The sequence below is a fragment of the Ceratotherium simum genome, chromosome 8, assembly GCF_057802395.1.
Source record: "Ceratotherium simum simum isolate JZ-2026a chromosome 8, ASM5780239v1, whole genome shotgun sequence".
Lineage (NCBI taxonomy): Eukaryota > Metazoa > Chordata > Mammalia > Perissodactyla > Rhinocerotidae > Ceratotherium > Ceratotherium simum.
Window position 1 is genome coordinate 57,226,631 of NC_141907.1, and position 72,089 is coordinate 57,298,719.

Sequence of the window (72,089 nt, forward strand, 5' to 3'; positions counted from 1 at the left end):
TTATTGGTTAAGTAAATAAAGTTGCGGAGCAATATACATAATCTCATTTTTAACCTATACACAGAGCAGTATATTTTGATGTTTGATTTATATGTTCATACATACATGATAAAACAGGTACATCCTGGAAAGTCATTTGGGAAGGAGATGGAGACGAAAAAGGACTGTAATTTTTTTATTGTCCGCATTTTTTTTAATTACCCAAGGCATGTCTTTCTGAAATACCCTCTATTCACACGGTAGACATTGGGTAATATGATGTCTACAGCAAATAACTCACCTAATGAAGTGTTGGGAAGTGAAAGAAACCAAATGATTTCACAGACAGCTAAGTCCTGATTGGTCTCTCAGTCGCCAACCTCCTGGAGTTGAGTTTAAATTCCTTCCACAAACTCACAACTCACCAAAGGGTAAAATTTTTTCACCACAGAAACTGGAGAAATCAGCTGGACTTTGAATATTGTTTCACCTGTACATTTTGCCTAGTGGACAGAAAGGTAACAGTAATTAGCTATGTTTCAAATAGAACAATCTTTTTTCAAGCATCTTCTTCTCTCAAAAGGAAAAAAAATGGCGTAAAAGAATAACACGATTTTGTGTTACAGGTAGCAATTTGAAACATGAAGACTGCGATTCTACTGTTTTGTCTTCTTGGATCAACTCTGTCATTACCAGTAAGTGCAATATGTTTATTTTTTATACCAACCAGCCTTAGCAGCATCTCTAATTGTACATCTATCTCTCTTCCTGCCTTCCATCAAAACTGCTCTGTCCCATGACCCATTCCCTTAGGTTCCTGTTTTTATTTTCCAAGGTGAAAGGTGACAAACTAATAAAGTGTTAGTGCATATTTCAGTGTACTTACATTTTTAAAATGCATGCATTCTATCGTGGTAGAACTTCACTTATTTTGGCAAAGCAATAGGGTAGAAGGGACAAACAAATGCCTTAGGTTATATCTACTCAAAATGAATAATTATTTTTCTTTCCAAAAAGAATTTGAGATTTTCTTGGCAATTAATTATTTTCTCATGACTAAAGGGGTAAACTGTATTTTCTGATTTTTTCTAATTGGAAGCCCAAAACATCTAGATTGTATAAAATCTAAAAAGGCTACCAAATCATGCAATAGCAAGGGAATATTACAAAGCAGTCAATATTTTTGACTTAGAATATTTCATCACAAACCGTGTTCACATATAATGGGTTTTTGAAAGAAAGAAGCACTAGTATTCGAACACACACTCCAACTATCCAATATTTTATGGACACAGAAATGGGTGGTTTAGATCTCTAGGTGGACTTTCCTCTAACTGTTTGAGATGTTTGAGTGTGGACATAAATAAAATAATTAGAAGATATTTGCTATGAAACAGCAGAACAAAAAGAAACCATTCTTAGTTGAGCCCCAAGCTCACTTGACACTTCTGTAGTCGCCCATATAATCAACAAATACTTACTGAAAACTCTCTATATACCAGATACCATGCTAGTTGCCGAAGATACAATGGTGAGCCAAAAAAAAAAAGACATGATCCCTCATGGTGCTCACAAAGACTGTAGATACTAATAAATAATTTTTCAAAAGAAATGTTAAGTTATAACTACGATTAGTTCTATGAAGGAGATGAACAGGGTGACCTTGTGGGGAGGAGGTGGAACGTGAGTAACCAACCTTCTTCTTATTTCATTCCAAATATACATATGTCCTTCTTGAAAGAAGTTGTCCGCAAAAATTTAATTTCTAAACAAGGTAAATTTGGAGGATAATTTTTTTAAAACAGGGATTTTGCAATTTACCAAATAAATTTACCAAAAGTTTCTTCTAAATAGGGTGTCTCTAGTGTACTTAAATTACCATACAATTTGTAAAAACTCAAGATAAATAAAACTTTCCAGGAGCACAGCCATCGTTCAAGGTGGGCTGAGGAGTGTCATACAGGTTAATGCAGATTGCTGATAGCCAATGACATGCGAGCAGCTAGAGAGCTAGTGGTGCAGGGGATGCAGGAGATGACACTAAAATGTCTGTTAGGTACAGTAGCAATATTTACTAAATGAAAATCAGGACACATGAACAAGGTTTTTTTATTATTTGTACATGAATTTATTTAATTATCAGAAAGGCACAAAAAATGAATCCATTTGCAAACATGGACACTTAAGACGGCCTAGTGATTGTTTTCAGTAGATCAAAAGTTGGGGAGTAGGGTGCACATTGGAGATGGGGCAGGTTGCATCTTCAGAAGAGTGGCCTTGGCATGGGGGCCTTGTAGGCCACTGTAGGGTCTCTGGTTTTTACTCTGAGTGAATATGGAAGTCAATGCAGGGGTTGAGCTGAGGAGCGAAAGGACCAGACTGCTGTTTTCAAAGGATCACTCAGGCTGTCATGCCGACAATAGATCGTGGGGCATGAAAAGACCTATTTGCAGAATTTATGCTTACCTAATCTTAAACCTTAAAGGGACCTCTAATGATGGATAATGCCAACCTTACTTCTTACAACTAAGGGCAAGGTCTAAAGTGAAGCCAAGAGTCAGTGGGAGCTGCAGGGCATATCCAGTGCCCCCAGGGCTGATGCAGGGCTGGAGGGCCACACTACACTGTCCCCTGGGGTACAGCTAGCCAGGAGCAAAGGCTGACTCAGGTCAACCCAGCCAGGGAGCTTCCACCTGAATGCAGAGGGAGAGCTGAGAGAAGCCAATGGAAGGATTCATGTCTTCAAGGACCAAGAGCACCTGCAGGGATCCTAGTACTGGCTCTGCCACTCGCTGTGTCACCTTGGACAGGTCACTTTACTTCGCTGGGCCTCAGTTTCCTCATTTATAAAACAAAACCATACAACTAGATCAAATGGATGGCAAGGACATTTTCACCCCTTAAATTTGGTGATTCTTAATACACTAGGAAAATACCCAGGCCAGGAAGGGGAATGAACTTCCATTATAGGAAATGACTTATCAGGCACGAGGCAAAAGCAGGAAACTTCATGAAAACACAGTAGAAATTATGGCATCTTACCTTCAAGCGTCAGGAAAAAGCAAACGTTTACAGAGCTAAGGTGCAGACTGTGTATTTCATGCCCTGAAAAAGGAGGAAGGAGGTTACAGAAAAGAAATGGGAGCCTAGGGACTACCACGAGAGACCTTTGTGCCCTACCCAACTCTAGCTCCCTCTCACCTTACCCCTCCCAGTCTGAGATTTTTCCACCCTACAACTCCATCTCCTGTTATGCATGAAATATTCTAGGGAATTAAAACTACTTCAAAACACAGAGCCTAAAGACAGACATTTTTGCATTTGGGACAACTTGTTACCTCCTGGAAATAAATGGATTCAAAACCTCAAACACATCCCTGCCTTGTCAAATATTTGTTATCACAGATGCAGCTCAGCCCTCCCTTGGGACTTCCTCCCACAAAGCTGGTTCCAGATCAGGCAACACTACTAAACCAACAGCAGCCAAATCAGGTAAGAGTCTTACAATAGGGAACATTTGCAGACCAGTGGATTTAAAATCAAAATTTACACAGAGTCTCATGACTGAACAAGAGAGAGAAGCTTTTTCCTTCTGGGAGAAAAAAGTACAAAAACCAATACACTTTTCTGAAAATTTTGATTTGGGAAAACAAAGCATCGTCTGAATCTTTTTCCTTTTGTCTGAATGATAGTTTGGTTTAGAAACCAAATCTGGTAAACTGAAAAACAATAGATACACCTATTGACAAAGCTTGGTCATCTACGCCCTTGAAATACTGTGACGTATCATATGTAATATTTGCCAGAGCTGGCAGAGACTAAGAGATAATCTATAAAAATAATTGCAGATTTCCTCATGTTTTTCTTAAATTCCATTGTTGCTGATGAACTGATTGATGTTACTGTAAAATCTGTTTCTTCAAGGCATGTTTAAATACTTTGGAAAACTGCCTTGTCTCTTGGCTACCACCTTCTTCCCACTCCAATCCCTCCTCCGCTCTAAAGGACCCCTCCTTACCTCCACTCATGTTCATGTGTTATTGTGTTTTGTGAAACACTGCAGTAACACCAGAGTCTAACGTGCTCTTTTTAGTCCTTGGTCACTACAGAGCACTCAAGTCAGAAGCCTATCCCACTCCTTAAGGAACCTGAAGTTATACAATCTGGGGACCTTCTTTAAGAAAAAGAATATAAAATTTGATACAGAAAAATTAAGTACTAAAGTGAATAATTTATAGCGAGATAAGAAGTAAGAGTAAATTACACATTTTTAAGTTGATAAATAAACTTGACACATTTCCAGGGCTCCTACCAGCGCCACGGAAAGGGGCAATGCTAGTGAAGGGCTCTGAAGCTTCACCTTCACTTACCTCCCTGGTAAATCCACCTCTGACAGGAATACAGGTCACTTGAGGATATCCACCATTGACAGCGTAGTGGAAACAGACAGCCTCTTGTCTCATATACCAATTTCAATGCCCTGCAGGTCTTCCCTTCTTTAAGTCTAATGCCTTTGACACAGATGCTTACACTGGGGTCAGATCGGCAACAGGTAAGTACTCTTTTATATCATTTTAATATTCATTGTTAAATAAATATAATACCTAATGTTGAGCATGTGTATATGTGTGTGTGTGTGTATCCACAGATGTACTCATATACACATATTCATGGTAAATAAGTTGAAAGAGCGAAGACAGAAAAGTCAAAGCGAGTTCGATGCTATTCAGTACATCAAAGAAAGTTTTTCTTAGCAAGAGCGTCTCTAAAGGAATTAATCTAATTCTCAAGTCTTTACTGATGTAGTTCTTCTCACCTCTTCTCTGAGCTTTTCTTCTCATTCCTCCAACATATTTTCCTCACTGCCCCCTACAACATCCATACACCCACACACACACTATGACCAATAACATCACCCCAACAAGAGCAAACTAGAAGGGACACAAAGATTTTCATTTTTCTCATTCATTTTCTCATTTCATTTTACTAGAATATCTGTATATTTTAATCTGTTTGGGAGATCAAAATAATTAATATGTTCCTTTCCTAATTAACGTAGTTTTTTTCAGGGGTCAGATTTAAATATAGCATTAGAGCATATTCAGTCTAGATATGTTATTCTGACCCTCACAATTTTCATGGGGCTACCTATGAAGGAATTCATTTCTTCATAGGAAAACAGTAAGAAAAATTCCAGGAATCATGGCTCTTATGGCCAAAAGGGAAGAGTGAGGATAAAATCACCTAAGTAATTTTCAAAGAGAATAGATTAAACGCCAAAGAAAAACTTACTAGGGGAAAAGTTAGTCTGACCTTTGATCTTAATAGACTAAACAAGTCTTTGAACTTCACGTCTATATCTAATTCCTAATGCAATCGTATGCTATATATTTACATAGCAAATCCTCCCTTTAAACATATTTTACATTTAGCAAATATACTTTAGTTTCCTGAATATTCAAACTGAAACAACATAATGAAAATCTTCTTCATTGCCCTACAGCTAAACCCTGCTGCAGGAGTGGCACCTGGTGCCCAGACCCTCCCACAGCAGCTGCAGCCGCAGGTAAGCTCAATGAGGGGACTTCAGTCTACATTAGGGAGCATTCTCGCTCGGGTGGAAGTCTAAAGGGGAAAAAAAAGAATTTCTTCAAGGTTCTTGAAAATTTTACCCAGACAATTTGCAGGGGGATATTCTATTAAACATAAAACTGTCTTTGGCAATGTGGTTCTTGCTGAAAATCCAGGAAAATACATGCAGAAAACTGAGCATTCTGCCTCTTAACCTCTCTAGAACACGTTTGTAATGGGTAATGGAAAATGTGAAAAGTTGGGGAATATCGAAAGGTGAAAAATACAAGGAGAGAAACTGAGAGGTATCAGGATTCTTCTCCAGCAAGTTGTGTTCTCTATTGAAACCTTTCTGTGTGATGAGAATCATCTCGGAGAAAAATTAAGAAGTGGATAGTTTATATTCATCAAATCTAATCATCTCTTCTTTGTGTCCTTTTTTCATGCCTTCTCTCAAGTCCGCAGGGCTTTCTAGTACTTTTCCTCCTACCATCATTGCTTGCTTTCAGGAAAAATCCTGAAAAACCCTCTCACACTAAGATTTAAATGACGCACTTAGGGCATCACTACTTTTGGAAGTGTTGGCATCTTAACCATGGACAAAGCCCAAATTTTTACCTTATGAAACTTCTCTAAATAGCTTAACAGTCTCTGGAGAAAAATATAATGATCCCTTTATGACTAGATTAAGTCATTATGGATAACTTATTCTCTCCAACAGGTGAACTCAGGCCCTATCTTTCCCATGTAATGGTCTAATTTTTTTGTAGCTTTATTATTTATTACATACATGTGTTAATTATAGGGAATTTGAATAGTCTTTGTGTTTTGAAATGTTCCCTTACAGCATTGTTTTTAATGATTGCTTAGTATTGCATTGTATTGCAAAAATTGGGGTTTTTTCCCAAAATTTGCTTCTATAAGCGATAGACTAATATATCCTAACCATCTTCCTACCAGTGTATGTACACCTGCAGGTTTTAATAAGAGGAAGCATGTATTAATTAGTAATTATAATCAAATCTGAGTTTAATGGACAATATAATCATATGCAACCAATACTTTACTCTGTACCTTCATTTGTTCAAAATAACAACACAAAAAACTCTGTACTGCTTCATTTATTCATATTTGTGAAATTTTGTAACTTTTTTAAATTGAGATGTATCCTTGTCTATCAGTCAGTACTTATTACTTTCTGATATATTACAGCCTTCACTCAAAGTATTAGCTGCTTATTTATATCAATAATAAAAGTGATCCTCTGAAAAAGACTAGAGAGACAAATAAAATGAAAATCTCTGTAACACGTGATGCTGGTATAATCCATATATCAATTGTTCAGCTTCAGTCTCAATGGCTACTCTACTCTGTCCTTGAAGTCAGGCTTAGAACAATTTCATATTCACCAAAAAGTATCCACTCCAGTCAAAGGCATTAGTGGGCACTGTAGATGTGACTGAGGGTTCAATAGAGAGGGTTTGATATTACACACTCCCCAACATGCAATAATATAAATCAATTCCCATATTCGGTGATGGTTCTTCAATGTCTTTAGCTATGCCACCACCAAGGGTCCCCATACTTGACTTTCTCCTGTGCAACCCCAGTAACCTCTGACTTTGCCTTTCTTTATGCAGAGTGGCTTACGTGCTCTGTCAGAAACTTGAGCACCTGTCCATAGCTCCCATTTATCAAAGCAAGCCAACATGGTTGCATGAACTCCAGAACCACACAACTGCTGGTCAAATCTCAACTCTCCACTTATTACCTGTGTGATGTCGGCCAAGTAACTTAATCACTCTGTGGCTCATTTGTCTCATAATTTAAGATGGGGATTAAAGTAGAACCCACTTCTAGAGCTGTTATAAGGGTTAAAAGAGTAGATACACATAAAACGCTTAGAACAGTGCCTACCACATAGTAAACACTCAATAAGAGTTAGCTATTATTATTTCAAATGACTTCTCTGCCAACTACTAATAAAAAGTTATCTCCTTATTGGTCCGTTGGTGAATAATTAAATTATCTTTCATCACAGTTTTTACTTAGACATCTGTGGTTTCGTATTTGTATCTTTTTGCTCCTTCCAACTTGCCCTTAAAGAAGAAATTCCTATTTTGTTCTCTCTCATATCCCGAGTGTCCCTTCTCCCCAACCCCCTTTCATATTGTCACCCTGAAGACTAGTTGTTTATTTGTCAGTAGCCAAGGATCTGATTGAGAGGAAGGCTTTTTCTTAAATGCATGTACTTTTTACCTTTTGGCATTATGGGCATTACTATACCAACTGTCTTGGGAAATAATAAAATTAAGAGTCTATTTCATAAGACTTTCAAATCTTTTGGGTTGGTTAGCATTAAAAGTTCCATTTTGACAACTTTCCTGATGACACTGTGTGAATTTCTATAGAAATAAAAATAAATCTTTGACAAACTCTAGATTAGTCCTTAGAGTACTATAGCACACCAACACCTCCACCGAAATTGTTTCAACCATAAATTCATAACATTTACGTAGTTATCAGTGACTAGTAAAGTTATTTCTCCCTTAGTTCTAAGAGCTCTGTCAGTGCCAGGGGTTGTTAAACAATATTATCCATCATTTCCTATCAGTGCTCTATTTTAACAGCAAAATATCCTGGTAACCATTATGAAACTAAATATATATGCTTCAAGAAATCTATTTTAAAATATTATTACGTGTTTTAATGTGTCTTCTGCCACATAAAAGGAACACATGCATTTTTATCACATTTTATATCATTATTACTTGAAATAATTTTTGGTTTGAAGATAGCTTGAGAGTAAAATTATTTTTGTTCATCCAATTTACTTTCACCTTCTATATGTGCTGCCTTAGACTGGTTTTTAAATCTCTCTAGATCTAATCTTCTTCTTTTTACAAAATGGATGAGTTCCGTTTCCCATCCTGTTCTATGAGTCCATATCTATTTTTACAGATGATACATTAGTAACAAATACTGTATCCTTTTAAGAAAGTCTCAATATTTATATCATGTGCCAGAACTTACCTCTGAATATTTTTTTTTTACTGAATTTTTCACTATTTTTTTCAGATGTTACCAGTTTTTGTAGCACAAATTGGAGCCCAGGTAAGATTAATTTTTAATAAGACTTTGATTTTAAAACATTTTAGTGTGAAATACTTAATCCTGCCTCAATTCCTCAGGTAGGGCCAAGTTTCCTGTTTACTTTGCACTGTATGGAGACTGATAATAAGTTGTTGTTGGTGCCATCAAGTCAATTCCAACTCCTAGCGAGCCAGTGTACCCTGTATACAGCAGAGTAGAACCCTGCCCGGTCTTTTTGCACCATCCTCTCACCTTCCAGCACTACATCCGACAATGCTCTGCTGCTATTCATGAGGTTTTCATGGCCAATTTTTTCAGAAGTGGGTGGCCAGGTCCTTCTTCCTAGTCTGTCTTAGTCTGGAAGCTCTGCTGAAACCTGTCCACCATGGGTGACCCTGCCGGTATTTGAAATACCAGTAGCATAGCTTTCAGCATCACAGCAACACCCAGCCACCACAGTATGACAACCGACAGACGGGTGGTGTGGTTCCCTGACTGGGAAATGAACCCAGTGAGAGCACTGAATCTTAACCACTAAACCACCAGGGCTGGCTGATAATAACAAGAGCAAACACTTATTGAGCACTTACTATGCACCAGGCACTGTTCTAAGTACTTTATTATTTATTATGTACTATTTCATTTACTCTTCTAAACAACCTCTGGTAGACAATAGTTTTCTTTGCAATCTGAAAATGAGTCACTAGAGATACTTACTTGCAATCACGCAGTTAGTAAATGTCACAGATGAAGCAACCAGTCAATCCTTTAAACCACACTGTTAAGAAAAAAATTAATTAATGGGGCTAATCTAATGATTAATGATTTGAGGGATTTATTTTTTAATCTCAAATTTATTTATTAACTATAGATCTTTTTCCTAAAAAATGACCGAATACTTTCTCTTCTCTCTCTCTATTTTCCTTTGGGAAAGGTAATTCTTGAGCTCACTGATAAAACTGCCAAAGGCCAAGACTAAATATGAGCATCAGGTGGCAGCTTTTACTTCTAAAAGCAGAGCCAATTATAAAATTCATATCAACTCTTAATTCCACACCTGGGAACACATCCCAAGGAAATAATCTAAAATACAGCAAAAGTTTATTTACAAATATTTTCATCAAAATGTTTATAGTAGAGAAGACTATTGGGTGCAACTTAATTAAACAAAAGGAAAATGATTAAGTAAACTGTGCAATGCAAAAGCAAATGCTTTGTGACCATACAAAAGCGTATTTATTAAAAATTGTCAGTAACATGGTTAAATGATTGTTGTGTAGTGTTAAAAGAAAAGGTAAGAAACAAATTGTGTAAATGACATGACTTCTATTACGTCTAGTATGTAAAACAGAAATGTATGAAAAAGATCTGGAAGAAAATACATCAAACTCTGCATGATGGGATTATAATTTTTTTTCTTTCTTGTTTTCTGCATTTTCCAAGTTTCCTCCAATGTACATCTATTACTTAACAATAGAAAAATATATAATTTTTAAAATTCAGAAGACCCCACATCACTCAGATAATAAGTGTTAGCAGTCCAATATCATGTGCTGACTTGAGTTTTGTGATACAAAAAGGATTATTCCTAGCCATACATTACACATCAGACACATTAACTTCACCAAGGCAGTTTAAAATACTGTTGAAAGTAAAAAATCTCTCTTTATAATCTTCAAAACTACTTTAAGTTTTTAAGTTAAGTTATACATATCTTGCCTGGAACATATTAAAATTTGTCTAATAACATGTTATTTTCCTTTTAGGGTACTATCCTAAGCTCAGAGGAATTGGTAAAAAAAATTTTTTTTAATTACTAGCATTTCAAATTCTTTTCACTGCTATCACAATGCAGTTTTCTGTCCTCATATAGTCTCTTTTGACCACAAACCCTAAACCTGATGCATACTACAATAAACAGAACATTTCTGTAGATCCTTGCGTGGGGTTGTCCTTTGTCTAGTTGGGGGTTTCATCATCTTTCTTCAGCTACTTTTCCATTAATTTGCCTTAGCTTTTGTTTTCCATATATTGATGTCAGATTCAGTTGTATCCAGAAAGCCAATGCATATTTTTATACTTTATATTGATTAAAATCTAGGATTATAAATTATTGAAATGCAAGCAGATATAGAATAATATACATATTGATATTTATCACAGGAAATATTAATTTTCTTGAATTAAATTTTTAATTTTTGTAGGAAAATACATTATTTTTCTAGCATCTTACAGTGGTGAATGGACCCTTCCTTATACATATGAATAACTAGAGGGCTGAACCTAAATAAAATTCATATTACCATTCCCAGGCACTTCTATGCATTTTCCTGTAAGTGATTTTTAGAGAAAAACTACTTGAATTAGTGTGGTATCTAAACATGACACTGAAGTAAAGAGTTGAAGCAGTATTTGGAAAGGCAGTTTTTAAAAAATCTTTCTATTACGAAAAAGGTAAAGACTTGCTAGATTGTTCACAAATAAAATCAAGTAACAGGGCTCTTTTGCCAACATTGATACATGAACACCCATAACTACCAGTTATTGAGCCAATTCTATATAACAGATACCTTGGTAGATCGTTTACATCCATTACCTTTAATCTTCATCAAAGTACAAAGTAGAAATTTTTAATTCAATATTATACATAAAGAAACTGAGGCTCAGAGAGCTTAAGCAACTTAGGTCCCAAGGTTAAAAAAGAGTACATCCAGATTGAAAGCCATTTTTCTATCCACTATACCAGTGGTTTTCAAACTTTTTTCTAAAACCCACAGTAACAGCTACATTTTTCATGCAACGAACACACACACACATACACACAAGTTTCAGGAAGCAATATTTACCCTGACCATATGGAATGCACTCGGTAATTTATAGTCTATTCTTTTTGTCTTACTTTTTAATGATGGGCACCACACACCTTCTTTATTTCAAATCTATGGATGTCATGACCCCCAATTTGAAAATTTCTGCACTCTATCTTGTCTCTCATCCAGCGTAAGTCTAATCCTGGTTTCAGTGCCTCATAAATCTAAGACAGGTTCTCCCAAACTTCAGTCCTGGACTACCAAATCAGGACCATTTGGAGTGCTGGTTAAAAATGCAGATTTCTGGGTCCTGCCCTAGACCTGCTCAACCAGAATCTCTCTAACAATGGAACGTGGGAATCTGCCCTTTAACAAGCTCTTCAGGTGGTTCTTATGCAAACTAACAATTGAGAACCACACTCAAGGAAACTGACCTGTATCTTAATCATGAGCCCTCGACCCTGACCCTTTTTATTCTATGAGATTGCCTTCAGAACTGCGAGGTCCCAGGTGACTGGTTCCTGCCTGAATTCCAAAATCAGCTGGTATCAAATTATTTCTTCTTAGGAGGAACTTCTCACAGTAATTTTTTTCTCAGAAAAAAAAAAGTGTAGGCAGCAACAGCATTCATTACCAGTGTGCAAATCATTGAAAATCTGACAGAGAGGATTTCCGTTGAGTAACCGAACTGCCAAGGGAAATATTTCTGACTGAATATTCCAATGCCTTTGAAAAATACATCAAAAGAAACTTGGAAGGATGCAAACCATGACATGAGGGTTGATTAATCTACTTGAATTAATTTGTCCATTAATTTTTAGTCTCCTAAATTACTTTAAAAAATTATGGGCAAATGAAAGACTATGGTGTAGGTCAATAACAGAGACAGAGCCTGCTGTAATTACGTGGATTTTCTGCCTTAGTTCTACCTCCAGATACACCTGATAGTAACAAATTATGCAATATTCCTTTTCCTGTGACTGGCTTGCTTCTGGCTTTCCCTTTCTGAGGGCAATGGGACACAGCAGGGAATCCCAGTAATGAAACTAGCATAAAGCTTGGCTCAGAAGAGGGAGGCATTTCCACTGAGGAATGCCCCATCTTTATTATTTTCTCTGACCCTATCTTCTCCATCCTGCCATTCCTGCCCAAACTTGCTGCCCTCAAAGGAGAAAAGGCTGGTTGACCAGCCTTCAAATGTGTTCCTTTGACTTTGTTTTCTGTTTCCTTCCCTCATTCCAGCCAGTGGCCCGGCAAATCTTCACAAGCCTCATCTTCCAGCCCTTGTTCCCCGGAGCCATCCTGCCCACCAGCCAGGCTAATCCAGATGTCCAGAATGGAATCCTTCCTGCAGGACAAGGAGGAGTAAAGCCTGCCATCCAGGGAACATCAGAGAGCCCCTTCCCAACTCCCAGTGACCCAGATGATGACTTGGGAGGGACCACCCCTGCAGGCATCCAAAGGGGTACGCACACTACCAAGGAAACCACCACAAGGTCCCCAAATGGTAAGTTCTTCAAGCAGGGAAAAAGCCCCTGGGCTCTGAAAGTCATCTGCAGAGTGAGAGAGAAGAGTTCTTTGTCTTGCTTTGACAAACATGGATCTTAATAAAATCAGGGAGCCCCTTTACTCTCTCACAGTTGATTCCAGCAATGTGAGGGGATGTTTTTACTGGGCCACCAACCCTATTGTATCAACCCAGAAAGAAGACATTTAGTTGCTAGCATAACATAATTCGCATCCTAGGTCGAAGATATTTGACCTATATTTGGAAACAGACTATGCTTTCCCTTTCCCATCTCACCCTGTGCTCCCAAACACACACAGGCCCACAGCAAACACAGTTGATCAATCATAATACTCTTTTCTACTCATTGATCGTGGATAAGCCTCAGAACCTTCCAACATAATGCTGCAAGCAGCCACTAGTAATAGACCAGAGTTAGCACAGTAGATGACCCCATGTGCCATTCTCCTCAGATGGGATTGAAGAAATGTTGCAAAAATAAGCTCTCCTAGCGCCAACAAGCAAAGATAATCATTTAACAAGTGGGGATGTCTAGAACCAAATGTCCTTAGAGATAACAAAAGAATGATTTGATATTGATACTCTTACTCCTAGAAAAGAAATTTCGATGTCAGGTAAAAATGTTTAAATTCAATATGCTTTTACCTATGTTTAAAAAGTGTTTTATTTTCTTCTAGGAATTCAATAAGCTGTTCCCAATTTTTTCAACTAAACCTCCTCAAATGTAGTGGTATGTGTGAATCTTTTTCACTGATCATATTATGGGATAGATTGAGACACACTGGAGAGAGTCAGAAGCAATTAATTCTTAGTTGATCTAAAAACTTTCTTGAAATTTCAGAAAACATAATCTTCCTAGAGAATACAAATTTCTGAAAAAGAATAATTAAATGGATAAACTTGTCTTTGAAATGTAACATTGTGCCACTTTGAACCTAGAAGATATGTGTATTAAAACGTATTTTGAAACTGACTCTTTTTCTTCTTTGGGGATGGAGGAAAGTTGGACCCTTTCAGAAAATGCATTACCTCAGGATCCATAGATGACACTCTAGGTCTAGAACTTTCTTTGGAAGGAGGCAGTGCTACAGTTATGGGAGTGGACATCCAGCAATGGAAGGACAATTTCTGATTTCCTCACACCATCTTATGACCCACTATCTCCGATAAGAGCCACAAATTTAATTTTCAATACCCAAATTATTTTTGATCATCTAAAATATACAGTGGAAACAAAGAATTATAAATCATACTGCCTATTCTCAAGCTGCTTATATACAGAGCTAGTGATTGTGGCATTTAACGTTTAATTTTGGTATGTCTGATAGTGAGAAATGACATTGATAAAATAAATCACTCTTACTCTACACACCTGAAAGGTAGAATTTAATCTGATTTAAGTTTATAACCCATACTGTTGCAGTTCATTCAGAGTGAGAGAGAGTGGAAGGGATTAACACAAACTATGCTACAGCCCCCACAAATGAAAGATGTGGGTAGGTTTAATAACATTTCTCACTATATTTGAGTTAGACCCATCATATGGAACAAACCTAAATATACACCCAAAAAATATATTCCATGTTAAGTTTTTCAGGTGGTTAAAGATTTACTAGTGGTAAAGATTTATTAGCCACAGTTACAGATTTCCAGAATCTGAGTGACATATTTATGAATTGCCAAGGTTTTCATAGCCAAATGAGAGTAAATTAGGATTCAGTTTTCCAAAAATATTTCACCATTAATGTCATGCGATACTAATTAAAAGTGCTATCAAAAGATTTCCCAGGTAAATCTCTATCAAAAAAACACTCTCAGGGCTGGCCTGGTGGCATAGTGGTTAAGTTTGCATGCTCCACTTTGGCAGCCCAGGGTTCGTGGGTCGGGATCTCAGGCACAGACCTACACACTGCTCATCAAGCCATGCTGTGGCGGCATCCCACATACAAAATAGAGGAAGATGGGCACAGGTGTTAGCTCAGAGCCAATCTTCCTCAGCAAAAAAAAAAAAGAAAAAGAAAGAAACATTCCCTCTGAGTGTCTTTTTTTAATCTATAAAATGGGGACAAAAATCCCTGTCACAGATATCCCACAAGGTTAGCATGATGATCAAGGTGGATGATACATGAAAGCACTTTGCAAACTGCAGACCACTATAGAATTTCATTTTGTTTCATTTTAATATCCCTCAAACCAATTGAACTTATCTGTCCTCCCATCTCCACACCTTCTCCCTATACTTCCTCATGGTACTTAAATTATTAGTTCAGGTGTCTGATTACCAGCTTGACCTTCTGGACCAGGTGTCTTCCTGGAGAATGCTACTCTTGGGGGATCTGAAGATTTTCCAAGGGCTACAGGTAGACAGATGGTTTTAAGGGCTTGATTTCCATTCGTCACACCCACATAGGTACTTTCCCAAGACAGATCTGCCCGAGAACATGTTCTTTTCTTCTCCTTTCATAGTCCCTCTTTTGTCACATTACAAAAGAAAGACCTACGTCTCATCTATCACTGATTTCACTGTGGAAAGTTGCTGTCATCAAAAACCTCCAGGATGCAAAACAAATGAAGAATTTCAAATATTGGAGCTGTTATTGAGAATGAGAATGACGTTCTGCAACTCAGGTAGTTTCTTGTTCTTAGCTTTCAACAAAATCAAATGAGGACCTAATGGAATTGTCAGGTAATTGATCATTGAAAACATTTTTGATGGTAGGAAATAAAACTATGAAATTAAAAATGTTTAGTTATTAATCCATTTTAAAATATCAGTAATACATAAATTACATGTTAATACAAATAGCATACTTTTAAATTAAAAATAACTATGTTTTTTAAAAATTTGATGAGAATGGTTATTTAATTAACAAAATTAGTGAGAAGAGTGGTTTTATCTTTGAAATCTCTTTCATATTTGACTTAATAAAAGATAGTATGATTCTCATATCTTGTTCTGCATTCAGTCTGCATCTGTCACAATATCACAGATGTAGTTGCTGGAAAATTCCACTGTATACTTGAGAGAATGAGAGTGAAAAAGGGAAATGTAATCTTTCCATTATCATAAAAATAGTTTTACCTCACTAACCTACCAAAAGGATCTCAGGGACCCCCAAGAGTCCTCACCAAACTTTGAGAACGACTTTGAGCAATGTCACATCCATTTTTCTATCCTCTCTCTGGTCATATGTTGAAAATTGCATGATGATCTAACACGTACGTGACTTCACACACAGACATTCTCGTTGCCTATTGTACTGCCACAGTCTGTGCCCTACAAACACAGTAATTCTAACAAAATCAATCTCATTCAATTCCTATCAAAAAAGAAAAAAATATATAGTAAATGTACAATTATATGTGCTGCAATATCAAATATGTTCCTGGCAGAAGAAATCTTCCCTGTCAATGACGCATCAATGAAAACTGAAACCTCTGCTTCCGATTTTATAGTCTGATTGGTAGAATTTTCCACAGACCAGCCTCTGGCTTTAAACTTTATAGACCTTTTTTCTCTTCCATTACCACGTACTTCTGCCATCAAGCGCCACAAGACAAGTTCACATTGCAAGGCCAACTCTCGCCTTTCACTTTGGTGTCCCAACCCTTTGTGCATTGTGATGGTGGGGGGCAGGAGTGTTCCTGAGAGCCATTTCTAAAATGGAACAACCAGAGCAACTTAATTATTCACAAACCACATGAATATACCCCACTAAACCCAAATTCAATGTATCCCCAATTCGACTTTTCTGAGGCAGATCCCAAAAATGCCTGTGATCACCCCACTGCCGTTGGACACAGACCACGTATAACGAAAGGAAAGTCAAAGTGGAGAGAGACAGATGTTTTCACTGGTCATAGTTAAAATATCTTACCTTTTCAAGAGTTACAAAACATAAGACCCTGTGAACACATTGCTAGCATCTTCTTGGGGCCTGGAAGGAGCCCGTGCAAGTGAAGAGCCCCGAAGTTTAAATCTAAACTTCACTAGCTTCTTAAATCCATCTCTGCCTTGCTACCTTTACCAGGTTCAAGACATTCTATTTGCCCTTCCTTTCCCTGTATTTTGTGTTATTTTTGCAATAATCCTATTTATGTCCTTATTGGAAGGCAAAAAGTTCACGATAACACCTACCTTGTTCTAGGTGACGAATTCGGCTTGGAGTACAAAGCAAAGGGAAATAATATATACTGATGGCATTCTACGTGAGAAGTGCAAAACATTTTTGGAAAACCGAATCCTAATTTACTGTTGGCAAAGTACTAGATACCAAAGTCTAAAGAGGTGCTGTCCAATAGAAATACAATATACATAATTTTACATTTTCTGGTCTACATGAAAAAGGTAAAAAGAAGTAGATAAAATTAAACTTTAATAATATATTTTATTTAACCTAATATATTAGTAGTAGTATACTTTGACATACATACAATATAAAAAATTAATGATTTATTTTACATTCCTTTTGTTGTTGTTGTTACTAAATCTTTGGAATCAGATGTGTATTTCCATTTACATCACAATTTAAACTAGCCACATTTCAATTGCTTAATAGCTACATATGGTTAGTGACTACCATATTGGACAGTGCTGATCTAGATATAATGGAAGAAGAGCCACATGGTTAAAAGTAACACCTCAATTTAACCAGTGAGGAATCTAAAGTTTGGTATAAGTAACATTTGCAAGGTCACACACGTCGCTAGCATTTAGCAGAGATGGGATTTGAATATGGGTTTGCATAATAAGTTATAAAGTTGAAAGAAACTTTTCTAAATTACCAAAAATAAAAATAAAATTTAATCAATAATGCTAGATCATCTGGACCATCTTTCTATTCTCTCTATAGAAAATGATAATATAAAATCATTGTCAGGGGCCAGCCCGTGGCTTAGCGGTTAAGTGCGCACACTCTGCTACTGGCGGCCCGGGTTCGGATCCCGGGTGTGCCGAGGCACCGCTTGTCCGGCCATGCTGAGGTGGTGTCCCACATACAACAACTAGAAGGATGGGCAACTACGACATACAACTATCTACTGGGGCTTTGGGGAGAAAAAGGGAAAAAAAAAAAGGAGGAGGAGGATTGGCAATAGATGTTAGCTCGGGGCCGGTCTTCCTCAGAAAAAGAAGAGGATTGGCATGGGTGTTAGCTCAGGGCTGATCTTCCTCACAAAAAAAAAAAAAAGAATCTACACATTTAAAAAAAAATCATTGTCATATGAAGAGACAAAAAAATGTAAGAAGTAAGTAAGGATGATCTTTTCAACAAATGATGCTGGAACAACTAGATATCTACATCAAAAAAAAAAGAAAAAGACTCTAAACTATGACCTTACAACTTTCACAAAAATTAACTCAAAATGACTCATAGACCTAAAAGTAAAATGCAAAACTATAAAATCTCTAGTCTATAATAAGAGAAAAGTACTCTCCATGAAAGAAAAAATTAATGTTAGACTTTCATTAAAATTAAAAATTTCTGCTTTGCAAAAGACAGTGTTAAAAGAATGAAAGATAAGTCATAGACTGGGAAAATCTTAGCAAAACACATATCCAATTAAGGACTGGTATCCAAAATATGCAAAGGATTCATAGAACAAAACAATAAGAAAACAAACAACCCAATTTTTAAAAATGGGCAAAAAATCTGAACAGACACGTCACTGAAGAAGACATACAGATGGCAAATAAGCATATGAAAAAAAAATAATGCTCGACATCATATGCCAGCATGAAATAGCTAATTCAAAAAAACAATGAGATACCACTACACACCTATTAATAAGGCTAAAATCCACAGCACTGGTAATACCAAACGCTGACAAGGATGTGGAGCAACAGGAACTCTCAGACATTGATGGCGGGAATGCAAAATGGTACAGCCACTTTGGAAGACAGTTTGGCAGTTTCTTACAAAACTTAACATACTCTTAGCCATATGATCCAGCAATTGCTCTCCTTGGTATTTACTTAAATGAGTCAAAAACTTACGTTCACACAAGAATCTGCATACAAATATTTATAGAAGCTTTACTCATAATTGCCAAACTTAGAAGCAATCAAGATGTCCTTCAGTAGTTGAATGGATAAACAAACTGTGGTACATCCATACTGTAGCTATCAAGCCACAAAAAGTCATGAAGTAAACTTAAATACACATTGCTAAGTGAAAGAAGCCAATCTGAAAAGGATATATATGATTCCAGCTGGATGACATTTTGGGAAAGGCAGAACTATGGAGACAGTAAAATGATCAGTGGTTGCCAGGGTTTCAGAGTGAGGAAGGGATGAACAGATGGAGCACAGGGGATTTTTAGGGCAATGAAACTATTCCACAGGATACTGAGATGGTAGATACATGTCATTATACACTTGTCAAAACCCATAGAATACACAACATAAAGGGTAAACCCAATGTAAACTATGGAATTTAGTTAATAAAATGTATCAGTATTGGATCATCAATTGTAACAAATGTATCACACTAATGCAAGATGTTAACAGCAGGATCAAGCGGAGGGGAGAGGGAAAGGGGATAAAGGGAAGCTCTCTGTACTTTCTGCTCAATTTTTCTGTAAACCTAAAGCTGCTTTTTTTAAAAAGTCTTAATTTTTTAAAAGATACAAAAAAATTGATTAGTATTTTAAAACATTAGCCCACAGTGTTTGCAAATTTCTAAGGTTTGCTAGAAATTATGGGGCTAAGAGATGGGAAATATCGCCCCCTAGTGGTCCTGAGACGAAAAACTAAAAGTGTAATGAACCACTCAAGGAGCCAAGGAAAAGACAGCAAATAGCCCTTTTAGGGAGACAAGGTACATCTAGAAACAAATTAAGTCTTAAATCTGATAGCCATCCGAAAATCCAAGTAAAAACTCAAACAGTTAAGAAGAAGGGTGATTAAGGACAACATTTAAGGAAAATCAGAGAATGCATGAGCAAAGTAGCCAGACCTAGTGGTCTAGTGGTTAAGACATTGTGCTCTCACCATAGTGGCCAGGGTTCGTTTCTTCATCAGGGAACCACACCACCCATCTGTCGGTTGTCACACTGTGGCAGCTGCATGTTGCTGTGATGCTGAAAGCTATGCCATCGATATTTCAAATACCAGCAGCGTCACCCATGGTGGAAAGGTTTCAGCAGAGCTTCCAGACTAAGACAGACTAGGAAGAAGGACCTGGCCACTCATTCCGAAAAAATTGGCCATGAAAACTCTATGAATAGCAGTATAGCATTGTCTGATACAGCACAAGAAGGTGAGACAATGGCGCACAAGGACCAGGCAGGGTTGCGCTCTGCTGTACACGGGGTCGCTAGGAGTAGGAATCAACTCGACAGCACTAACAACAACAAACGAGCAAAGTATATAGGTGATTGATGCTTTATAATATCCCTTGGGTAGGAAGACCGCTGCAGGAAAATGAAATAATGAAACATTGGCAGAGCTGGCCAGTAGACATCTAACCCAAGATGTAAGAAGCCACATTCAGGAAACTCAACTGGACTAAGCCAACAGAAGTTGAACTTTTAATTATTAACATACCTAAAACTTTAAATTTGTAACACTAAAACAGGTAACAATATACTCAGTATGAAATTAGTGTGTGACAGATTTTAGACCAATACATAGGACAAATAATTGCAAAAATTATTCACTTCAGAGTAAAATTTAAAAGAACAGCTAGTTTGAATTAAACTTCCTTTAACTTTATAACTACAAGAAGACATTACATAAATGAACATCTCCACAAGCAGTACACGTATGTCCCTTATGGAATCTACTAAACATTTTTAGGACCTAAAGAGCCTACTGTTTTTTTTTTTCAGTGTCCCTATATAACTGAGAATAGAACAATTTGAGAAGTTGTAGAAGAGACGTCATAGAAGGAAGTCAGCACAAATAGGATCACTTGCTATGCAGATAATCCACTCCCTCCTCACTCCCATTCCACGTGGACAGCCACCACTGGATTTGGTGGACACACTCATATTGCAAATTGCATCCTCGGTACTCTGGGTGCAACCTCCTGAATGTCAATATATATGCTAAGGACTTCTACTGTCACTCTACGTTCTAACCTTCTGATCTAAGTGTCATTCATGAGTTTTTTCTCGCTGTGTCTAACCTGCTGTTAATTCCATCTATTGTTCTCTTAATTTTGTTTATTGACATTTTCAGTTCTAGAATTTCTATTTGGCTCTTTTTGAAATCTGCTATACCATATTTTATAGTTTCTAGTTCTCTATCAAAGTGTTAAAGCTCTGCTTCTATCTCTTTGAATATAGTCTTGGTTTTTTCAAAGCAAAGTATAATTCTAATTATCTTGATTCCTCATCAGTCTCCTCTTGTTGTCTGTTTTTCTTCTCATTCTTCCTCTTGGGATCTTACCTCCTATTGAATCAGGTTATCTTTGAGAGCATGCGAATGTTGTTTCTAAAAATTTTTCATAGAAACAATTAGGGCCAGGGAGTATCTTTGTTTGTTTCTGCCAGGAGCCCAGAGGAACAACAATCTGGATTATCTTAATCCAACTTCAGAGTTTGAGATTTTTCTGGGTCACTCAGATAAAACAAAGCCGGCTGCAGTCCCTCGAGGGCTGACTTACTTCTGGTTCACCCCTCCTGGGCCTTAATCGACAGCAGATAGTAGCTTCCTAGGGCTCCCAGCTTGGATGGGCCCTGGACTCTGACTCTTGTTCCTGTAAGCCAACAAGCTTATTGAACATGCGGCTCAGCAACTTCCAGATCAGCAGCCAGCTCCAGGGCAAAAATGGCCCCAAATGCTAGACTCTCCTCTCTAGATTTTTATCCTCTCCTGGATCTTGGCCTAATTCCTCATTATCTGATTAACTCTTTAATGATTTAAAAATTTTTTATATGTCATTTAGCTTTTTAGTTGTCTTCAGCAGGGAGAATTAGTCCAAATGACTTAATCTACCATTACTGAAACCAGAAGTCCATTCCTGATCTTTACTCCTAACCCATTCCACAGTATCTTTGGCAGGGGAAAGATCTGTTAACAATCAAAAGGTGCGTAGTGTTCGAGGAAGTAGCTGGTCCCAACACCTGATGGTTCCCCGAAACTACGAATGTGGACGCTCAGCCCCTGTTGTTCTCAACCAGGGCTTAGTTGCTACTTCTGATAAAGTAGGAACAGACCCACATGGACCTCACACCACCCTAAATCAAATGAGGTGATTACTCATTAGAAATACAATACATCTGGAATTCTCAAAAATTAAACATTAACGGTCCCCTCTTGTCCTGAATGAAGAAAAAATTAACAAGACTTTTGTATGGAAGGTGTTTGAGTGTGTTTTTATGTGTCTATACTGGACTCCTAATTATTATGCTAGTTATTCTGCTTACTTTGAATACCTATACATGCTTTCATTTAAAAAGTAAAATTATTATACTGGGACTATAAAAATATCCATTATTTTTTGGAGCTGGTGCAGTTTATTAAATAATGAGACTTTCAGCCAGTCACCAACTGATTACTATAATTTTGTTTTTGAAAGCAGAAGCAGATAGAAAATATTTTAAAGGCAGAAAATTATAAGAAGGAAAATTTAGTCACCCAAATTCGTGTGTTACTACCATTATCACTGTGATGAATATTTTCTAGTCACATTTTCTGTGCATATTACATGTATTTTTTTCACAAAGTTGAGTTTATACTGCAGCAGTGTATACTGTTACATAACATGCTTTTTCCACTAAACAGTCATAAATATTTTCTCCTGTCATTATTTTGCTAGAACATAATTTTAATGTCTAAATTGTATTCCACTTTATCTATTAACCATAATTTATGCAACCAATTGTCCAACATTATTAAAGGAATTTTGTACAATAAGAAAATCTTTACTTATCTGTTGATCTATCTTTATAAAAAGTGAAGTTGGAATTTCCTATCACCGTGAGCTTCTTTCCCTCCTTCTCCCTACCTGAGTACTGGTATCAGTGAGACGACTTGGTGTTTTTTCCTTCTTCCTCCCCATCGGTGTGACATGATATGTACCAGAGGTAATGGTGGAGGCATTTGGTTTAAGAGAAGGGGAAGGGAAGAGAGAGTTTTTAGGAATAATATCAAATGGAAGACAGGCTAAGAGGTGGCCTGCTTTGGCAGTGGGAGAGGTCTGACTGGCTCGTAGACACTCCACCCGTGGGATGAAATCCCCCTCAATTAGCCCCATCCATGGGGGATCAGATGAAACTGAAACTTGCTCTGGAAACCTGGGACAAGAAAGTGTGGGGCCCTAGATTAAAAGAATCTAGAAGCCACGGAAAAGATTTAAGTCCAAAAGGAAGGTTTGTTTTTTCTTCTACAAAATATAAAGCAATATAGAAACAGAAACTGTCATTTCCATGACAGGTGGAGCGACTCCTGTCTGTGGGTAAACAGTGAGGATGACTGCACTGATGGCCCCAAGGAGTTATGTGGGTTGGAGGACTTGCCTCTGACCTGACATACTGTTTGGTACATTCTTGTGGGCACTGTGTGTATGCGCTTGATCAGCTGATGTAAGATTGCTTAATAATGCCCTGTCTCTCCCCACCCTCTTCCACTCTGAGGAATGTACTTGTGGGGTTACAGAGAGGGAAAACTCATATACTACAACAACTATAGACAGTTTCTTTATCACTGCTCAAATCAGACTCTATGTCAGCAAGCTCCTAGTTAATTACCAATCATTTACACCCTCCACAATTCTTCTGCCCCACACCCTGTAATTGTAGTCTGATTTGCTTTTAAAGGAATGTCTCACCAGGCTAATTGAAGCTAGTTACACCAATGAAATCTTCAGAAACATGCTTAGGGAAGCTTTTGCAACATGCCAAGCAAGTGGCTACTAGATGAGTCTGCTGAAAGTTATGAGCCTACATTCTCATATCTGATCAAGTCTGTCTCTGAACCACTACAATAGCAAGTACATTTAAGTTATTTTTTAATCTTAACAAATTATACTAAGTGCTTTACATACGTCAAATAATGGGCACACTGTAGAGTTGATAGTACACACACGACATATTCAAAGATGAAATCACCTTCCTTCACATTCCTCTTTCTGCACCCTCTGTTTTTGTTTATGGTCCCACCATATTCCACATCACCAAATCTTATAACCGTCATGACCCTTAGTGCTTCCATCTTCCACTGCCTATCACATCCAATCAGATGCCAATCCTCTCCGTGTCTGCTTCAACCCCTTTGTAAAATGATAAAGAAGATTAAATGAGATTATCCATTTAGAAAACACTTGGCAAACTCTCTAGTATATTGTAAGAATGCCATAAAGGCTGGATATTATTATTATTAATGTTATTATTACATTATAAGTATTATACTGTTTCCTGACCTGTAAGGGCAGGAGAATTTGACTCTCCACTTTCACTTTCAGAGAGTGTAGGAAAGTTTCAGGGAGGTAAAAAAGAGTATCAGCAAATAACTAGCTCTGTGTCCTTAGAACTTAATGAACATCCCAGAGCCTATATTTTGAAATCTGTGAAACAGGAATGTTAACAATAATTACCCTATCTCATAGGACCGATAAGGATAAAATGAGAAATAACTTTAAAACTGCTTTGCAAAATATGTTAATATATAAACATATACTGTTATTTCCATCCTCTTTTTTTAACTACACAGTGAAAATAAGCAGGCTGGACTACATGACAACCAAGATGAAACTCTATTGATTGTGAAGAGCACTTTCAGAAATGCCTTTGCCAACAAAGATGCTGTAGGATATGTAATTTTCATCTCACAGAAACAATGCTTTACAGACCTTCTGACAGTGAAGGAGTACTGTATACAGCCAAGGCCTCTGTTTCTTTAATGAAACGATCACTCTTTACAAAAGGAAAACTTAATGAAATTATGTTTTTTTATTTCTTCTCTTTCATGAAGATGGTTAGGGTTGCAGTTATATGTTAAAGACTGAATCAAGAAAAAGAGGCATAGTTAAACTTTTTCTCTTGTATAAACAGATTTTTATGTTTTCACTTTTTTTTTGGAAATGATTTTAGACTTATAGAAACATCACAAAGTGAATTTCCATATACTCTCCAGCCAGTTTCCCATAAGGTTAATATCTTAACCATGGTACAATTATCAAAACTAAGAAACTGGGGCCTGGCCCCATGGTGTAGTGGTTAGGTTTGTGCGCTCCTCTTTGGCAGCCCGGGGTTCACAGGTTCGGATCCAGGCACGGACATACGCACTGCTCATCAAGCCGTGCTGTGGTGGCATCCCACATGCCAAATAGAGGAAGATTGGCACAGATATTAGCGCAGGACTAATCTTCCTCATCAAAAAGAGGAGGATTAGCAATGGATGTTAGCTCAGAGCCAGTCTTCCTCACAAAAAAAAAAAAAACTAAGAAATTAACAGTAGTATAATACTATTAACTAAACTAGGTTTAGTATTCAGGTTCCACTACTATCCTTTTTCTGTTCCAGGATCCTATTCAGAATTCCACACTTCATGTAGCTGCCATGTTTCTTTAGCCTCTTCCAATCGTTGACAATTCCTCAATCTCTCCTTGTCTTTAATGACCTTGACACTTTTGAAGAATATTGGTAGGTATTTTATAGACTCTCCCTCAATTTGGGTTTTTCTGATATTTTCTCATGATTAGACTGAGGTTATAAATTTTGAGGAAGAATACCACAGAGGAGATGCGTCTTTCTCAGTGCACCATTCAGGGGGTAAATAGTATCAATATGTCTTACATGATGTTGAAGTGGTGTCTGCTTGGTTTCTCCATCACAAACTTACTATTTTTCTCCTTGGACTTAATAAATATTTGGGGGAGATAATTTCAGGCTATGCAAATATGCTCCTTAAAATTTTGACCACCACTTTGCAAAATATCTATGCCCAGATCCATTCCAGACTAATTAAATCAAAATCTCTGGGAGTTGAGTCCCAATAGTGAGTATTTTCAATCAAAGGATAATGAATATTTTACTGAATAGATAAAATTATGATTATATGGATAATTAATGAAATATAATGTAAGCGTTAAAACTATAACTTAGGAAAATGCTTACCACATAGTACTAAATTTATTTTTCTCTTTTTTTTTTTTTTGGATCTATTTTTGTATTTTAATTAACAGTTAATTCACAACTTGACGTGACATAGTGGGCCCCACAAGCTTACATACAGAAGGGGTTGGTTAATGTAAAAACATAATCTATCTTTATACAAAGAGACAATTACTTATAGCCCTACAGTTGAGATTCCTCTCTCATCCTGTGTCCAAGGATTTCCACGTATCAAATCAAAATACCACTGATGGTAACCATCACAGCCCTGTGTTGTCCAGCAATTAACCTCAGAATAGCCCACTTCCTGTGAGTTACATTTTAGAGACTTAAGAGTTACTTTTAAATGGCTGTACAGTTGTAAATTATTTAATAAAATACAGGAGCTCTCTTTGCTTACAAGTTTAGATCACTCCTTGTTTTGTATAAGAAAGTAGAAGGGAAACTAGTTAATTATAATTAGGTGATTACAAAATACCCAATTATTTTTGTTTTTTTTAAACTAAGTCATTATAAGATAAGGAAATAGCACAACCACTAAGAAATAGTTATCTTTGAAAAGGTCTAAGAGGATTACTCTTGACAGTAAGAACACCTTTTGTGAAGTCTGATGTCAACACAATTCAAATTACCATGACATTAATGGAGAAACTACTGCTATGATTGAAAAGAATATTAGAAAGAGGCACAGTAAGAAGACTGTTTATTAAGCCCAAATTGTACTCTATTAATCTGCTTTAAAAAAAGATCTGAATTTTTTTAGCAATATATATAGCAAAGTTCTCTGTAGGCCCAGATCTGAATCAACGCTCAGTAAAATATCTCTCAGATTTTCACTCTTGAAATTGGTTCAAACAGGACTGGATAAAAAGTCACATGGAGGGCCCGGCCCGGTGGGGCAGGCAGTTAAGTGCAGGCACTCCGCTGCGGCGGCCCGGGGTTCGCCAGCTCGGATCCCAGGCACGCACCGACGCACATTTTGTTGAGCCGTGCTGTGGCGGCGTCCCATATAAAGTAGAGGAAGATGGGCACGGATGTTAGCCCAGGGTCAGTCTTCCTCAGCAAAAAGAGGAGGATTGGCAGATGTTAGTCCAGGGCTGATCTTCCTCACAAAAAAAAAAGTCACATGGGTTCCAAACCAGCTGGAAATCTGAAACCAAAGGACATTAGAGAGATGAAAGGCAGTACAAACTAATTAAAGGAAAGTGTCCTGTAGGGCCCTACAGGGGTGAATATTTGGTTCAGAATTATTTAACATCTTTATTAATGACTGAGAGGGATGGAAGTAATATATATACATATCATCATGTATTAGTAAATCTAGTAAACTGCTTTTTCTCCTAGGGGTGTGATTTTTATATCTACTCGTTGCTATTGACATTTGTTCTTTTGTCCATTATTAAGAATATATTATAAGAAATCTCAAAACCTTTTATTACACTAAGATCCAAGAACTTTTTTTGTCTGTTTTAGTTAGCTTTCGTATGGGTATTTTTCACAGAAAACTTGATTATGCATAGCATGAAAAAAATAGCAACTATAAATGTTGTTAAAGAAACTCTAGCCAATTAGCTTAGAGTAAAACAGAATTTAAAATATATTACTAGACAGTTCTACCCTTAAGCCAGGGATTCAAACAAGTTAAAATATGTATAACCCCTCAATCAAAATATTAAACTTACCAAAGCAGGATTCACAGGTTAGGGATAAAAAGACTGATGTTTAGGTTAGGAGATTCCTCAAAGAATTAAAAATAGAGATGCCCTATGATCCAGCCATCCCACTACTGGGAATCTATCCAACGAACCTGAAATCAACAATCCAAAGAGGCTTATGCACCTCTATGTTCATTGCAGCATTATTCACCATAGCCGAGAAGTGGAAGCAACCTAAGTGTCCCTCAACGGGCAATTGGATCAAGAAAATGTGGTGTATATATATACAATGGAATACTACTCAGCCATAACAAAAGACAAGGTGGTCCCATTTGCAACAACATGGAAGGGCCTGGAGGGTATTATGTTAAGTGAAGTAAGCCAGAAGGAGAAAGACAAACCCTGTATGATCTCACTCATATGTGGAATATAAACCAACACATGGACAGAGAAAACTGTATTGTGGTTATCAGAGGCAATGGGGGTGGGAGGTGGGCACAAGAGGTGAAGGGAGTCATATATATGGTGATGGACAAACAAAAATGTACAACCCAAAATTTCACAATGTTAAAAACTATTAAAACATCAAAAAAAAAAAAGACTGACTTTTATTTTTGTGAAATTTCTCATTCAAACATATTATAATTAATGACCACTTATACTGTCTATTGCCTTGGTTATTTTCCAGGTAGAGTTTGAATTTCCCTTAAAAAATTAAGACTCTGGACCTTTAAGGACTAATTTTTCTCTTTTTCTTTTTTTTAATTAATTTATTTAAAAAAATTTTTTTTCAGCACCAATAGTCTAGTTTTTATCTGTCACCATATACATGTGCCCCTTTACTCCTTCCCCCGCCCCCCGCCCCCTTCCCCTCTGGGAACCACTAATCTGTTCTCCTTATCTATGTGTTTGTTTACCTTCCACATATGAGTGAAATCATACCGTATTTGTCTTTCTCCATCTGACTTATTTTGCTTAGCATAATGCCCTCAAGGTCCATCCATGTTGTCTCACATAGAAGGATTTCCTTTTTCTCATAGCTGAATAATATTCTGTTGTGTATATATATACAACACATCTTCTTTATTCATTCACCCGTTGATGGACAATATAATGCCAAATAAAAATGTTACAAACTATATTATAGTATAATTTTAATTACTGATTAATTCAACAGTTTAATTATTTAGTGCCTATATGTGTCAATAAATAATACAAAAAAAATCCCTTTCCTTGAGCTTGCATTCTATGTATTATGTATCTAAAAATAAAAGTAGATACAGCCAAATGTGAGTCAAAGTTAGTTCTGGGCAATCTTTATTTTTCTCCTTTAAATTTCCTGGTGGTTTCATGTTTCAAAATCAAATAAAAATAGATATTATCAGGCCGGCCGGTGGCGTAGCAGTTAAGTGTGCAGAACTACACTGCTGGAGGCCTGGGCGGGCACTGACGCACCGCTTGTCAGGCCATGCTGTGGTGGCGTCCCACATAAAGTGGAGGAAGATAGGCATGGATGCTAGCCCAGGGCCGGTCTTCCTCAGCAAAAAGAGGAGGATTGGCATGGATGTTAGCTCAAGGCTGATCTTTGTCACCAAAAAAAAAAAAAAGATATTATCCTCTAAATTATTATCCATATGGTATTAAGATTAGTTAGCACACCAAAAATAATCTTTTCTTGAAAGACTTTTATTAAGCTCTCTTAGCAATCTCAAATTCATGTTTCCTTTATCTGACAGTTGCTTTTCTACGGCTAGAAATTTCCTCCTTTCCTCGCTTTTTTCTCTGATCCTGAAATGGATCTTGGACTCCCTCTTCTGGCCAGACAGTATCAGCAGAAGACTGAACTGAGAATAAATCTGGAAAATCACAAAGCACACCAACCACCATACACATTTGTCTCTCATTCATTCAATCAAAAGACACTTATTGAATGCCTAGTATGTCCTAGACGTGATGCTAGGTGCTGGAAATACAAAAGACATAAGATTCAATTCCTGTCCTTGAAATCTTCCGATACTTTTCTCCAGGAAATTACCAAGTCCCAGGACTCAAGAAAAAGCATCCACTCTCTGCCTGGAAAGGGTGATTGGGATGTAGTCATGCTGGGCTATGAAAATAACTTATGTTTCTATGAAAAGCAGAGACACTCATCTACAATATCTTCTGGAAGATACTGAAATATTTAAGCTTCAAATTTCCCTCAACTACAGCAGTCAGCATAGAGTAAGAGACCTAGACAATAAAGGAGAAAAGTGACCCAAAACCATGAGAAGTCTGGGGTCAGTTGTCCCAAGAAAAATCAGGTACTTTCTTGATTCTTTCCTAATTTAGACATGATTTAAAGATTTGCATCGTTGCAAGACTATAAAATTTCACAAAAAAAAATTCTAGCAGATGCTCTATTCTTACCTCTTTCATTACATGACCAGTAGTTATCTATTTGATGTGGTGAGCAGACATGATATTCCCGGAATAACATCCCTGAAATGAACATTCCCTATAATTGATGTTTTAGCCACAAATGTCTTTGGCAGACAGTTTGGAGTTGAACTCTGCTTAAACATCTACTAGTGAGTCAATACAACTTGCAAACTCACAGGTTTTTTGTTTGTTTTGTTTTTTTGCTGAGGAAGATTCACGCTGAGCTAACATTCGCTGCCAATCTTCCTCTTTTTGTATGTGAGCCACCACCACAGCATGGCCACTGACAGAGGTGTGGTGTAGGTCCGCGCCCAGGAACCAAACCTGGGCCACTGAAGCAGAGAGCACCGAACTTAACCACTAGGCCACCGGGGCTGGCCCACAAACTCACTATTTTTTCATCCAAGGAGTTTGATACTTTCGAGCTGTGATAGTATAAAAATTACAGAAACATGAAAAACTATAGAGATGTAAATTTTAGACTAAGTTAAAAAATTAGAACATTCCAATAACTTCTCAAGACTTTTTGAATAAAATCTGCAGCCTTGAATTTTTTTTATTGAGGTAACATTGGTTTATAACATTCTATAAATTTCAGGCATACATTATTATATTTCGATTTCTGTATAGACTACATCATGTTCACCACCCAAAGTCTAATTACCGTCTGTCACCATACACATGTGCCCTGTCACCTCTTTTGCCTTCCTGCCTCCCCCCTTCTCTGGTAACCACCAATCTATTCTCTACCTCTATGTGTTTGTTTGTTGTTGTTGCTGTCTTGGATTTAAAAGTCTCTACCAGTTGGCTCTACCCAACAGAAGGCCTCGTTGCTCTCCTTCAAATCCAATATAATGTGTTAATTTTACAGTATAACAACTTAGCCTAAGCCTTTTTCATTGCTGTACAGTAACAGACTTGTAATGGATATGGGACAACTCCATGGGGACATTTTGGCAATTTTTACAGGCATTTTTGACCATAACAACGATTGAAGCTGCTATTGATGTGCAGTGGCAAGGGCCGGTGCTGCTAAATGTCCTGCAATACGTGGAGATGTGTCAAACAAGGAAGATTTGGTTCACATCTTGCGTGACTTTCAAATGTCCCACTAGATATTCGTGGAGGTACATAAAACAAATTGTATATCTGAGCCTAGGATTCAACTCTTTTTGATATATAACACAATGTATTTTTTGCACAATGTTAATACACACAGACTATTTTAGGCCCACACCTTCCTTTTAATCATGGGAAGAGTATACTTTGTTTGTGTTCAAATTTTCCAAGAGTTGCTAGTCATTGTGGAAAATCACGTCCCTGAAGGCCAGCACCACTCATGGCATTTGAGCCAATGGTCCACACTTGTACTATTTGCATTTGTAGCTGATGCTTGCAAATAGTTTACAGTGAAGATTTAAAACAATTATTAGTGTTGATTGCGATACATGAAAAGCAAAGATCTCACCACATTTTATTAATACTTATGTTATTTTAATTCTGTGGCATAATGGTTTCTTATTATATATGTTGTGAAAATCACAACTTGAAATTTCTTGAAATTGCCTGCTGTTCTTCCATCTAACTTTCCTTTCAACCTTACAGGCCCCAGAGATCTGCCACAAAACTCCTCTATTGTCCCTTGAATTGTTATTTCTTTTTTCAATAGATCTCTAATTTCCTGTTGACTAACAAAGCATACGATCTCTGTGGTCCCTTTGGATGTTAGAGACAGAATGTGCACCTCCACGTGTGGTTTCGAGATAGTATTTGCTTACTGAAATATTCTGTCTCGTCTCCCATGCAACACAAGGAATTACTTGGACACACACTTATAAATAAGGTCCAACTCATTTGCAAGAATATCATACTTCCTCATTTTCTCACTTCAACAATCTGTAATTTGTCTTGACATGTTATCCCGACTGCAATTAAGATCACTTCCCTCTTTCTCTTATCATATACAGACAGGTTTAGTCCGTCGTTACTTTTCCCGGCCCTAGTTTTCATTCTCTGTCCACTGTACCTCTGCTCTTTCATTTTCCTCTACTTCTCTTTAACCCTGGCTTCTAATTTTACCTCTCCTAAATTCTAGCTTAGTCTTTACAAGTAGGTACAAACCTCTGACTATTTCATTTTGGCTACTTGTGTAGTCATGCTCAACATTATATATTGAAATGCACACTGCTTATTATATACTTTTCTTTCTCCTTTAAATTACAGTAAGGACATTATATTTACTGTAATTTAGTTTCTAATTATGTGTCCATGTAGGTTATGGAATGAATTAAATTTCAGAAAAGTAAATATTTATTATAAAAAGAGGGCTTCAGGTCTGAAGAGAATAAAAGGTGTACACTATTTGACACCCCCACCCTCAGGCACCTTATCCCTCCTCTCCATCCTGTGGTCCTATCTGCTCTTCAAAGCCCATTCAAGGTGCAATTAGATTTTTGAAATTGCTCCTGCCTGTGACAGTCTCTTCTTTGAAATCATATGACTCTACTTTTTGTAAGGAGTTGGAATTTAATTTCATACTGCTTTGAACTACCACTGCTGATCTTGGGTGTGTGTATGTGTGTGTGTTATTGTCCCACCAACCAGACTGTAAGCTTCTAGAAAGCAAAATTATTTGCCATGCCCTACCTCCCCTAGCACTATACTTTGCACAAAGTTAGAACTCAGTAAATTCTGGTTGAGTAAATAAACCAACTTCTTCTTTTTTTTTTATAATTTTATTTATTTATTTATTTATTTTCCCCCAAAGCCCCAGTAGATAGTTGTATGTCATAGCTGCACATCCTTCTAGTTGCTGTTTGTGGGACGCGGCCTCAGCATAGCCAGAGAAGCGGTGCGTCAGTGCATGCCTGGGATCCAAACCCCGGCCACCAGCAGCCGAGTGCGTGCACTTAACCGCTAAGCCACAGGGCCGGCCCTCAACTTCTACACTTAATATGGTAGCATAGTTCTTGACACATCTCTCTACTATAACACTTGTCAGACCAAACTTTAATTAGTTCTTCATATGTCTGACTCTCTCACAAACTGTTAGCTCCTTGAGGAAAGGGGCCATGATTACTCACCTTTGTAATCTCAGCGTCAGAGCGCACTGACTAGTTCATAGAAATCATCCAGTGAGTGTTTATGAATGACCAGATGGATGCATTAATTAAATCCACGAGGAGGATTCTGATGTAACCATAGATTAAGTGGAAGCAGTTTAATGGGAATGAATGCAATTAAAGTCACTGCGATAGAGGAAATCCCAGAATGGAGTTTCCCGGAATTTTACCTTCAGATTCACATTACCATTTTGTTGTGACTTTGTGTCTAACTTTCAATCCTCTCCTCTGCAGAAATTTTCTCTGCAAAGAAATTCTTTGAAAGGGATCTGAAAGAAAATAGAGGTAAAGAAAAAGATGAAGCTTATCCCAGAGCTAGAAAGCTTTATCCTCCTTTGAAAACGGGAGGAATTATGTTTTGTAGAGTTTCGTAGGACTAAATTTTGTAGACTTGGAAATAATTCGAAATGTCTAAATGAGTTTATTCTAATTTACTTTACCATACACACATTACCACAGAATCAGCATGTGCTATATTTTAAATCATATCTAATGTATCATTTTATTTTAGTAATAAAAGAATTTATATTCACTATAGAAGTTTTGAAAAGAAAGAAATATTCAAAATTTAAATCATCCATAATCCTAACAAAGATTATCACTGTTGCTGTGTATTTCTTTGCAGTCTTTTTTCAATGCATCTGTATGTCTGATTTTTCAGAATTATGTTCATATAATGTAAACACATGTTTTTTCCAATTTTTAAATTATACTAAAGTTCAAAAAAAAAGCACTATAGCAGAGATCTTCAACCATTTTGGTGTCAGGACTCCTTTCCACTAAATTATTGAAGGCCCCAAAGGGTTTTGTGGGTTAAAAGTAAGAAAATTTTAACATTTATTTATTAACTATTTTAAAATAACAAGTCAATTACATGTTAACATAAGTAAAATATTTATATAACTATATTTCCCAAAAAAGAAATTTTAGTAAGAATGACATTGTTTGTACATATTTGTAAATCTCTTCCACGTTTGACTTAGTAGGAGACAGTTCGATTTTCCTATCTACTTCTGCATTTACTCTGTTATATCACACACATCATGTAGCCTCCGGAAAACTCCACCATGCACTTGTGAGAGGGAAAATGGCAAATAACATCTTAGTGTTATTGTAAAAAATAGTTTTGAATTCAGGACCCCAAAAGGATCTCAGGACCTCCAGGTGTCCCCAGACCACACGTGAAAACCAAGGCCCTGTAGACTAGATGTGGATGAGAATATGTTAATGAGCCTCTCCTTCAAGGGCAGATTCTGCTCCAAACACTCCAGGAGCTACACATTGGTCACACTATTCCTGGAAGACCCTAGAATGCCAGCTTTAGCTTGCTCACATCACAGTCTTAGGGGACAATAATTTGCACATGGGCCACAGTACCTCTGGCCCCACGACCCCAACGGCACAGTAAATGACCAGAGTCTTGGCTGGGCAAGAGCTTGTGATTGAAAGTACCAAGGGGGGCCATATCTCATTTTTACAATAAAAAATAAAATATTTTCATTTTGAAAAACACTAACAATTCTTTAGCTAAAAATAAAAAGTTAATTACCATTGTTAGAAAAGGGGGAGTTGTAAACCCTGGTGGTATCTAGCCAAACATCGCCCACTGAAGGAGCTCTTTCCAGTGAATCCTCCAAATTCCAAACCATTTATAAGTCCATCTCTAATGTGAGAAAAGTACAAGAGATTGTAGCTAAGGAACTCCATGTGTTTTAGGCCCAGTGGCAAGTCCATCCCTATCATGAGCTATATGTGTCAGACTAACTTGGTCTTTTGCCACCTAACATTTGTGTTCACAAAGAATTATGTGATTAGGATTTAGCTTTTGATGTAGGTCTTTCTTTGGGGAGATACTAAAGTGATTATAAATAGTCTGACCAGAGAAAGGGTTCCACGGCTCATTATAAATTAATACACTAGTAGTCTAATTTTAACTCTTTTTTTTAGTACTGCTATTATGTCAAGAAGCTTATACTGGACAGGCCAAGAAAGGTACCTGATGGTCATAATCCCTTCTAGGAGCTTCAAAATGCCTACCAGACCCACATCCCCTTCTAAAAGTTTCCTCAATCATGCTTCATACCTTTCACCCTGCCTCCCTGAACACAACTGATTAGACCAGGGATGGGTACTTTTACTGGCCACCAGTCTATCAGGTGCCCTGACTGGAAAGCTCTGCCCAATACAGACCTCCCATATGGAGTGGTGACTAGTTGAATCAGGCAGGTTGTCGCTCTTCGGAAATTTAAACTGGAGACTTAGAAAGAGGCAGTTAGTAACAGCTGAATCATTTAAAGCAGTACGGAGAACAGCTGTGTCTCCATCAGGGTGGCTCCCACTAGAGGAGAAAGCTACAGTGCCTGCTAAGTTGTGAAGCTGCTGGCAGACACCAGAGCAATACAATGTATTGGATAACATCCCATCTCCATGAGGTCTGAAAATGCATCTGTTCCTGTTTTGCTTTCATTAATTGAGAAGTATATTTTGTTCTTATAACCGTGTAAGCCACGTCACATTGTAAGCTCTGTGAGAGTGTAGAAAGACAATTTAGCCACAGTTATCCTACACGCTGTAGTGAAAAGTACTTCATATTTAGAGCAGACATCACAAACTATAATGCCTACCCAGGCAAGGCAGGTAATATATATGAGTGAAGCCAGCCAGGTGTAAGAAAAATAAGGAGCATGCTTGCCCTAAAAGAGGGAGCACGTACACACCAGCTTTGCTCATAGTTGTCATTCAGAAAGATAGACACTGCTTGCCAGAACTTCCAAGTTTTAAATGAGATAATGCATGTTGAGTGCTTAGTACTGGCCCAGCACATTGCAAGAGTTCATTAATATTCATCATTATTGTTTTGTATCATTTACAATCATCATTAGCAGTCACATCCATAGGAAACATCTGGAGAAATGAACCTATGCGGCAAATTTACATTTTCTGATTCCTTATATATATTTATCTCACAAATATTGTTAGGTCATGCTCTTTAAAATGCTTCTCCAGTTTTAACTGGTTTCTTGACTGAATCATGGAAACCCTAAAATTTAAGGTACACTGACTCTACTGATTTACTTTCTGCTAATGACTCATTTCTTTGGTTTTTGAAGGAAAGATAGTCTACCCATTTCTTAGTTTTTCTAATCTATATTTTCACTGGGTAATTACCCCCATAGACGCCTTCAGACATTGCCTATCAGGCAGAAATGTGGATTGAACTTAATGTGATTTTCCCCAAATTGGTTTAGGCCTTTAATCAGTGATTGCCAGTTCTGACCAGCTCTTCCAAAGCAAATCAGTAAGTTTTCTTGCCTTTGAAGGATTGGTACAAACGATGAAGTTTAGCTAAGAAATGAGCAAGGAGACAGTGTCTAAAAAAGCAACATGGCAACACAGTGTACACACTTGCAGAGCACTTACACCGGAACACAATGCCAGGCTTCAGAGTGGGAGAAACTGATTGTCTGGTTTTGTTTTGTCTTTTTAAAAAAATGTGGAGGACCCCATAACCAAAATGCAAGTAATTGAGTCAAGCGTCTGGGCTTCCTTCTGTTTTAACAACTACTATGAATTACTATTATGAATTACTATTATGAATTAATATACGACATCTTCAAAGCACGTTATAAAGTCTCAAAGTAAGTAATGCTGTATAGGATTACATGAAATAACATAGAGAAAGTGCCTGTTCATAGTCTGTCATTTAGCAGACATTTAATAAATGTTACTTTCTTGTTTCCTTCTTATCTTCCCCCAGCACAATGTAAGGATAAATCCCGTTTCACATATATCTCAGAAGATATAAGGAATATCTCAGAAGATATAAGGAGAGATGACTTGAAGGTCCTTAGACACGATACTGAGGGTGAAGTATCTTCCCTCTTATGCCTTGAGTAAGCCCAGGTCTGGGCTGCCCCTTCATCTCAGGTAAATCTGTCTGGAGTGGCCGGAGTGAGAGACATTAGTTCATTTATTTGCTAAGTCTTTTATTTAACAAATATTGAGCCCTATCATGTCTACAGTGGGAGAGCTGTGGGCTTTGGACCCAAACTAGATTGGAAATTTGATTCTACAATTTACCTGCATGGACTTGAGCAAGTTGTGAAAGCTCCTTGATGCTCATTTCCATAGCTAAAGAATAGGGATCGTAATAATACCTGCCTCCTGGGGTACTTGTGAGGAATAAATGAAATAATATAGGAAAAGTACTAGACGTAGAGTAAAAGTAGAATCTAATAGATAGTCTTCTCCTTCCCCCCTTATTCTATACTAGATTTTTTCGTATCCTGGAAAGCACAGCACAACCAGTCAGGGATAAATACATCCTGCTTGTTTAAAGAGCAAATACATGTGCTTCATCACGTGTACTCCCTCTATTATTTTTGCTGGCAGTTTTGCACCTCTCTGCACTTCTGTGTTTCAGCCAGAAATGCTGAGACAACAGAAGGAAAGCAACAGGATCTTCATCTTGCCTGAATAAGAAATCCTGGCTGCTTTCTGGGAGAAGTGGCTCTTACATTTGCAAGTCAATTGGTTTAGAGTCCTACGTTTTTACGACATCAACCAAACATTACCTTGCTCTATCTAAAATTCAATAAAATCCTCCAAACTCTTCATCCATGGGATTCTCATGGTCCAGAAAATTATTTTTTAATTTTTTTAATGATGTTTAACCCAACATTTCATACACCCTGTGAAATGCAGTTTCTCAGAGTCACGATCAGATTCCCCAATCATCACTGTAATTCATGTCTTTCTAGAAACAGTTGAAAGTTACTTCTCAGTGATAAAATTAAATCTGAAAGAAGTGATCATGTGAAACATTGTCTTAATACACATTGCATACTCAATAATGCTACGTTTATTGGATTTATTGGAGAATAAGTTATTTCACATAAGTGAATTTTCAAATAAGTGAAGTTTACAGTTGACCCACTTCCTACTCCACTCATCCCAACTTACTTAGAAATGAGTTCTAGAAAGCAGAGAAGAAAATAAAGAAATATGGAGAAGGGGCCAAGGTCCACATTATGAATTCAGAGCAGTGTCAATGGCCTGACTAGAAAGGATTAGGAGAAGAGAGAGACACATCCCTGCCCAAGGCAGAAAACACTGCTGCCAGAGCCCCTCTCCTCCTCCCTCCTGCCTCTCCCTCCTTGCGGTGTAGACATCGCTCCTTGGGGTATGGTCTTTCACACAACGATTAGTGCTGCAGAGGGGCAGGCTGGGGAGGTTGAGAGAAAGAAGCTTTGAAATTACAGGTACCTTGAGTTGGAAATTTTGTGGCTTTTTGGCCTGTAGTTATTGACCTAAAACTGAAAGATTTGAAGGAATTTGGTTTTAGGAGTCTTTGGGGCTTATTGAGAGCTTTGGGGCATCTATTGGCCTTTGGAATATGTCAAGAAGGGCTTCAGAAAAAGAAAACAGGTAATGCATTGATGAGGCTTGCTCTAGGTTCCCATTTTAAAAGAAAGGGGAGTAAAAAGAGCCTTGACACTTTCCTCTGGTTTGCTAAGCCAGCTCTTAGAGAAGGAAAGGAGATCATAATTTAGGACTAGTGCTCTGTATATCTACCAGAATACTGTTTGTGCTCGCCCTAAAAACTGACAAGAGTAAGGAATTCCAACACATTTCATTATTTTAGAGGCAAAACATCTATAATTTTACCTCTCTGCTTCCTAGACTAAAATATAAAATCATAATCTAATCAAATTTTAATGACACAGTGACCTTTACTAACACCCATTCCTATTTTAGCAGGGGCTTCTAAGACAGTGAGAAATACTAGATTCCATATCAAGCGTCCTCAGGCTGTCTGTTTTTTATGTTTTTGTTTTGTTTGTTTTTCATCTTCATTCTTAGTCTCAGCTATTGTTTCTGGTGACTATAAGTGTTTCTAAAACTGGAAATATTTTTCCTTCCCTTCCGATTTTCTTATGATCTGAAAATGATAAAATGATATTTATTTTAACTGTAACTCAAATAAGAATAAAAAGGAACTAAAAAAACTCTCTTGTTAAGTACATGGGCTTCAGCACTATGTGCTCTCTGTTTTGGTGGCTTTGAAGAGGCATTTTTGCTTATTTCTGAGTTCTTGAATATGTTCCAGATAGCTGCATTTAAAGATAAATGACACTCAGATTATTGAGGTATAAATGCATTTGATAAATATTATGCCACCCTTGCTTGATTCCTTTCATTTTCTCACACCCCACATATGCTATGTCAGTAAATTCTACCAGATTTATCTTGAAAAATATCCAGAGTCTAGCCATGTTTCACCACTTTCACAGCTATTATTGTGGCCCAAGCCACCATCATCCCTCACCTGGATCATTGCAATCTCTCCTAACCTGTCTCTGTGCTTCCAGGTTTGGCTCCCTTCAGTCTATCAAACTTGGCCAGAATGGTCCTATTAAAATGTTGTCAGATCATCTTCCTCCTCTGCTCAAAACCCTCCAGTGGTTTCCTACTTCACTCTGAGCTAAAGCCAAAGTCATTACCATGACCTATGAGATCCTACATGATTTCATCTCCCACGACTGTTTCTCATTCAATTCTCTCCAAGCAACACTGGCCTCCATCACCAATCTTTAAACACACCTGGAGCAATCTCTCTGTACACTGGCTATTTCCTCTGTCTGGAATGCACTTCTCCTAGATATCCACGTGGACTTCTCCCTCATTTCTTTCTCAGATGGCCTCTTCACATTGAGACCTTGGCATTTATCATACTATATATTTTACCTGTTTACCTTGTTTATTGACTATTTCCCCCACTAGTAGGTGAGCTCCATGAGGGTTTTATCTGTTTTGGTCACTTTCACATCTCAGTGCCTAGAACAGTGCCTGGTACACATTAGATGCTCAGTTTTTGAATGCATAAGTGAGCAATTTCAACTTCTCATGTAGGTTGCAATGAAATTCAAACATCCAATTAATAACAATTTCTTTTTTATTTTTATTTTTTTCTTTTTTTTAATTACAGTAACAATGGTTTATAACATTGTATAAATTTCAGGTGTACATCATTATGCTTCTATTTCTGCATAGATCACATCATATGTGATACTAATTACTAACTACAATACTAATTACAATCCATCACCACACACATGTGCCTAATCATCCCTTTCACTCTCCTCCTTCCCCCCTTCCCCTCTGGTAACCACCAATCCAATCTCTGTCTCTATGTGTTTATTTGTTGTTTTTATCTTCTACTTATGGGTGAGATCATACAGTATTTGACCTTCTCTCTCTGACTTATTTCACTTAGCGTAATACCCTCAATGTCCATCCATGTTGTCACAAATGGCTGGATTTCATCGTTTCTTATGGCTGAGTAGTATTCCATTGTGTATATATACCACATCTTCTTTATCCATTCGTCCCTTGATGGGCACTTAGGTTGCTTCCAAGTCTTGGCTATTGTGAATAATGCTGCAATGAACACAGGGTTGCATTTAGCTCCTTTCCATTGAGAAGTTTTAAATCTTCTGGTGCAATTTGGCTCCAGCATCAGACAGATCTGGGTTGAATCCAGACTGCCACTTATTAGCTGTGTGACTTTGGGCAAATTACTTAACCCCACCCAACTCAGTTTCTTCATCTATAAAACACTGACAATAATAATAGTACCTGCCTCATGGAGTTGTTGTAAGATAAAATGAAATAAATGTCCAGGGCCTAGAACGTAGAAAAGACTTAATAAATATAATCTATTATTTTTCATATGCATTAAAATTTTTAATGTTATTTATCCAAATATCAGATTTTTACATGATGAAGAACAAAAAATTCAAAAGCTAGGATAAAAGTTTTCGTTTCCACAGTACCATCCTTTGGCTATAAGTAACTTACATGCAAAAGAAAAGAAGAGAAACTAATTTGCCTCACTGTTCCCCTAGGCACTTGTTATCATATCCCTCTTCCAAAAATTAAAACCAAAGTTCAGTATATTTGGCATCATGATCACATCATGTCCTACCAATTGGATACATTTTTCACTAGATTCCCTAGTATCATTTAACTTCAGCCAATTGGCTTTTCTCTCACCATCATGCAACCAGTTCCTTTCTTTTCATAAGTCAGCCTTCAATATGGAAGCGTCTTTCATTCTTATAATTGTCAGTCTCTATTCTTTATCTGCAATCCTGGCTTTAGAACTCACTTTCTGAAAGAGTGCTTCTATGATTAAGTCTCTCCCATTGTAATAACCTCCTTTTCTGACATCCCTTTAACATTTCTGCTAAATCAATAATTTGCATTAATTGGGTGCTCACAATGTACCAGACACTATTCTAAGCACCTTAGTAAACCATTTTACTTAATTCTATAAGATTCCTTTATTTATGCTCTTTTACACATGAGGAAACTGAGGCACAAAATGGTGAAGTAACTTGCCCGAGACACACAGCTAGAGAATCATGGATCTCTACCTCCACGCCACCACTCTGACTCCAGAGCTCACATTCTTAGCAAATAAGCACTTTGTACTCTATCTTCTTTTACATGATGAGATTTTTCATAATAAGGCTCATGTCAGTTCATGTATCAATGTCATGTATGGTTTCTTCAACTAGACTGTAACATTTTGAGGAAAAGGAGCTTGAATGTCTCTCTTTACCATCATTAAATTTAATATGATGGTCTGTTCATAGTGAGTCTTTAATAAATACTCTTTAACAAACTCAGCAGTTAATTGACTAGCATAGAACATGTTTTCTGACTTGCTTTTCAATTATCTACTCCAGAGGCTTCTTCTGGGCAAGGTAAAAACAAATACCATTTCTACTGTAAAACTGACTCTGATGTCATCGTGTCGGGTCAATATTTGAAGACCTGAAGTCGTTTTGTACTGGCTTATGGTCAACTCTCTCATTCTTCCAAAAGCCCTTCTGAGGTAGGCTTATAATGGCTATCAACTGGCAGATAATAATCCAGAAGAGAAACAGATGAATCACCATTTTAACATACAAAGCAAGTGGATGGGTTACTTGGCAAGCTGCCAAGAACTACTGTATCCATTACATAAATTTCTGTCACAAATTCTCTTGTTTATACCTTTACAAACCAATGCCAAATTTGTTCACTGTCAGTTTCCAGGTTTGTGACTTTGGAATCCACTATGCAAAGAAAGGCAAGAGGGGTGGAAAATGAGCTCAACCTGACTCCAACAAGTATACATGAAGTACACTATGTGAGAAATTACTGTGAAATATAAAGCCTTTACATGGAAGGCATTTGAACATATTTTTTTAAACGTCTATCACAAAATCTACATCAACATAGCAAGAGATTAATTCGTAAGTTATATAAAATGTTTTAATATATATGCTCAATGATACATAGAAAACACATACAAATTGATAAGAATATCAGTTTCCCTGTGGCTAATAAGCAAAAACATGAACAATGTTTAAAAAGTGGAAATATGGTTACTAAATAAATATGTGAGGAAAATATTTAATCTTGATAATGATCAAAGAAATATGAACTAAAACACCAATTTATCATCACAAGAAAAAAAATTTATAACTATGTATGGTGATGAGTGTTAACTATACTTATTGTGGTGATTATTTTGCAATATATATCTAGCTCAAATCATTATGTTGTACATCTAAAACTAATACAACATTGTATGTCAATTATGTCTCAATAAACACAAAAAAGCTAAAATTAATGAAATACTTTATAACAGCCATTAAATTATGGGAAAAGATTGATTAGATGAACAAATTCTGTCACGGAAACTGATATACATAAATTGTTGATAGCGTTAAACTTGGATAATTCAGCAATGCTTATCAAGAATCATAAAAATATGCATGCTTTTAACTAGGAATCATATTCATGGTAAATTATACTAAGAAGATAATTCAGAATATCATTTTTTAATGTTTACTAATGAAAATATTTATGGTAAAAAATTAGAAACAACTAAAGGTCAAAAATAAGAGTCTTGAGCATCAATCTGAGGAGCTATTAGCCAAACAATTTAAAATATAATATTTATTCCTTTAGCTACACATTAATATTTATAGAGCATAAAGCCCAATACAAAATTATATTTACACTACAATCCTAATTATGCTAAACATGAATTCAACATGAATAGGTACTGTAGGAGAAAAAAATTAAAACAGTTGGTGAGGTAGTAAAATCCTATCTAATTTGCCTTTCTTTTATATTTATATAATCCTTATCATCATGATGTTATTTTTATGGTTATTGTTCTTGATGATGAAATAAATAGTAACCAATAAAAAGTACTATTTTTTAATATTGTCTGTGGTTTTCAAAATAACTTTGACTATCGTATTGTCACACAAAATAATTCAAATTTGACTGTTATGCTGTAGGACTATATGGTAATAATGTGTCAATAGATTCCACAAAAATTTATTACCCATTTTTTGTAAGAATTAAAAATCAGATATAAACATTAGCCCAAACCAGCAAGATAATGGGCCCTACAAAACACTAAGTAATAGTAGTCAGTGTGGGTGGCCTAGCGGTCAACAGCACGGTCTTTGGAGATTGACTTCCAGCTGTGCTTCCTACCAACTCTGAAGAACATAGTACCCTTTCTAAAGCCCAGTTTTCACAGTATTTACCTCATGAGATGGTTCATGAAGATGAATTAAGATAAGGAATATAAAACAGCATCTGGAGCATGGTAAGTAGCCAATAAAAATAAGCTATTAATATTATATACAGTAGACTTTTAGTGTAAGATCCACAAAACCTTTATTATTCCTTTTATTATTCTAATATACAAAATCAGCTTTAAAATTGGCCTTGCCCTGACATGACCATACTCTCTGCCTTTGTTACCTTCCACTAAAGCTTTTTTTTTTTTATAATTTTATTTATTTATTTTTCCCCCAAAGCCCCAGTAGATAGTTGTATGTCATAGTTACACATCCTTCTAGTTGCTGTATGTGGGACGCAGCCTCAGCATGGCCGGAGAAGCAGTGCGTCAGTGCGCACCTGGGATCCGAACCCGGGCCGGCAGCAGCAGAGCGCGCGCACTTGGGCCGGCCCTCCACTAAAGCTTAATGCATGACACTCCATCAGATTCTTTCCCTGGAAAACTTAATTCTTATTAATTCAGTCAATCACCACTATCGATGGAACATCTTGTCAAATCTTATCCTTCCATCGAGGCTCAGCATGAATTTATTCTCCTCATACTTGACCCCAAAGCCCCAAAGAATTTCTCCAACCTCAAAAATTGTATAGCATTCTTCTATAGCAGAAGTTCCCAACTTCCTCTCTATTGACATTTGGGGCTGGATAATTTTCTTGTAAGGGGCTATCCTGTGTATTGTAGGATGTTTAGCAGCATCTCTGGCCTCTACTCACTAGATGCCAAAGGCAAATCCCTCCTCTCCTCCTTCCCTGCCAGCAAATTGTGACAATCAAAAATCTCTCTTATCCTCGAGACATTTCTACATGTTCCCTGGGGGGCGAAATCATCCCTGATTGAGAATTACTGTTCTGTAGCATTCTTACTTTAGCAGTTAATCCATGTGGGATTATGCCTTTTGATATTATATGTGCTTTTTAACTAAACTACTGTTGGTTTGTTATATGTTTCATTAACTGTTTTTGTGTATATCTCTTCTTTGAGTAAATATGATAAATTCCCTACAGGCAAGTGTATTGTGTTGTACTTCTTTGCATCTGCCAATGATTCATTGGTCTAGGTCATCCGCCATTGGATGATTGATTCATTTTGGCATAGTGCATTAGACCAAGATGCCTGTGTCTAAATTCTGGTTCCCCACTTAGTGACTGTCACCTTAGGCAATTTGCTTCACTTCTCCGTAGATCAATTTTTATCATGTATGAAAAGGGGAGAATAATGTCTTCTTCATAAAGTTCTTGTGAGGATTAAATAAATTGATATGTGTAAAACACTAAAATAATGCCTGCCCACAGTAAATACTATGCAAATATTACCTGTTGTAATATGCATAGAACACTAAAAGATGCAGCTGAGTAGAATGGGTGATTTCTGTCCCTACAGGAATGTTTTATATGGTTGAAAAGACAAGAAAACCATATTCAAAAAGTTAGAAGACCACATGCAACATAAAATGTTAAAGATGTATAACAAGCAAGCTGTCAAAATGTAGTGTATGAATGCTTGCAAATGGCTGACTAATATTTGGGATTCAGAGAAGGGAAAATCACAGTGGAATGAAATGGTGGGGGAAGGAGTCACAGAGGTAAAATTTGAATAGAACTTGAAAAACAAGTTGTGAAGAGGTGAGAAAAGAGTCTAGGCGGAGAGACAGGTTCAACCAAAGCTCCAGGAAGAGAAAAACCATGGCGTATTCTAGGGAGAGTGAGTAAACAAGTCTGGCTGGATTAGAAAGTTGAAAAAGACAATGTGTCAAAACAAAGCAAAAATCAAAGTCCATGATGCACATGTAATCAACATACCCATAAGCAATCAAAATCATTCCTACACATTTTAGTTGGTGGTTATAGTTGCCATTGGTGGCTGGAGTAGCCACGGCCAAGACTCACAGTCCAATATGAAGCAGGTTTTCAGCATATATGTTTCTGTATTTCAACAAGAACAGTAATAACTCATGATCATTGAGTGTTTTGTGTTTACCAGATAATGTAGTGAGCACTTTCTAGTCATTATTATATTTAAATTAAAATAACGCTGTGCTATGGTAGACCACATTTCACAGATGAAATTACTATACGAAAATACTATACATATTGGAGTTGAGTAGCTCACCCAAGGTCACATGATCAACGTTACAGACAGGATGTAAACAGCTGTGCTCCCAGCTGCTATGCCAACATCTTCCACAGGATCTTCTTTCTCTAGATTTTTCTTTACAGCTTTTTCTGTGGCATGTGCCCCTTCATGTGTCTCAGATCTTCTGTCAGTCTGAGTTTTTTATTTTTGCTGTACTCTGGATACAGCTTTTTTTTAAATTGATGTTCTGGTTGTTCTTTATATAAGTACAGTCTTGATCAACATAACAGAGTTTCCATCAGCTGCAGTAACTTCCTTAACACCTATAATCACTATCAGAAACACATTCATATGCTCTTACTAACTTCCAGATTCTTTTGTAATTAAAACATTTTTCATAGGATGTACCGGGATTCTATTTACTAACTTTCCCAGTAACATAAGCCAAAATAAAAAAGTGTTTACTAGATGTGAAATGAAACCAAATTCAACTAATTACGACAATCATTATTACTCTATCAATGTTCAGTGTCTCACATAAAATGGAAGATTGGAAACGTGAATTGAAATGTTAACTTGACTGTCTAGTTACAGAGGGTGAATTTTACATTATAGCCTTAGGGATCCTTAAATAGTTTTTGAATGGGGCAGTGAAATGCTGAAACCGATATTTTAGGAAGATACATTTGATCTTAGTATGCAGGAAAATGAAGGAGAAAGAAACTAACAGGTAAACATCTAGAAGACGATAATCCCAGGACTAAGTGTGAAGGACATTTAAAAAAAAAGGTACAAGCAACACCACTTATGATATATTAAATATTTGACTTAAGAGCAAAGCAGAACATATGAATTCTACCAAAACATCATTATTAACATATCATGATCATGCTCACAAATCATAAGAGACATATACACATACACGTCACTTCCCTGTTTAGCAGTCAACTAGGAAGCTTAATCCCATGGATTCAGCATCAACTTCCACGCAGAGAAAATACCTTCCATCAAGTCCCTCCTCTGCCCTCCTTGGAGTTCATGCACCTAACAAGTCCTCCTTCTATAACACACACACATATATGCTGTCTTTGTGATCTCATGTTTCAGGTAGTTTCTCCCACACAAAGAACAATCAACCCATTTATTGAGCACCCAGTGTATGGCAGCTGCTGCATCGTCATCATCTCACCAAATCTTCAAAATAAGCTTCTGTTAGTAAATGTTTATAGACTAATGTCTTATGTTATAGATGAGGAAACTGGGGCTCAGAGAGTTTAAGGGATTTTTGTCAAGGGACTTGATTCCAGAGCTGGAATAAAGAGAGAGAAAGAGAGGGAGAGGAAGAGAGAGAGAGAGAGAGAAAGAAGCCAAAAATAATACTTTTCATTTCAATAACATTTTGCTATTTACAAAACATATTCACATTCCTTATTTCTTTGCATCCTAAAAATAATTCTGTTATCAATGGGAAATGGAGTTTTTCAGGGATAGCTTCTTGGATAACATCATTTGAAGCTGTTAGGCCTGCACTTAAGTATGAAGACATCTTTCTCCCAAAATACCATCTTCCTCAATATTCCCTGTAATTGACAAGATGTCTACTTCCCTAAAGAGTGTACTGACTCATCCCTTCTTAAGAAACTAATCTTAAATGCTTATCCCTACAATGTCTGAAGTCATGCCTTTGGAAAGGCAAGAAGGGGCAGAGAAATAACAAAAGCAGATAAAGTTCAACCCACATCTAAGACACTCTTATCTGCTAATGGAGAAAAGCCCATCCATGTTGATGTTACCTTTTAAGTACCACACGGCTTGCTAATTTGGCTTCAATACTAAATGCCTGAAAATGGGTCTATCTAAAGAGAGAACTGAGAAGAGCGCCCATTGACTCGATTGGATCATGGAGAATGTTGATTTCTGCCTCTCCCCAAAAAGAACATGAACCAAAGCTTTGTCTGAAGCGATTCTTTCAGAGAGTCCAATTGCAATTTCTTACAAAAGTTTGGCTATCTCTATTCTATTATCTTCAGATACAAAAATACCTACGAAATTCTGAGGAAAAAATTATAACATATTCATTATCCGTGATCCATTTAATATTTTCATCCTTTCTTACAAACCCAGAAAGTTATTTCAGTGTTTCCTTCTAGACTGTGTGTATATTGGGGGAAGGGAAGAGAGTTACCTTTACCACAACAAACATGAAAGTGAAAATCTTGAGAATGTTGGCGCTGAGTCACTAGCTTTATCTGCAGATAAAACCCTACACAAAACAGATAATGGTTTATTTTGCACCTATTTTACATATATTTCCTCCAGCTCACCGAAATGATTGTCTTCAGAGCTTATGTCCATTATTCCTTTATTGTCTTCCCTGCAATGGAGTTCTCTGAATAAATACAGGGGTTAAGTTACAATTAAAAATAATGAGACTCTACTGGGCCAATGTCCTTGCATGCAATACAAGTGTGTGGGTTAATTGCAGGAGCAGAGTTTGGTTTTTTTTTCCCTCATTTTGCTTCACTTTGATTGGTGGATTGGCACTTTAAATAAAGGTTTCAGGTCTTCCCTGAATGAGAGATACAGAACGAGTCCCAGGCACAGTCCAGAAAAAATCTTAATCTTCCTTTCTTAGAACTACCTTGGTTGGCATCACCAGGCCCTGAGAGCACAGTGCATGCCAGCATTGAAGGTAAAATGTGATTTTATGATTTCCATGTGATTCCTGTAAGTTTTTTTTTCCTTATCTCCAAGCAGGTTTTACAAAGAAGATTTATCTTCGTCACCAGAAATTCGATGATAGCTTATTGTAAACCATTAGCAGGCTCCAGAGAAGCTTAATAATCTTCCAGCCAAAGAAAAGAAGACTTATCTGTAGACTTTTTTTTTTTTTTTACTATCTGTGATTATTAGTGACAGCGCCTAGTTTACAATAGTATTAGAAGTCAAGCAAATCTCTTGGCTAGTCAGATTTCCATTCATGTAAGAGTAAGGAGCCTTTTGAACTTGTAGAATAAATTTAGAGAAATAATTCATTTTAGAAAGCGGAAAACTCAATTTTGAGACATATTTGTCACTAATATCAAAGGAAATTAAAATAGTCAGTTTATTCTTATGTTAAAAAGACATTTTGGCCTGGTTATATGGGTAATCTAAACATAGAATGACATAGCCTATATATCTGCAAATAAAAGTTTGTTATGAAATGATTACTGGTTGTATTACAATTCAAATGCATTTCAAAATTTATTCTGGAGGAAAACAAAGTATAAAATCCTGTGAATGATACTTAATAGACCAAAATTTTACATAGTGGAAGGGATTTTCAAATTCATAATTCATTTTATGAAATGAAACACAGCATTTAAAGAATATGCAAGAGGTTGTTCCTACCTGTTCATTTAGCTTGTAGCTTAGTAAAAAAAGTACTTAGATTTTTTTTAATTGCTTGTCAATTCATTTCGAAAACTAGTAAATGCAAATCAACTGTTTAGCAACATTTAGTTTCTGTTTTTGCTTTTTTGAAGCTGATTGTTTTGGAAGAGCCTTTAACCATTCTGAAATAAAAATTTTATCTGATTTAATTCTTCAACCCAACTCTGTTTCAGATCCCACTTTTCAAAATGAAGGACCTGGTACTGATCCTGTGCCTCCTGGAAATGAGTTCTGCAGTGCCGGTAAGTCAGAGTCTTCTGGATGTGCCCTAGAAGAGATATTGCTGGACACCAAACAACACCGAAGGATGTGAGCTGAGAGTCTGTGCATGGACTCATTTGGATTAATCCAGTGGTATAGTTCCTACTGAATCAAAAGTCATAGTTGCCCAGACGTCTTCCCTTACTATCCAAAAGCAATGCCAAACATATAATTTTTCTATTCAAAAAGATATCTAAAATATTCCAAAGACAACTTCTAAGTCTTATTCCATTCATTCAAAGTTAAAAGATTTCTGTGGTCTCTACAAGGCCATGGCACAATTTGATTATCAACTACTTGCTACCATTATGAAATGGAAAGAGGAAATTTCTCCAAAAAAGTCAAGTACATTTTCTTCTTCATTTTTAAAAGAACAATATTAGCCAAATTACTATGGCTACAAAACTCAGCTAAGTAATTCTATTTGAAACTACTAATTAATCGACAAATTTGCCTTATAGAGGAGATATTATATGACTGAGAGCTGAAGTTTCTTAAATCAAAACATGTCGTGGCAGTGGGGCTGATTGTATGTTACAGTCCTGCACCTGGTCCCCTCTATCATAAACTGAAGTGATCTCATACAAGTACAATCCCTTGAGCGCTGAAGTACTGCAGCCAATAGTGTGTGATTGTGTTTTCGTGAAGACTTTACTCAGCTGCTATACGCGTTTGACAAATACTGGCTGGCCACCTGCATGCTCTCTTGTCTTGAGGTCTCAAACCCAGTGGCCTCAAATGAACTTTAAACATTTCCTTGAGAAAATAGTTTAGCTACTTGCATTTCTTAAGGTTAAATGTTTTGGAGAAAAGGGATAAAAACTGATCACAAGGATGAAAACCTCAATTCTACAAATAAAAGGAGTTTTTATTCCATTATTCAACATTCTTTTTTTTTTTTTTTTTGTGAGGAGGACTAGCCCTGAGCTAACATCTGATGCCAATCCTCCCCTTTTTTCTTGAGGAAGACTGGCCCTGAGCTAACATCCATGGCCATCTTCCTCCACTTTACATGGGATGCTGCCACAGCATGGTTTAACAAGCTGTGCGTCGGTGCCCGCCCAGGATTCGAACCTGTGAACCCCGGGCCGCCGCAGCGGACCTCGCGCACTTAACCGCTTGGGCCAACGGGCCAGCCCCTCAACATTCATTTTAAATGGAAGAAAAACTGAAGGTGCCAACCTAGCTTATCTTTGTATGATACTGACATTGGGGTCAGCCTCAGCCACCTATCACCAGTCTAATACCCTGACACTCTTGGAACCTATACTGGTCCACACCTGAGTAAGTCAGGTCCACTCTGAGGAACTGGGCAATTGCTTAGTATTGCCAATTGACTGCCTGCCAAATCAGATGTTCTTCTCCTTTTACTTTGGCATGGGAAATATATCCCGTGTCTATTTAAATTCATGTTAATATTGGTCTTTAATTCATAACTTGAAGCAGAAGGAAAGCAAAGTATACTCGGTCCTGTAGTTGAAACTGTCCAAGATACCTTATTTGTGTACTCGCCCAAGGGAGGAAAGAATACTCGGTTCTCACAGTTCCCTCAAATTCTGAACAATCTGCTCACCACACACACGAACATACACACACATGCATGCACACACACCACTCTTCCTGTCTATACAGCTAATCTTTTTTCTCTCCTTGGAGTATTTGATACAGATTATAATTCCTTTCCCTCTATCTATTTCCAAAACTGAATTATTTGGAGAAATTTGCACCATGACTCGGAGGGTGAGATTTTCCTGTATTAAAAAAATAGGAGATGGAGGTAGATAACATATGCTCAGAAAAATATTCCTGAACTTCTTACTCATAAAGGAAAAATAATCCCAGCACATTTAGTGGAGACTCCATAAATATTTGTGGGTAATTAAAGGAAGGAAGGCATTAAAACCCCTTGACTGTAGATATTCTTACTATAAGTAAGTAAGAATACTTACTTAGTATACTAAGAATACTTACTTAGTATAGTAAGTAAGAATACTTACTATAAGTAAGTAAGACTATCTAAAGAACCAAAGACTCTCAAAATTCAATTTACTCTAATTCCTAATTCTAATTCCTCTCCATTTTTTTTCCACTAGTATTTGTGTATGTTAATAAGGATTAATTTAGAAAGGAAACTATCTTACACTTTAAAAACCTAGTTGTAAATATAGCTACTTTTTAAACAACTTTTAAATGAACACATTAAGTATGACAGTACTTGGTATTAGAAGGAAAAAATTACATTTGATATGATCCCAAAAACATAAACACAGATCAACAGGTTTATACATAAAATAATTTTTCACTAAAGATGATGGAGGATTTGTTGAGGCCCTTTGAATAGCAGGCAAGTTAGGTTTTGCACATGGTTTTGCTGAATGCTATGATCCTACGCCACATTCCACAAAGCAGAAGCATGTAGGTTTGTCAAACACACAAGAAAATTGAGCTCAAGTTCATCCCCTTTGCTTTCCTACATGATAATGTTTTAAGAATATAAAATACTCTTAGTTTTCTATTTTGTTGCTTTATTTTACTTTGTTTTCAATGTAATTTTCAAACTAAATCAAATTTTGCTTTTAAAAGCAAAAAGCATTAAGATGTGGACAAAGGGTAGATGATTTCTGTGGGAGCAAAATTATTAAATATTATGGTAATACCCCAAACAATTTAAATTCTTCTTCATTCTGCCCAAAAGCTCAAGTCATTTGGGTAACAAACCAATATGATGGCCTCTCAGCTGGCCCTCGTTACTGGGATTTTTTTTTTTTTTTTGCTGAGGAAGATTGGCCCTGAGCTAACATTTGTGCCCATCTTCCTCTATTTTGGTATGTGGGACACTGCCACAGTATGGCTTAATGAGCCGTGCATCAGCCCGCGCCTGGGATCCAGGCCCGCGAACCCCAGGCCACAAAAGCAGAGTGCGCAAACTTAACCACTATACTACTGGGCCGGCCCCTGGCGTGGCTTTCTATTTCTAGTGTGTAAGGAAGTTTTTGGCCAAGGAGAACTCAAAATTGTTCTTATTTCCATTTAGGTGTTTCCTCAGCAACCTGGGACACCAGGCATGGCTAGTTTGAGCCTTGAGGTATGTATTGTCAGAGTATTTACATATAATCTTTATATTGGTATGTTCCTGATAAGGGAGAAATATGATGGGCTGTTTCTCAGTTTTCCTAGTCAGAAATCAGTGACTGTCCTCCTGTGCAGTTCTAGAGAAATTTATGAGATTTATTAGAGCCTCATCTTATAATTTATCTGCGATTTTGAACTCTCAGGTGTTTCAGTCTTTAGAATGTCACCTGTATGTGAATCAAAACAATACAAATATTTAATACCTAATATATATTATATGTATGTTAATATAATTACTACATTAATGTCATTACATTTAGTAAAACACATTGTTCTGAAGTCACAAATGGTTTATACTTAGTTCCTTCTCCTTATAGTATCTTATATGATAAAGTTCCCATGAAGAAAACTCACCTTACAAAATCTAACTGTTGATAAGAACTGTAAATAGTGTTAACATTGTGCTGTGTACCTGCTGCCTGGCCTGGGCTTGTCTTACTGCGGTTCTCATAACTCATACATCCTCTGTTTAGAAAATCCCAGCAAAATAGAAATGTTTGACCATATTGGTATAAAATATTGACAGTTATGTCAATTATTTTTTATACCAATGAGTCAAAACCTAAAAATTGTTTTTAGTACTTAGGAAAATTTAAAATAAAATAGTTCAAACTTTCAACACATTTGTATATTTATTTCAGTTATGAATAGAAAACTATTTCTGAGATTAAAAGTTTTTCAGAAGGCCTTGCAAAATTTATTCATATCATGACAATCTGAGGGTAATCAACACCAATATGGGCTGGATGCTTATTTCACATGGAAGCTAATTTCACTGAGTTATTTTTTTCTCACTTTCTAGTTTAAACTCAATTCAAAGCACTCTAAGCCTCTTCCCATTAAAAGTAAAATTGACTTTTTGTTGAACTGGCGGCATGCAATATGATGTCCACTTAAATGATACTTTTTCTCCCTTTTAATTAATGATAAAACGCAAGCTCACTATTTTAATAGCAATAATAACAACAATGGCAGAACCACATTTAATATTTCCAGTTTTCAGTAATCATTTGTATCTACTTTTATTTTATTCAAATTGACCCACCCCAAACCTTGTGATGATAATACTATACGTTGAGAAATCAGTTGTGTCATACAGAAAAGGAACATGTGTGGCAAACACTAACTCACTTTTTTTTTTCTTGATAGACAATGAGACAGTTGGGAAGTTTGCAGGGATTAAATATGCTCTCTCAGGTAACCTTATTTTCAAATATTTCTGATTGTAAATACAAATGGTGGTGGTGGTGGTAATATTAGCAGCAACATTGTCATTCATAAAATTTGTTTGTGAATAGACAATATCCTAAACACTGGAAGAACAAATAAGCGATTGAGAGAACCTAAAACAAAATAAGATCCTGGTATGGGAAAATAAAAACAATGTTGAATTTTCTTTAGGAAGAAAAACATTCTCTTTTTCATTATCAATTTTATTATACAGCCCAAAATATGAGTGCTTAAAAAGCTAAATCTCAAACAAGTTTATGGGAATATTGCAGTCTGGCTCATAATGGAATGTAAGTCTGTTGGAAGATAGCATTTACCTATCCATATTCAATTAACCGCTGTCACTCTTACTTTTGCTATCTCTACACTTTCTATGGATTTTTTAGAAAATGAAGGGGCCAGCCCCGTGGCCTAGTGGTTAAGTTCTGAGCGCTCCACTTTGGCGGCCCAGCTTGCGGGTCCAGATCCCGGGCACAGATATACACCACTCGTCAGCCATGCTGTGGCAGCAACCCACATACAAAATAAAGGAAGACTGGCACAGATGTTAGCTCAGGGCTAATCTTCCTCAAGCAAAAAAAAAAAGGAAGATTGGCAACAGATGTTAGCTCAGTGGGAATCTTCCTCAGCAAGAAAAGAAAAAGAAAATGAAAACCAAGTTTAAGCCAATACTGAACTATAAGCATGCTTTTTCTTTTTCTCCATGTCTTTAGTATTCAAGATTTGGCTTTGGGAAATCATTTAATTCTTTGTGGCTGCATGGTCTCCTCCCACCACATTCCTCTTTTCCATGGATGAGACCAAGAGAACATGAAACTCAACAGGTAAGTTAATTGCATCAATGTGTTTGAAACCTCAAGCTTTAAAATATTCTTCTACTTGCTTTCTCTAAGTTGTCATATACTAGCTACAGACAGGTAATAGTAATGAACAAAAAATTATCCAAATACCCATAAGTCAAAACCTAAAATTGTTTTTAGTACTTAGGAAAATTTAAAATAAAATAGTTCAAATTTTCAACACATTTGTATATTTATTTCAAAGAGGAAGATATGGCCTCCAAAATAAAAGAGACCTATGTTAAAGATATGAGCAATAACAATAGATAAACTATCCTCAACATGGAAGCAGGCTATAACCTGGACAATTTTTATTTTAGTCAAGATTCCCTAAATAATTGTTCAAAGTCACATTTAAAACGATGCCAAAGTCCTAGTTAAAACATCATGAACCCTACAGCAAACAATAAATATATCAATCAGTTAACCATTACTTATTAGGTACTTGATAAATATATAAACCAAATTGTAGATTGGGAGTGAAAGTAAAGACATTTAAGAAGAACTTCAAGGCTCATGAAATTTCAGATCTAATTGGAAGATAAGACAAGATAACATATTACAAGGTGCTAAATAATAAGGTACTAGTAATAAATGAGATGTAAGAACTGAAAGCCATAGGAGTTTAGAGATGGGCAATGATTGAAGAGGTGATGCAGAGCCAGGTTGCTGTGAGACTTCCATGCCACTTTGAGGAGCTTGCAACCAATCTAAAAATAATAGGGAGTCATTTACCACAGATCATTTGAAAGTGGAGCAATAGAACATGGTTGTTTTAACAGGAACTTTTGATTCCAGATGGCCTTCCACAACAAGTAGCATTACTCACCAAGCCGCATTTAGTGGGACAATAAATTATGTCAATGGTGACTCTTTCTCCACTTGATTGTTTCCAACATGGACCCCATGATGCAAGAATTTGATTGGCATTTTATTTAATTACCCTTTCTCCTTTCAGTAACTTAAAAAATATATGATCTGTCATGTGCCAGGCACTTGTTAGGAGCTATATTAAGTCCTGGGTCTATAAAGATAAATAAGACATATTATTCTCTCTCAGTTGACTGGGGAACAAAGATTTATAACAAATAATTGTAATCCAGTGAGAAAGTGGTAAAATAGAGATACACAGAGGCAGCTATGGGAACCCAGAGGAGGAAATGACTCATTCTACCAGGAAGTCCACATAGTTTCCCATCTTGATGAGCAGAAGTTGTCCTGGAGGAAGTAGAGGAGGCAGACATGCACCAGACTGCCCCAAATAACATTGACTTTAAGCAAATCGGTGCTTCCTATGTAAACACAGCTTCAAGACAAGTCTCCTAGACTCTCTTCCAAATAGAAAGCTCCTCAAGTCCTTTTGCTTTAGAAATTCTAGACCCCACAGTTCAGCGAGCCAGTGCTTCCTGACGCTCCTTTCAAATTTCTCTGCAGTATGAATATTCTTTGCCTGTGCATCCCCCACCTCTCCCATCGCAGCCATCCCTGCAGCCTCAACAGCCAGGACAGAAACCTTTCCTCCAGCCCACCATTGTAACCGCAGTGATGCAGAACACTGGCCAGAAGGGAGGACCTCAGCCTCCGGTTTACCAGGGACGGCCGCCCTTGCAGCAATCAGAGGGGCCAATGGTTGAACAGCAGGTGGCACCATCAGAAAAGCCAACAGAGGCCGAGGTAATTTCTTTCTCTGAAGTCAGATCAGGATCACCCACTAACTTAATGAAAGAAATCTGATTTGCAGAGCACACTTAAATAATCAGAGCTTTTGCGTATAATGCACAAAATTACAAGTATGCATTATTATTTCTCTATCTGGTCGTAGAGAAGACAATCGCACAAAAGTGCCTTGTAATAATGTAGAGAAAAGAGCAATGGACAGGAAAGGAAAGTACCATGAAACTAGTATGTTGCAGGCGTTAACACTCCCCCATATCATCCTGACTACAATATTATATGGACATTATCATCCTTTTATCATCCTTTTTAATAAGGAGAAGACAGACTTTGAGAGGTTATACGATTTTCCCAGTATTACACAAAAACTAAGTGGCAGAGCCAGGATTCAAACCACCCTGGCATGCTCCAATTCCAAAACTCATTCCTTTCTACTCTGCAAGACAAAGCAAATTCATGACAGACATGCCCCATCTCCCTGCCCTTGCACTTGAGTCATGTCTGTAAAAGGCAATTGTAATCTCTTGGGTTGTACCCCCTAAAACTCAATGAAAGTAAAAACAGGGAAACACATTTGAGATTGTTTTATCATAATCATAAATAACAGTGTGTTCAGTTCACTTTGTTCATTTTGATTGTTTAGTAATTTTAATATTATCTGTGATGCAGCTACCAGAAATGGATTTTCCCGTTCCACAAGATCCACCGGTAAGTACAGAACTCAATGAGACACTTTCTTGGGAAAAATATCTCTATACTTCAAGAAAGAAGAGTAAAAATTGTAAATTGCCCGATTTATCCATGAATATGAAGTATAATGGGTTCCTTTGTTTTCTAAAATATTAAATACTTATTTGTCATACTAACCCATCTGAAAATGTGTTTCATAGAACTCCTAGAAATGGCTGTAATGGGAGGTTTGCCTGTGTTATAGCAAATATGAATTACTTATTCTGTTTTCTATCACTTAAAGATGTTCCCAATAGCCCGTTTGATGACTCAGGGACCGATGCCACAAAATAAACAATCTTCAGTAAGTTTTCTTTTTTTCATACTACTTCTCTGTAATTTACTTAAAAGTTTTTCCCTTGGCAAATGCATTTTGTGATGACTATTGTATTTATATTTAGCTTTATCCAGGATTGTTTTACATGTCCTATGGAGCAAATCAATTGGTAAGTCCATACCCTATAAAAAGTATCATTTTTAATTAAACGTTATCTTAGGAGCTAAAATTATAAAATCCAGGCCTCACACAATAGATTCCATATTCTCTGAATGCCTAAATTAGTGACCGAAATGGCAAGGAGACACACTTCCTATTTGGATAATTCTGGCCAGACTCACACATACACACACACAAAATGGCATTAAAGAAAAGGTAAATTTTCCATCTGAATTATCCAAATTGGCTACATTTCTTCAATAATGACTCATTTCTCCACTCTGCCTCTGGACACAGCATTAATATTAAGGTTTAAGGAAAAACTAAACGATTTTTAACTTTGTCTTGAGTAGCTACAAAGATAATAGGAGTCAGCTAGTTCATCATATGATGCAGAGTTTCTTTTTGAACAGAATGCTCCTGGGAGACTTGGCATCATGAGCTCAGAAGAAATGGCGGTGAGTAATGTCTTCAAACTCTTATTAAAATAGTGGCCAGGGGAGAGCAGTCACAGATGACTGGATGCAAGAGGTATTGGCCATGATTGTGGCCAAATATACAGCACAGGACTCAGATTATTCCACTCCAAAACCAAAAGCTTGATTCTGAAACAGCATGCAAAGATTTCATCATGTTTCCCATATAGTCATTTCTGAGTGATGACCATTCTTGCACATAGGGTTTTGCCCCATTTTTTGAATGTGAGCCGAGGAGAAACCTCTCTTGAAAAGCCATCATGGCTGAATGGCAAATGCTTCAAACCAAAAAAGAAACACGTGGGGCTGGCCCAGTGGCGTAGTGGTTAAGTTCACATGCTCCACTTTGGTGGCCCGGGGTTTGCAGGTTTGAATCCCAGATGTGGACGAACGCACCACTCATCAAACCATGCTGTGGCAGCGTCCCACATACAAAGTGGAGGAAGATGGGCACAGACGTTAGCTCAGAGCCAATCTTCCTCAGCAAAAAGAGGAGGATTGGCAAGAGATGTTAACTCAGGGACCAGTCTTCCTCACAAAAAAAGAGAAAAAAAAGAAACACATGGTTCATACAGAGTCCCTGTTCCTTCTCAGATCATTTAACCCCTCAAAACAACAAATTCAACAGCATCGCAAATCATTTAGCCCTCAAAATTGAGAGACGAAAAAGAAAATTAACCAAGTTTAAAATTTGATTATTGTAAAATTCAAAGTACATTAATAAGTTAATTAAGTATATTCTTCTTCTGTTATCATTATCCATGCATATTACAACTTTAAAATCTGAGATCAATAGACTCACACAATTTGACTTTTTCCCTCAGCAATTTTTACATGTTACATCTGTTAGAACACAAAGCAAAAGAGAAAGAAACCATATTGAGTTAACAAATCATTATCAACTACAGATCCTATCAAATTGATAAATACACACACATGTTATCCCTGAAAGAAAACTCGTATCTCAACATTACTGAGTGCCTTCTGTGAGCAAGACACAGAGAGAGATACTACGGAGGCAAGATAAAAAAGATGAGCTTCCTGTTCTCAAGGAGTTTACAGTCTAACCAATGGAAAAGATAGATACAAGGGCAGATAATCTCAAAATCACATGATAAAGGTATCGGAGCTATAAGACAGGGAAAAAAGAGGGGCCATTAGCCCAGCCCAGGGGTTCACAGTGCCATCCCGGGAGGATGTGATGCAAAGAGCTGAGAGTGGACAGCCAGGTCAGAGGCAAGAGTCCTGCAGCTGTGTACACAGGCACAACTGGTTGAAAATTCAAGTCAGTGTTTATATCATCTTATCATTTTAATTAATTTATTAACATTCTGCCTTATTCTCAATTTTGCTATAACTTATGAAAAACACACAATAAATGTAACCAAAAAATTGAAAAGAGAATTTTAAATGAGTTAAAATTGTGAGAAAATGAGAATACAGATATGCAAGTTACAAAGCCCTGCACAATTGCGGTAAATAACCCAAGATTTGGTTCTGAAATTTTTGGCAGCAAAGGAAAAAAGGAAACGTGGTCAGTTCTAGAATTCTGTCCACAGAAGGAAAATATTTCAGTTCCTCCAGAGAAATCAAGCTTCTTTTTCTTATATGTGTTCTTAAAAAAGAAAGAAAGAAAAAGAAAAAAAATCTTAAATGGGCTTCATTCACTTTGGAGAGACTGAGAAATGATACTGACAAGGTCCTCCAAAACATCCCTCAACAAACTAGGAATGGATCCGTTTTTGTTTGTTTGTTTTGTGATGGTAGTGCCCATTTCAGCTGCTTAGTGTTTTCTCAAAATTAGATTCAAAATACCTTTCACCTGTAGACCTGGATCTGCCCTCTTTCCCTGTTTCTCTCCTTCCTACCCTTTCAGCCAGGCATGCCAAAGGGCCTCCACCTCCCTTTCACAGAAGTGGGCTTGCCCCACCCAGAAAAGTGCAGAATCCTCTCCCTTATGTTTCAAAGCCAGTTTAGTGCCAAATGTGCTTACGCAAAGCTGTCAGTCACTCCCCGTTCCCTATCAGTTTTTTATGGTTTCTCTGTGAATCAGACCACGTCCCACTGCATGGTACAGTTAATAGTAGGTGATAACGGCGTCTTCGGTAAATGATTTCTTCCAGGGAGGCAGAGGAGGCCCCATGGCCTACGGAGCCATGTTCCCAGGATTTGGAGGCATGAGGCCCAGCCTTGGAGGGATGCCCCCCAATCCAGGCATGGGCGGGGACTTTACTCTGGAATTTGACTCGCCAACCGCTGCAACCAAAGGCCCTGAGAAAGGAGAAGGAGGTCCACAAGGCTCCCCCATGACGGAGGCGGACCCAGCCAACCCGGAAAACCCAGCCCTCCTTTCCGAGATCGCGTCTGGTCCCCTCGGAGGCCTTCTTGCTCTCCCTCAAGGCAGTGTTCCCCGCCTGGCAAGGGGCCCTGCAGGGCACAGCAGGGGACCCCCCAGGGTCACCCCAGCAGCCGCAGACCCACTAATGACCCCTGGATTAGCTGATGCTTATGAGACCTACGCTGCTGATATGACCACACCCCTGGGTCTCGAGGAAGAATCGACCACGGATACCACGGTGACCTCAGAGAGTCCGCAAACGTCGATGCCAGGAAACAAGGCCGAGCAGCCCCAGCTTGTGCGTGATGCGTGGCGTTTCCCAGAGCCCTGAGAGCCTTGCCATATCAGCTACCTTCTGTATGCACAAGCTCCCCGGCTTTGTCCCCACAGTATATCTTTTTGCTAAAACACTTATTACCCTTCTACAGCAAAGGCATTAAAAGTGCTGAGCATATATTAATAAATACAAGTGGCTAGAAATAGTGTAGGTCCCCTTCTTGCTTTCATTCTCTTATTAAAATAAAATGTGTCGACTGTCTCTGTGATTTAGAAATACTATTAATAACATCAGAGCAAGTCTAAGTAGCTCTGCATTTGAAAATCACTCTTTCTTGGCTGTCTTGGGCACTATAGAATTTCTCTTGCTAGCACTACACTGTTATATCCAGGAAATGTGACACTGCTTTGGAAATTTTTCTCTAAGCAAAGGCACACATTCTCAGAATTATAAGCTATTTCATCCAAACGTTATTAAACGGGGATTGGTGGACAATCCCTGACTGTTATCACTGGGTTTGGTATATTGGATTTAAAATTCTCTATTTGTAGAGTATTTTATTTAATCTAGTAAAAACATCTAGCCTATTTTAAATAAAGAATTTTTCTCACTGAAAATACGAGGAATTATACGCTTATTATTTACATATATTTCAATGGTTAAGAGATGAGCACACTCATCCTCTAATTTTGCTGCCCTTTAGCATATTTTATTCAGTTCATTCATTCTTTCATGGAAAGTTGATTGAGTACCTACCAACATCCTAGGCAACGTGCTAGGCAACAGCCCTTCCCTCAGAGCTTACAATGAGGATGATTGACAGGTAGACAACCACAATACTAATAAAAACAGCCACTCTAGGCCAAGCTCAAGTACTTTACACATATTATCTCACAACAGCACTGCAAAATAGATACTCCCAAACCCACAACTCATGTGAAAAGGCCAAGCACTGGGTGTCCCTGGGGCCACAGAGAAGAGGCACCTAACCCAGCCTAAGGGGCATTGCAGGGGCTGGGAGGGATCAGACAAGTTTTCTCAGAACAATATCGAAAGCATCTCAAAATGAGGCCTCCAAGAGGAAGCAACACAAGAAGAGTCATATGGGTGCCATGTGAGAATTAGCTTATTCCTGTGAAATACAACATGGGAAAAGGGACCCAGGAAATGATCATTACTTGTCACCAAAGCTAGGTATGTATCAGTCAGGGCTATTTGCCTGAGGTTCCAAGAGGTTCCAAGGCCAGGTCTGGTCACTCTGAAAAGTAGCCTCCTGCCCCATTCTCTCCACCTCCTCCCAAGTTGCTCATCCCAGGTGTTGGGCCCCATAGAACTCAGACTCCCTCCTCCATCCCCTGTGAAGATTCTGGGGATGCAGCCCAGGAAAAGAGCCCTGAGATGCCACTCAACCTGGGATACTTCAGGAGCCTCAGCAGGAGCATGCAGCCACCACTCATTGTCTCCCTCTCTACAGGTAGCACTCTGCTCACCCTCACTCTAGGCTAGGAGACGTGCAGGAGATTAAAACAGAGTTTGCATCCCGTGGTGGTTCTGGCGAAGGTGCGAGGGTAGGAGAATGACCTCCACTGTAACCAGCAGATGCCCACTGAGACCCACCTTAGCAATCCAGACAGTCTTCTAAAAAGCAATATGGTAGAAGACATACAGACAGATCTGAGTTCAAACTTTGACATCACATCTAACGGTCTATGAGTCTTTGGAAGTGAGACTTCATCTCTCTGCTCCTGTGTCTTCATTTCTATAATGGAGCTACAACTCAACCCACCTCACAAGGTTGTTGTGAGAACTAAATGAGATTAAGTACGCAGACAAAATTTCTCAATCATAGCACCATCCTTCTTTTCCTACTGACCCTTTTTATAAAAAGAACCTAGCAAAAAAACAGCACTGATAAAGGAAGAATGGAATTGTCCCACTATCTGATGAATTGGTGCTTTTCCATTCTCACTCCACATGCTGCCCTTCTGGTCCTCCTTTGTAATTCAGAGCATGCATTTGTGAGATCACATATGCTGATTCCCCAGTGAATGTTGTCATATCAAGTGCGCCAAGTTGGCCTTTGCTATTGGCAGGCTGGGCACTTAATAGTGTTAATGGTTAGATCAACTTTGACAAGGGAGATGCCATGTTGTTGAGCCCTTGAATAACCTCTATCTCTGCCACCAGGCACTTTGAACACTGGCCCACTGAGCAAACACCAAGGTGGCCAGGGAAAGAGGCTAAATGTCACCCATGGGAGGACCATCTTAATTATTGAGAATTTCCTCCACGGTGCTTCCCTCTACTAGACATTTACATAAGAAAAAAATATCTTCGTACTATATCTCATTCTGAGAAGTCTATCCAAATAGGCTGCCTTCTGGATCTCCTTATTACTAATCTTGCAGTTTTATTCTTTGAAAGTCCCAGGCCGGCCTCCAGTGGCCTAGCAGTTAAGTTCGGCATTCCACTTCAGCGGCCTGGGGTTCACGGGTTCAGATCCTGGGCAAGGACCTACTCACCGCTCATCAAGCAGTGCTGAGGCAGCATCGCACATAGGAGAGCTACAACTCTAAAACTATGATACACGATTATGTCCTGGGGCTTTGGGGAGAAAAAAGAAAAAGAGGAAGATTGGCAACAGATGTTAGCATATAAATAACAATAATAATAAAAATAAATAAATAAATTTCTGGAAAAAAAAAAAGTCCCTGACCAGCTGACCAATCTGACACTGACCCTGAGTCAGTGTAAATCTGTTATTTCAGGTCATCTCTCCTTCTGCACAAAATAGACAACCAGATGTGTCATTTAAAGTTCTGCCCACTGATTGGGGTTGTGGTGCATTGACTGTCCACTTCTAGCTAATGCCAGAATACCATACAGAAGTCCATTAACCAGGCACACACTCTTTCCTCTCCATTAACTGATCATAGTTAGGTAGCCATATAATTGATTCTCCAAACTGGGACACTTTTAACAATGAAAAGTGGTATCATGAATGATGAGTGAATGTTGGACAACAGGTATAAACCAGTACTACCTAGGGCAAACCTGGACATCTGGTTGTTCTAGTCATTTGGAACTCCCTGTGATGCCAAATGTGTAGATTGAAGGAAAGGCATCAAAGTTATAAAAAGGAAGTACATGGAAGTCTGAACCACTTGCTTGTGCAATTTACTTGAGCCCTCCAGACCTGCTAAGCCTTAGTGTCATATATATCATTTTCACTTACAATGGAATGCTGCTGTTTATATTCAGTTTTATGGTCTAGTGTATCATCTATCACCTAGTTCAAGATGGCAACTAAGCATAATTACTTGGCATCCCATACTCAAGCACATTGTCTCTGTTAGGGTCCAGTAGCAAAGCAAGAACTACTTTTCATAAAGAAAACCCTAAGACTCTGTGCTGTTATTCTCCTGTGAGTGCTTGCCAGAGGTCCCATACAGCCATAGATACTTCCAATACATTTGGGTCCCTGAGTCATAATGCCCAAGTGACAGAGAAGTGTATGCTACAGCACACACCCCTTTCTTGCCTGGAGTCCTACTCAAAACTAGCAGCCTTTCAAGTTATACTGTATGTGGTATATGTTGCCTTCAAAACACAAAGAAGTCCACAAAGCATTGTGGTTCTCTCTTCTTGGAGGGTGGTGCAAGCTGCAGCAACTCGCCTTTCACTTTAGCTATCCTGACATGCCCAGACTCCTAGACCTCTAGAAATGTTAGCAGCCCCATGAACTTTTGCGGTATTTATCTTCCACCCTCTGGCTTGCTACTTCATGCTAATCAAAACCTATTGTTGCATTGTATCTTCAGTGTAATCAGCTGGCATAGTGTCCTGTGAGATATGAAGAAAATCAAGGAGTCTCAGGACTGTATTATGACAGATTTCAGGAGAGGTAACACAGTCCTGGGGCAAGATAGTTTACTTTTGTATTGGCCCTGCCTTTTAAAAACAAACTGCTTCTGATTTTTCATACTGATTGGAATAGAAAGAAAGCACCTGCCAGATCAATAATTACATGCTAGGTGCCATGGGCTATGCTGATTTGCTCCCATAAATTTACCACACCTAGAACTACAGCTACAACTGGCATCACCCCCAGACTGAGTTTGCAGTAATCCGCTGTGATTCCCCACAACCCATCTGGCATTGCATCAGCTAAACAGATGAGCTAAATGGGTATGTGGTAGGACACCTTCCCTGTATCTCTCAAGTCTTCAAAGGTGACACTAAACTCTGCAATTTTCCCTACAGGACTTACCATCTTGTTGTAGGGGGTGGGGTAGAAGAATGAGTACACTTCCACAAGCTTCCTTCCACTTGACCCTTCCTACCAAAATAGGCTTCATTCCATTGGTGTAGGAATCAGTGTGGGATTCTGCCAGTTTTAGGTATATCTAGTCTCACTGTAGATTCTGGACTTGGGAAATAATCACAAGATAGATGCACTGGACCCACTGTTAGATGGAGGTGGACCAAGGTTCCATCTCTCACCTGACTTCTATAAGCTTTAATTGGTAACCTATGAAGGCTTTTCAGGTTCAGAACCACTATCTAATAACCTCCAGAAAGTCTGGGTATTTCCCTTCTCCCACCACACCCTACACAGTCATTCTAGTAAACTGGTTTAGGTCCCTCTGGAGAAGGCTTAGGGAAACTTCCATGGTATATGCATGTGGTCAATTGCAGGGTCTTTCCTCATTGGGACCTGGTCTCCCCTCAGCTGAGGGGCTCTAGGTCTTGGAACTAGATAAGAGACTGTGAATCACACCGTGGTGACTCGAGTTAGGCTCAGTGAACCTAGAATCTTTTTTTTTATGTCAAGCAGCACCTTAACAGGATGTCCATCTATCTTTTTCTAGAGCCCCATGATTTACTAGTCATCACCATAGACTGCTATTGGTTAAGAATCCTGATTACCATTCCATCCTGTGGCTTGTGGTAGTAATTGCATCCTCCTTGTCTCTGAGAGATAAGTACCACCATCCAGCTTCTACTATTTCAGAATCGTATTTTTCCCATTGATATTCCAAAGCAGCACCCCCCCACCCCATCATCATATCTGCCCTACAGAGGGTAAAACCACAGAGCTCTTTATAATGCTTTAGTGAAGGAAGTGTTTTCTGGGCCCTTCTGGATGGAGAATGGTAGGGAGTGAATCCGGAATGGGAAACATGATATATTCATTATACCAATGTGTCTCAGGTTGCATGCCTACCATCAGTGTAAGGACAATAATTTTTATATAGTATATGAATAAATCTTGTTTTTACTTACGTCAAAACATTTACAAACATCAAAACATTTACAAACATCAAAAATAGGTTCCTTTTAAAATAAATGTTATTTTTTAAGTATTTAATAAATATTAATTGTACAAGTTATAGCAGGATATGGCAATAATCACAAAGGCAGTACATAAATGACTATGTACATGACTAAAGTTTGGGAAAATACTGACCTTTTTTTTTTTTTTTAAACATTTTCTTTTTTTTCTTTTTTTTTTGTGAGGAAGATCAGCCCTGAGCTAACATCCATGCCAATCCTCCTCTTTTTCCTGAGGAAGACCGGCCCTGAGCTAACATCTATTACCAATCCTCCTCCTTTTTTTCCCTTTTTCTCCCCAAGGCCCCAGTAGATAGCTGTATGTCATAGTTGCACTTCCTTCCAGTTGCTGTATGTGGGACGCCACCTCAGCATGGCCGGACAAGCGGTGTGTCGGTGCATGCCCGGGATCCGAACCCGGGCCTCCAGTAGCGGAGCGCGCACTTAACCGCTAAGCCACGGGGCCGGTCCCGGAAAACACTGACTTAATTCAATCTTCTCATTTCTGGGTGAGGATACTAGTGCCCAGGAGAGTAATGTCTTTTTTCAAGTTCTAGTTGTTATGAAAAGCTGAAAAACCCAGGCCTTCAGATTTCCTGTTCGACACTCTCCCACAGGGACCTTCACAGGAGGCTAGGGTTCATTTGAGAATCTAATGAAAGCTATGAATCATTTTTCCTAAAAAAAGTAAATAGAGAGGATGCATAAAATTCTGCTTTCAAATTCAATGATTACTCAGTCTAACCATTCAAACACCTACAAGTATACAGTATTGTAGGAGTTGAAGCAAATACTCAAACTGACCTAGACTCACAGTCTAAATTTTTTTAGATGTTGAAAATACTCTTTTTGGGAAAATAAGTCTCAAACACGTAAAAGCTTTGAATTTCTAAGTGTGTTCCATCCAAAAGTGCTCAGCACGAAAGGGTTGACTCACGTAGACAACATGTGGCTCCCAGTCAAAAGACATCAACAGAAAGACTGTGCTGTATTTTGCAAAGAGGGAGACCAAACCAGAAGTTTAGACAATTCTTTTCTTCCATAAACATTAGAACTAGGGGGAAAGTAGAAGTACTGGCAACCACACTCCACAGAAGCCAGACATTAGAAACAAAATTCTCGGTTTGGAGAAATGATCATTATGAAGCTGTTTGTCATAGCACCTTTTGCTGATGCCTTCGGCTCTCTCCCTGCACTTTCATCTTTCCCAGGGTTCAGCAGCTTTCTTCCCGGAGACCCATCTAACAACCGGTTTGATAATGACTTAAAGATAAGCTGGAGTGAGCACAGTGAAGGAAATGACTGTGGGTTTTCCAGAGTGGATGGGGATTTACATTCTAATTTATTCACATGCTAGAAATGTGTGGGTGTTATTTGAAGATGTGTTTGGAAAAACTGACATAAAAAAGGTTCACCCTAGAGTTATGTGTCTAGCACACTTTGGACATCATTTCAATAAGACTGTCTCAGGCGATGCTGCCTCCATGAAGGACTGAGACGCAGAAGACAGAAGCCACAGAATTTCTACAGGTAGCAACCTTGGCAGAGATGGAAGGAAGAAAGAAATCCTGGTAAAGACTGTCTCTCTGTCTTGGATCTCTAAGGCTTTCTTTCATATCCATCCAATGCCCAAATATGCCAAGTCAGCTACTTTCAAGCCGAGTTTATGAAATGTAGCAGCTTCTAAAACACACAGCAGATTCTAAAACACATAGCATTTGTCTCCTTTATTGCAGTTTCATAAATGGTAGCACAAAGCATATATCTTTGTGAAAGATTCCATGCTGGTTCTGAGGGTTATCTATCTCTGTCTCCTGGAAAACACATTTGTTCAACAAAGATTCAAGTGAACAGCATACACTAAGCACTATACTAGGCATTAGGAAAACAGCAGTAAACAAAACATCGAAACTATGATCCAATGGCAGGTAATGACAAGCCTCATGAAGAAAAATAAAGCAGAGTAAAGAAAGAAAGAGGAAGAAGGGAGGATGGGGTGGTCAGGGAGAGTTCCCTGAGGAGGTGACATTTGAATGTGATGATTTCAAAACTGAAAGGTCCTTAGAGAACAACTAGTCAAACACATGCATTAAAAATTAAAAAATAAAACACTGAATGCTAAAGAAGCTAAAAAATTTGCTTAAGGTTACACAGAGAAGACTCTGGAACTCACAATTGGAAGCCAGCCTGACCAAAGTGTTTGCTGTCTGGTATTCTGTGCTACCTTCTACCACCTTCTAAAGCACCTTCTTGGTCTTGGTGTTATACAGATGGGAGAAAACATGTAAATTAACCCTGACTCCACACCCAAATTTCATTAGAACTTGAAAATGTTCCTTCTCACACGATTCTACACAGCAATATAGTATAGTAGTTTAAATCCCAGTTCTGCCTTTCTGGCCTGTGACCCCGTTCTTAATTTCTCTGTGCCATAGCTTCCTCATCTGAAAACAAAACAAAACACAGAAGGTGAAGAGAAGTAATAAAATGCAACATGTTAAGAATGTGACTTGCATGTTAAGAGCTCAATAAATACTCGGTATTACTGTGCTTTTTAGAACTACTGATGTATGTAATATCATCTCTCATTACAATTGTAATGAATTAACTGTTTGTGTGATATTTGTTTAAGCTCTGCCTCCCCTGCTAGCCCACAAGCTCTCTGATGGCAGGAATATGTTTGTCTTGTTTACCTCTGTGTCCCCATACCCTAGAATGGTACCTGACTCAGAACGTATGCTCAATAAATATTTAGTAAATGAATTAATGAATTTAAAATGCATAATTGCTATAGTTATTGGAAAGGAAATAAAGCTGATGAGAATTTTGCCAGTGAAAACTGCCAGTGCACACTTTGACTTGATGAGGCTCTAATCTAGAACTTGCTATTTGTTGTCACAAGACAGGGCTTTAAGTAAGCAATAGCCTAACTTTATTTTGTATAAGCAGCTACATCTACATGGTCCCCTATCTCACACTGCCCATAATCACTTATCATAAGAACCAAGTTTACTTAAGCTGTTGCAATTGGTCTTAATTCATTTGGCTAACACATTTTGAGAACCTACTAGGCCCTGGCACTGTGCTGGCCACTACAGACACGATGATACCAAGATGAGTAGGTAACTCAGAAGCTGTGGTAAACGCTACCAACAAGATAAGGACTTAAAGACAGAAAAACTGACTCTGCTGGGAGAGAAGGGGAAAGTTTCACAAAGGAGGGGATTTTTGAGCTGGCTCTAAACAGATGCAGAGTTTTCCGAGTGAAAGACGTAAAGAGGGCATTCGAGACTCAGTAAACCACACATGCAGAAGAACAAATATGTGGAAAGATCTGGAGAATCTGGGGAGGGGAAACAGAACAATATGGCAAGAGTGTCAGGATACCAGGGAAAATTCTGCAGTGTTATGTTAGGAAAAACAGGAGGAGGCAGAGGGTGACTTGTATGCCAAGCCAAGGAGCTTACATTCTGTTCTGTAGCTCCCGGAGAAGAGTGTTATAGGACCGGAACTGGTGTGGGTGAAATTAAGCCTGATAGCAGTGTGGTGGGTTAGAGGGTGCCCTTGGATGGGGAACGTTGGAGGTGTGAATCCAGTTAGGGCTGTCTCTGTCCTCTGAGTCTTTCTTCCTGTCTCTGTCCTCTCTGTCTCCCTGACATGTGCATGTGCGTGTGTATATGTGTGCGTGTGTATATGTGTGTGTGTGTATGTCTCCCACTCTCCTTCTTGCTCTCTCAATCTCACTCACCCTCTCTGTCTCTGGCTCTCTGCCTCTTCCATTATCATTATTTGATGTACTGAGTCTCAAACCTGGAATGTGGAATCAGTTGCTAGGAACTGTTCAAAACAAAATATCATGTGTTGAAATGGACACTAAATTGAAAGTCAATGCTCCCAACACTGACCCTAACTGCTGGAGGAACCCTGGAAAAAAAATCAGTTAATCTTTCTAGACCTTAGTTACCTTACCTGCACAATAAAGGAGTTGAATTATCAGATTTTATTTAATTCCACAAATATGTACTGAGTGACTATTATGTTCTAGGTGCTAGGGGTTCAGTAATGGACAAAACAGACAAAATTCCCTGCCTTTATTGTAGAAGAGAAAGACAGACAAAAAAATTTAATTTAGGAAAATATGTGTCAATTGATGATGAGTACAATAGAGAAAAATAAAGCAGGAAAGGGGATTAGGGAAGATGATAGGGTTACAATTTTCATTAGGTAAAGCCTCACTGAGAAGGTAGCATTTGAGTGAAGACCTAAAGAAGGGAAGGAAGTGAGCCATGCAGACTCTGGGAAAAAACATTCCAAGCAAAGGACACAGCCAGTGCAAAGGTCCTAAGGCAGAAGCATACCTGGTATGATCAAGATAAAGTAACAAGGAGCCAGCTCTGATGGCCTAGTGCTTAAAGTCGGGCACTCAGTGCCTCAGGGACAAGATTCACTTTCCAGTTGCAGAACCACACCATCCGTCTGTTAGTTGCCATGCTGTGGCAGCAGAAGAACTCGAACAACTTACAACTAGGATATACAACCATGTACTGGGGCTTTGGGGAGGAAAAAGATAGATATATATATAAAGTAATAAAGCCAGTGTGGCTGGAGCAGAAGAATGATAGAGAGTAGGAGGAGAGAGACATCAGAGAGGTAGGATCAGATCACATAAGGCCTTGTGGCCACAAAATGACTATGTTTAACACAGGCTGAGATGAAGAGCCACTGGAGAAGGATCATGATCTGACATATATTTAATGTATCACTCTGGTTGCTGATTTGAGAATAAACTGAAAAGGAACAAGAAGCAGAGGGACCACTGTGGTGGTCAGATCGGACCACAGTGAATGGAGGTGGTGCAAAGTGGGCCGATTCTGGATCTATTTTGAAGATAGAGCCAACAGGATTTGCCTGGGAATAGGAGAAGAGTCAAGGATGACCCCAAGTTTAGGTCTGTGAAACTAGCACAGAGACACATCCCTTTAGATGATCCTAAGATCTCTTCTAACTCTGAGATTCTGTGATTTGGAGAACCGGTTTCTCTCTCTTGGTGGTAGAATCTTCCACTCATTTAGAAACTAGTTCTTAAAAAACTGAAAATGATATCTCTTTTTAATTATTTTCTCTCTTCAGGAAGCTGTTACTATAAGGGGAAATTTGTGACAAAAACCTTTTTTAAAAAAACAATGAAAGAAAAATGTCCATTTGTTTAAAAACCCAATCTTTTCCAGTTACTTATCTTTTGAACACTAAATTGTGTTGGGTTCCTACAGTTTCTTGTACGTAACGCAAGTATTGAATTGCTGGTGGGTCCAGAATGATCTGTCACCAGAGGAAAGCAGAAGAACCAAGATGGGGCCAAGCCCAGAAATGGATTGAAGTTGCCTGCGGGTAATACCCTGACTTAGTAACTCTGGTGGCCCCAGTCAAGCAGTGCTCCTTGTGCTGATATGTGCCCAGCCCTATGATGAAGATATTACGGCAAGTGGAAAGTAGAGGCAGATAGACCTCAGTGCAAACCCATACTCTTTCTGTGTAGCCTCAGCCCGTGTTTGTTACTTATTCATCCCAAGCCTCAGTTTCCACAGTGTTAAATATGTACCATTGAGAGTCATGAGGGAAAGACAACATATCTGAAGTATACAATTCTCTCCCTAGGTCACATGCTGAACAAATGGGTGGCAGCACCTTGGAATCCAAGGACACGTTGGTCTAACAACCCAAGGGTGGGTTTATAATATCACTGCCTGTTAATGGAAGGGTGAAATTGGGTGGTGGCTGGTAGAAAAGGGAATCCACACAATACAAAAGCCATAGAAAAAGGGCTATACCCTGTGTATATGGGCCTCTTTAGGAAAAGGAGCTTGAAATGTGTGTGTTTCAATGTAGATGTGTCAGTGTAGACACTAGCATTTCTGAAAAAAGTGATTAGAGGATGTCTGGTAGGAAATGATGTGATAGAC

The 72,089-nt window shown here is 37.9% G+C and overlaps 2 protein-coding genes across 2 annotated transcripts; both read left to right on the forward strand.

The window, feature by feature from the left end:
* Positions 1–620: 620 nt before the first annotated feature.
* AMTN (amelotin) lies at positions 621–22,182 on the forward strand. Its single transcript, XM_004419229.3, has 8 exons — positions 621–674; positions 3,385–3,471; positions 4,466–4,531; positions 5,483–5,545; positions 8,629–8,664; positions 10,410–10,436; positions 12,696–12,960; positions 21,977–22,182. Exons 1-8 carry the CDS (start codon positions 621–623, stop codon positions 22,180–22,182), a joined length of 804 nt encoding a protein of 267 aa, XP_004419286.1.
* A 26,416-nt stretch (positions 22,183–48,598) lies between these two features.
* On the forward strand, positions 48,599–60,986 carry AMBN (ameloblastin). Its single transcript, XM_004419143.2, has 11 exons — positions 48,599–48,660; positions 49,577–49,645; positions 52,699–52,749; positions 53,946–53,993; positions 54,740–54,850; positions 56,300–56,539; positions 57,209–57,247; positions 57,513–57,572; positions 57,670–57,714; positions 58,118–58,162; positions 60,304–60,986. The coding sequence occupies exons 1-11, from the start codon at positions 48,646–48,648 to the stop codon at positions 60,847–60,849; spliced, it is 1,269 nt and encodes a 422-aa protein (XP_004419200.1). The 5' UTR covers positions 48,599–48,645; the 3' UTR covers positions 60,850–60,986.
* The last annotated feature ends 11,103 nt before the right edge of the window (positions 60,987–72,089 follow it).

Bases quoted from the DNA above. Each gene is read 5' to 3' on its own strand.
- AMTN (XM_004419229.3), top strand. From the start codon at position 621: ATGAAGACTGCGATTCTACTGTTTTGTCTTCTTGGATCAACTCTGTCA. The intron at 5,546-8,628 runs GTAAGCTCAATG...TATTTTTTTCAG, and splicing joins CACAGCAGCTGCAGCCGCAG to ATGTTACCAGTTTTTGTAGC. The intron at 12,961-21,976 runs GTAAGTTCTTCA...CCCATTCCACAG, and splicing joins CACCACAAGGTCCCCAAATG to TATCTTTGGCAGGGGAAAGA.
- AMBN (XM_004419143.2), top strand. The intron at 56,540-57,208 runs GTAATTTCTTTC...TCTGTGATGCAG, and splicing joins AAAAGCCAACAGAGGCCGAG to CTACCAGAAATGGATTTTCC. The intron at 58,163-60,303 runs GTGAGTAATGTC...GATTTCTTCCAG, and splicing joins TGAGCTCAGAAGAAATGGCG to GGAGGCAGAGGAGGCCCCAT.